This window comes from Doryrhamphus excisus, chromosome 12 (assembly GCF_030265055.1).
Source record: "Doryrhamphus excisus isolate RoL2022-K1 chromosome 12, RoL_Dexc_1.0, whole genome shotgun sequence".
NCBI classification, from domain to species: Eukaryota; Metazoa; Chordata; class Actinopteri; order Syngnathiformes; family Syngnathidae; genus Doryrhamphus; species Doryrhamphus excisus.
The window spans coordinates 3,306,782-3,378,870 of record NC_080477.1 but is presented as its reverse complement, the minus strand read 5'-3'; the positions used below and the strand labels follow the sequence as shown (position 1 = coordinate 3,378,870).

Here is a 72,089-nt window from a genome sequence, read left to right as displayed (position 1 = left end):
GTTTTTGGAAGCATCTGTATGTGTTTTTGGAAGCATCGGTGATTTAGCATCTTAGCATCTGAATCCAACAAAAGACCATTTCAAGTCTTCAAGTAGCCTAGCATAAAACCACAATTTAGAGGCTTCTGTGATGTTTGCGTAAAAATCACATGCGTTTTAAACCATTTCTGTAAACGTCGAAGAGAATTTAGTCTTCCGTGACGCTAGCAAGGTTTTTTGTAAATAATTTCGAGTCTTCAACAAACCCAGAATCCATACTGGTAGACATCAAAGACAATTTAGAGTCCTCAAAAAAACCTTCTTAGCATCTTCAGTGAACCAAACAAGTGTTTTCGTAAACATGGAAGACAATTTAAAGTTTTCGGAAACACAATTTCCGACAATTTCGAGGCGTCCGTGAAGTCCCAAAAGGTTTTTTTGTAAACATCAAAGAATCGTTTTGGTGAAGGTCTACTTAGGACCTGATTGGTTATGGAATCCAGAGTGGTGGATGTTGGTCAGACTGGGTGACATGCGTACCTGCAACATAGCAAATGGAATTATGGCGTCGCCATAGCAACAATGTAAACAAGCAGCAGGCCTGCGGTGATGTCACGTCTCTGGCTGTGAGAGGGTCTTCTCGCCACCGACTCAGCTGAGCTACAGAATGCTGGCTCATTCAGTCCAATCAGGGCGGAAAATTGAGAGACAAGAGACACCCCCCCCCCCCCAACCCCCCACCTCGCGTACACCCGAGAGCCCCCACCCTCCACCCCCCCTCATGCGCTCCCTTGCTTTCTGATGACCGGCCTTCCGTGGACCCGGCGGCGCCTTCAAAAAGCGCTCGGCGGCAAGTTGGGCCTCCATTGTCGCTTTGGACTACGAGAAGCCACGGCAGCTCTTTGAAGCCGCCGCGGGGAGCGCCGTGGGGGCGGGACTTTGATGAGTCCATGTGCACGCTCTTCCGTTGTGATTATTTAGCGCCGCCGGTGTTTGGTCGCTCCGACATGCGGCTCCTTTGTTGCCACGAGGAAGCGCAAAAAGGAGCCTGCAATGGAACTCTCGCCATCGCACGCCATTCCCGTCAAGACCACCTCTGGCTTCTACACGCCCGCCATCGTCCCCATCGAGTACCTAATTACACCAACTGTTCAATAAGAAGAGGCCTTTTCACCTAAATGACAAAGCTCAGACGCCATTTTTCCTGGAAATATACAGTGGTGCTAAAAGGTGACCCGGTCCATCACACTACCACCACCATATTTTACCCTTGGTATGATGTTCTTTTTCTGAAATGTAGCGTTACTTTTATCCCACATGTAACGGGACACACACCAACGTTAGTCTGGTCAGACCACCGAGTATTTTCCCAAAGGTCTCGGGGCTTATCAAGATGGTCTTTTGGTTCTGCAGTGGTTTGGGTCTTGGAACTCCAAGACCATGTGGGCCCTGTGTACACTGACCTTAAAGCGGACACATTATGCTCATTATTTAGCCCTTTGTATTGCGTTGTTGACTCCTTTATAGAAGCTACACATCATAATCAGGACAGAAAGCTTTCTAGATCTTCCAGAATCTGCACTTATTCCAGCTCAATCCCGTGAAAATGGTCTGTTGACCCCATTATTGGAAACTTTGAATGGTTTAACACGAGAATACAACATTGTAATTGCCCTTTCCAAAAAGTGGAAAGGGCAGACCCCCCCCCCCCTGATCTTTGGATGTTGTTGCCGGGTGTTTTGTGACCTTTTGGGTGAGTCGTCGCTGCTCTCTCAAGGTCATTTTGGTTGGGAAGGCTCACCACTGTGCCATGTTTTAGCCATTTGCGGCTCTCACTGTGGTTTGCTGGAGTCCCAAACCTTTAGAAATGGCCTTATCACCTTTTCCACTTAAGCTGAGGTGTGATAAACCCCAGCAAGGTTATGATTTAAGGTTGGGGGGAGGCGGTACCAGTGGGTTAGCATACCCAAGGATGTGTCGCTTTACAAAATAGTGCTAAATACCAAACGTTACCAAAATACCAAAGAGGCAAAGTTGCATCCTTTCATTTTTCACCATGTGGCCCTCGATGGAAAAGTTTGGACACTCCTGCTTTCCGATATTTGAGTCACAAAGGAAGGCCACTGCCAAAGTGGAAAAACGGTATGCGCCTGCCATGGTAGGTCTACCCTCCATGAACCAGGAAGTCAACAGGTGAACAAACAGGAACGCAGCATGTCGAGTTTTTGTCCTCCCCGGAGAGTCTGAAACCTCCATTTATGATTTTTCTGCCTTCTGTCTGTCCCGCTAGTGTTTGACTTTGCGTCAATACAAACTCGGACGGAACCTTCTGTGGTGGCCTTGAGCGTCCGCGTTTGTTGAGTCAGCACTTTTGAGTGGCGGGAACGGTGAAAAGCAATATCCTGCTCCGTAGGAGAGAGACTCTCATTGGACTTTGTGCTTTCCGTTGTGTTTTGTCTTTGAGGTGAAAGGAAAAGAAAGGGTGCAAAAGTCAACACTGGACACAATAACCCGACCTTGGGAGGGTGGGGGGGGGGGGGGGGGGGGCGTCCAGGGGTTGTCCTCGCTCGATGTCCACTCATGCACGGAGGTAGGGTCGGGTAGCCAGCTTCTGTCTCCGGGTGACCGAAGGCAATATCGCCTTTCTTTGGAGTTAAGCATCAACGCAAACATTTGACTTGAAAGCCAACGCTTGGGGGGGGGGGGGGCGTTTGCGTGATATCGCTTTCAAAACAAAAACTTTAGACCTGGGGTGTCTGAAGTGTCCATTTTTGGCCAGTAGCATATGAATAATTATACAAGTCACTATTTGCTGTGGCAAAAAAAACACACAGCTGAGATTTCTTCAAATAGCTTAGCATACAATACCAGTCAAAAGTTTGGGGACATTTTGTCATTCTTTTGAATGACAAGATGTATCTAAACTTTTGATTTGTACTGTAGAGCAAACTGCTTTGGATTAGTTTAGCATCACAAAAGATGAATCAATGAAAAAAAAGAAAGAAACAAATACATATTTTGTCTTTAATATTTTAACTTGATGCTGCTTTATAATATTTTTATATTTATTTTTGTAAAATCATCTTCATGCACATAGAATGACAGCATTGTTTTTCAATTTTTGCCAATTAAATTTTTTTTTAACTTTCTATATCTATATTTTCTTCTCAAAATTATGACTTTACCCCATAATATTTTCACTTTATTCTTCCAAAACTACTTTTTCTGCAAATTTTGTCCCCAAATTTGAACTTCATTAATTGTTTTGTTTTTCTCGATAAATAAAAAAAATATATTATTTTTTCAACTTAATGCTACTAAATTTTTTCTACTTTTTTGCTATTTTTCTTTGTATTTTTAGAAAATAAAATTATGACCTTTTCTCGCTAGATTACAACTTTTTTCACGTAATATTTTGACATTAATCTTGTAAAATTACTGCTGTTTTTTTCCATTTCTGCTGTTGTGTTCCAACTACAGTATTTAAACTTTTGTCTTGTAAATTCCCTTTTTTCACGTTTTTTCACGTATTTTCTCTTATTGTAACAAAACGTTTTCTGCAACCAAATTTGTGTAAAAAATTGTGAACTTTTTTTTCTGATATAACCACATTCTTCTGGTAAAATGATGACATTTTGTTGTTTTCTCTTAATTTTTTTATATAATTAATTCTTTTTTTTTTTTTTTACAAACATGATAAAGTAAAGCTGCCCAATTCAAAGTGGCGAGGGATTACTTCAGTACTGATGATAATACTACTAATGCCATTTTAGCCCTAAAAAATATTCATTATCCCCATTTTCTTCTTCACTTTATTGCATCTTTTAAACTTGCTTCTCAGGCCCTTGACACATTTCTGTCATAGTCATAATCGGCCAAATGGGGCCGAGTGTGTGACTATTATGAGTGTTATGAATATTATTATGAATATTAACAAAACGTATGAAAGCAGTCTTGGAGTATGGTGACTTTTCTTCTCTTATCAGCGCACGAGGCCGCATTGTTCGCCGAGGCTTCCGCCGTGGAGCCGGGCCGTTCACCATGAAGAGAACCCCCCCCCCCCCCACTTCACGCTGCGTTTCCCAAAGAAGCAACGCTCTTTTAAATATAAGCATCAAAGTATGGCCCTGCCCTTCCAGAGGAGCCACAAATGAAGATCCATGCGGCGTCGCCGAGGTTGACATTATCCCGGAGAAGATACGTTCTAAAAACAGCCTCCCCTCGTCGCGGCCTGATGAACCTGCTGGCTGCCGCGTGTATTTTTACACGACATGTTTATCCTCCATCCTGTAATTTAGCCTCGTCCGTCCGTCTGTCTGTCCGCCTTTCGGGGAAGGAGAGCCTGTGGCCGCTGACCGCCGCGACGGGGATGCGGCCTCGTCTGTGCGTTTCCATCCACGTCTTTTCAAGTGTGGGCTGTTTTTCTGATTGAGAAGCCTATTGATTGATTGAGAAGCCTATCGATTGACTGAGAAGCTTATTGCCAGGGGTGCCTAATGAAGTGTCCCAACCCAGATCTGGTTTTGGCCGAGCCAATCATCTCAATTAGACTGTGCAGCGTGAGACAAAGGCGGCAGGTCAAGCATCAATTAAGCGGTGCCATGACAGGACCTGCTCTCTGTCACGTCCCCCCCGATAGGATGCGAGTGAGTGATGATGGCGGTGGGTGGGATAAAGGGGGGACACCGTGTGGGACGATGGGAAATCCCCCTCCGTCGCTCCGAGCCAGGCAGACATGAGGCTGCGAGGTGAAAACCGGCGAGGGGGCGTTTGGGTACAGGCGGCGAGTACTGTCGGTTGTCACGTCGCGTTTGTGGCGCGGCGGAAAAAGCCATCATCTCCTGACGGGACCTCATTATCTCATCACCTCTGAAGCGACTCACTGAGGCCTCGCTCGCGTGCGTCCTGCCTCTTTGGCGAAGCCTTTTGATCTGGCGTTCCGACGCTGCGGCAGTCGGTTGGTCGGTCGGCGTCGGCGTTTGCGGCGTGTCCCGTTGGACCTCGTTGGCCTTTGTCGACAACTTTTCACGGCCGATTAGGCGCACTGAATCGGCGACGGTGCCGCCGGTGAGAAAAATCGTGAATCTGATCCGATGGAGCGAATCGGCACACGAGAGACCGAACGAGTGAGGCGGCGGATTTTACTGAAAGGGACACGCAATATTTTGACATCTTTGACACGTTGGGACACCCCAGGAGGGAAATCAAACCAATCAGATGGTAGCCGTGCTGGGAAGGAACAAAGAACAAGAACGCACGGGACGGTTCGCTTTGCCGTTTCGGGGTCTTCGCCGCTTTGACTTCCTAACGTTGACGTTCTGATTCTCCACCAGTCCGACGACTGCGACTAAACGGGCGAGTTTGCGCTCAGCAGACCCAAATGTAAGCACTCGGACTGGCCAGACGGATTAGGCGCTAAGCGCCATGATGTGCTGACAACACAGTACAGAAGTGGTTAGCTTTGATGCCTCACAGCCAGAAGACTCAGGGTTCAAATCTCTGATCCGTTCTTTCGGTTATCCGCTGGGTTTATTGGAGTCTCTAATGCAGGGGTGCTCACACTTTTTCAGCATGCGAGCTACTTTTAAAATGACCGAGTCAAAATGATCTACCCACTACAAAAATGCAAAACATCTATTTATTTTCAAATGTATTGAGGATTATTTGTACGTACAATGTATGTTGATGTACCTTACATAACCAAATGAGCCAATATTGCAAAACACACATAATTAACTATTAACATTTTTTGTAATTACCTGAGTTTACTTTGATGACTTGCACTGAATTGAACCAGCCAGGGATGCATAGTCCGGACAGTAGCTGCTGATAGCCAGCCTCAAGCACACTTCCAAATGTTTATCACTCATGGATAATATCCGTATCATAATATCCGTATAATATTCCATATCCGTATGGAAGTGATATGTTTTTTGCCTTTTTACTTGGTCCAGTTTTTGCCTTTTTACTTGGTCCAGCTCCTTCACTCATTTTAGTGACCATAAACTTTAGCGAGGGCTTTAAAATCTCGCAATTCGCCGACTAGCTTAGCACTTTGCATCGTTGTTTACGCATGAGCGGTGACCTAAAGGTCAAAATTCAGGTGTCATCTGACTGGTTGTCCTGTATGTCAATCAAGTAACGGGGATGGATGATAGGCTGACATCGTAAGTTCTGCTGCACTTAGAGACGTTGTTTGATTTGATTGGTCGCCCGAAGGGCAACATTCAGTTGTCATCTGAATGGCTGCCCTGTATATCAATCAAGTGACGGCATTGATGCTGGGATGATATTTTTTTAATGTCACGCCGCGATCGACCAGCGATCGACCAGTACCACCTCCGCGATCGACCGGTATCTCGCGATCGACTTAATGAGCACCCCTGGTCTAATGTATGTGCTAATCCACCAATGCCAAATTCTGTCCATCCGTCGTCTTAATCCGAGGTTGGGTGGCCTAGGCAAGCAAGGAAGGAAGTCAACTTTTCTCAGACAAAATGTCACAAAACATAAAAACACGAGTTTGTATACAAAATACAGTCAACAGGAGTCAGTGGAAGTTTAGACTTCCCGCTCCTTGGATATTTTGTCCAACTTCTCCCAACGGATCCTGAGGATTTCCAGGACTTGAGAGACTCGCTAGCGCAGGGGTGGGCAAATATTTTGACTGGTGGGCCGCATTGAGTTAACAAAATTGTCAGGGGGGCCACAACATATATTTAACACACACACACTATTTCATGCTTATAATTTTCCTTGAATTATTTGTCTAATTTTATCTGTAAAATGGCATATTTTAAATATCAGACCACATCAAACTATGTCATTTAATTTAATTTAATTTAATTTAATTTAATTTAATTTAATTTAATTTAATTTAATTTAATTTAATTTAATTTAATTTAATTTAATTTAATTTAATTTAATTTATTTATTTTTACTAAATAAGAAATCCGACTTGCAAGTCATGTTGCCAGTTTGTATGTTAAAAGTTGAAATACTTAAAAAGCAACTGGCGGACCGGATTCAAACACTTGGTGGGCCGTATTTGGCCCCCGGGCTGTAGTTTGCCCACCCCTGTGCTAGAGCAATTAGTTTGGGTAAAGGTACTTTTACATAATTCTTATATAATTCAATAATTAGGGCTGTCAGCGGGAATTTCCTTTCCAATTTTTTTCAGAAGTGTGATGAACGTCTGCACGTCCTGTTTGACCCTCGACCCACACCGTAGTTTAGGGGTGGGCAAATATTTTGACTGGTGGGCAGCATTGAGTTAACAAAATTGTCAGGGGGGCCAGAACATATATTTAACACACACACGCTATTTCATGCTTATAATTTTCCTTGAATTATTTGTCTAATTTTATCTGTAAAATGACATATTTTAAATATCAGAACACATCAAACTATGTCATTTAATTTAATTTAATTATTTTATTTTATTTTTTTTACTAAATAAGACATCCGTCTTGCAAGTCATGTTGCCAGTTTGTATGTTAAAAGTTGAAATACTTAAAAAACAACTGGCGGGCCGGATTCAAACACTTGGTGGGCCGTATTTGGCCCCCGGGCCGTAGTTTGCCCACCCCTGCGCTAGCGTCTTCCTGGGTTTACTCCCGCTTTCTCCCAGATGACAACACTTCCCACCTTATCTCTAAGGGAGATTAGAGATAAGCGTCCCTACCTCTCCAGTTACTCTCTAATTAAGACCAGGTCATGAAACATTGGCATTAACCGCTGTGGCTGTAGGCAACCTCCTTACCACTATGACGACATTGGTTCTGTTGCTGCTGTGTTCTGTACCCCAAATCCTAAGACTTTTAAGACTCCGTTGACTTCCAGTTAACACGCCATCTTTTTTTGCTCTTTATGCTGCAGCTTGAAGAATTGAGCCGTCAGCCGGTGGCCCCGCCCCTTAACGGTAGAACCTGTGCCGGCTCCACAGGTAATGAACGGCAAAGCGCTGAATGAGACGTTAGAGTCTCGTTAGTGTTTCATCGCTCGACGCCTGACGCCTGCAGCTCTGTGACCGGAGCCATCAAGCTGCCAGGGCGCCCCCTGACGCAAAACAAACGCACCCCTGTTATTCTTTCCCTTGGTGAGGTAATGCGGCTCGCCGAACGTGACGATACCGTATGGAGAACAGTATGGAGAATAAATGGCACGGGCTCACTCACAGGTAAAGGTAGATGCTATTGAAACCCGCCTCTTGAGAAACGACAGCTGGGATAGGCTCCAGCATACCCTCCACCTTCGTGAGGATGAATGGAAGTAAATGTATATATATATATAATTGTTGTATTTTATAACAATATATTTAAATGACAATACATTTAAATGACAATAAATACATTCATGAAGTAAATTAATTTTGAATATTTTTATGAAATTAAATTATATTAAATAATTATTTTTTCTCACATTTTATTCAATACAGTATTTTAATTTTACTTATCATGGACATGTTTACAGTATAGCAATTCTTGCTATTGACTTTTTTGTTTGGAAAAAATAGCTGAGATTCCTTCCTGCTACTTCTATTTTTACACACTAAACCTCCTGTCAATCAAATCCTGTCTTTTCTCAATCTGGAGGAATTCATTTGGCAGCCATAACATGTCATTGCGACAACACAATTGCTCACTTGTTGTTTTGTTTGCTTACTCCAAACAAACCGCTGTCATGAAATGCATCTTCGACCCCCTCAAGACACCAACAACATAAATATGTTGTCGCACGCTAGAAAAAAGTACTGCGAATCTTAAAATGATTGACTATTAATATTCCTGATATGTTAGCTGCAGGTGCCTGGGCTTTAATCTACCCGGCAACAAGCACATCAAAGACAGTTGTTGACTTGTTGATGGGACAGGGAATGCCTCCTTGGCCCCTCCCCTCGTCTCCTACCACCTAGATGACAAAGTGATGACACCCCCCCCTTTCACCTAATAACCCCCCTCTCACTTCAAAGTGAAAGCGGGGAATCCCAACTAATCATCGTGTCGAGGTGTCGTCTGATTAGGGCGGCCATTTCCTTGCAGTAAAAAAGGTCTTGAGGTGTCCGGGAAAAAAAAAAAAACATAAAAGGAAGGCCGGGTCGCAGACATTCCCAGGCCCGTTTTGAAGATTCCTTAGCAGAGGAGGCTGGGAATGTGCGTTAGACTCCAGCGAGATGACTTTGCAGTCGTTGGTAGTTTGGATGTGGAATGGACTCTATCGTTTATGACGCCAGTCCTAGAAGTTTTCTGACAAACCTTATATGGTCACCCAGTTGCACCAGGGCCCACTCGGGTGTTGCCCACTCGGATGTTGCCCACTCGGATGTTGCCCACTCGGATGTTGCCCACTCGGATGTTGCCCACTCGGATGTTGCCCACTCGGGTGTTGCCCACTCGGCTGTTGCCCACTGGGGTGTTTGCTTCCTTGAAATATGGATCTCAAGGTGGCCTTAAATAACATTTCCTGCTCGGAATATTCTGACTTACTCCCCAACCAAATTTTCCCCAAAATCGTTTTTTTTTTAAACATTTTTTCTTTAAATTGTGGCTATTTCTTCTCCAGAATATACATTTCATATTTTGACTCTATTCTGATAAATTAATTGTTTTCATGCTTTTATTTTTTAGAATATATAGAATATACATTTCATATTTTGACTCTATTCTGATAAATTAATTGTTTTCATGCTTTAATTTTTAATTTTTAATTTTTAATTTTTAATTTTTAATTTTTAATTTTTAATTTTTTTTGTATTTTGTATTTTGTATTTTTTATTTTTATTTTTTATTTTGTATTTTGTATTTTTTATTTTTTATTTTTTATTTTTTATTTTTTATTTTTTATTTTTTATTTTTTATTTTTTATTTTTTATTTTTTATTTTTTATTTTTTATTTTGTATTTTGTATTTTGTATTTTTTATTTTTTATTTTTTATTTTTTATTTTTTATTTTTTATTTTTTATTTTTTATTTTTTATTTTATTTATTTTTTTAAAAAATTTTTAGACTAAGTTTTACCCTAAGGAATAAATTTGTAACATTGCAAACATAAAGTCATATTACAGGACTAAAATTATAATATCAAAAGAATAGCTCTAGGAGCACTGAAAAGTCTCAATGTTTGTCTTTTTTGTTTAAAAAATTATATTTTTCTTTGCTCTTTATTGCTGTATTTATTTTGCATTTATACAACTTAATATGACCTGAAATTGAACTAATTTTAATTTAATGTTATTATATTGTCATAATTAGGACAACTCATAATTCTAGGCCAATAATGAGGTTTGTTGACGACGGACATGTCCATTCATTGTTGTCTTGTCCAGTGATTTATACTGAGACAATGACTCTTTGGTTCACAGAACCGTTCGCTTTACCCGTAAAAGACGATACTTTGTAGGACAAATCCACAATCCTCTTCATTTTGGTGCGGATGTCTCTCGGTAGAATCGTATAACCTCCCCTCCGCTTCTCCCCGCTGGCCCAAACATAAGCGCTATCACAGATGTTGGCCCGGAACTGGAGTACGATTGCCTTTCGCAGGATCGGGAGCTGGAGCCGCGCCACAATGCATGAGTCGGGAAAAGACGGACGAGGGCTTGCGTTGTTTTTATATTTGCCACCGCTCATGTTGCCGCGTCCTGATTTGGACCAAAATAAGCCTGATGCGCCAAGCTAGGTACCACCTGTTTATCCACAGGTTTGTGCAAATTTCAGCAAGGTATTAGCAGCATATCATGCACTGTCTTGACTTTGAAAGCGCGACACTAGCATCCCCACAGCAGAACCCATTTTTGAGCCATGCCCCGCGATGCTAGCGTCAGCAATGGCGGCACGCTGGTATTTGACAGCAGCACGGCTGCCAGATCGGGTGAATTTTGATACAGTGCGAGCGGGGCGGGGGAAGGGAAAGATGAGTGGCGGGCAAACAGATGTCTTCCGGTGCAGAAAATAGTTTCTGGCATAAGCGACAGAAGCGCATCTTCACGGGAATGATAGGGTCTCAGATGAACGCACTTTTTATACCAGCGGTCCCCAACCTTTTTGACCCACGGAGCGGCTCATCTTCTTGCGTTATATACCAATGCATTATTTTGGAAGTATTTGATTTTATCATTGGATTAACCTCATATTGGATATAATGGAATATATTTGGAGTTAGAGCAGAGAAAAGCTGTTTATGACTTTCAAAGTACTGTTTTCAACCTTATTAAAGCCCTGTAGACATGAAATAGCACCCCTATAGTGACCTTTACTCATTATTTACATCACATTGTCCAACCGTTATGCTGCAGAAGCTAACCAGTTAGCCTTGAATTTACTTGTAACCTTAACAAGCCCAAAACCTACCACTTCCACACAATGGGAGGTTAACATTTTTTCACTCTATCATGTCGGACATGCCATGGCTGACTTAATTACTCACTCAGTGTTAAGGTAATGTAATGCAAGGTAATGTATCAATGTTTCTTCGCTTCAAATTTTGCCACTTTGGAATTAAAAATATATCAATAAATCATGTTGTTTTGTGGTTAAATTTGGCCTATAATTTTTTTTTTAAGTTTGCACAATTAAGTAAATGTCATATATTTTTGTAGTTAGATATGTACTTTATTCAGCGGTATTCTACACGGATCACTCGGTGTCAGCAATGTTACTGTAATGTTGGCTGAGACACACAAGCACCAGAATTGATTCCCGCAACATCAGGCTTTTGTTGCAGGTTTGAAGGAACGGTAATCCCCAACTCGGGCTACTGTTGCGTCTGTAACCCACGTCAAGCTAAAACCCAAATCTGAACCCTTGACGGCACTTCCTGTCTGCCCCCTCCACTCATCCACTCATGGATAATACACGTGTGATGGTGAACATAGGGGTGTTATTATGTGTCTGGAGGGCTCTAACAATGTGAAATCTCATTTCGAAGGTGGTTAGCAGTTTGGGCTAATTTATAGAAATTCACATGACGGGTCAGGAACCAATGAACTGCGATAAAGGATGTATTACTGTATAGTCTTTGTATAAAGTTACTGTGTCATGTTAATGGATTATATTTAGTTTTATATATACTTATATTAGTTTTTGCTTGCAAGTGTGTTGCTATTTAAATTGATGTTGTATAATGTACTGTTTTATTGACTTATTTGCAGGCAGGGGCGTCACTAGGTTCTTAAGACAAGGGGGGTCTTAGCCCCCTGGAGATGCACAGGATATGGATGAATGTAGTAGACATTAAAAAAAAATAAAAAAAATAAAAAAAAAAAACAAATAACGAACAAGAACCGCTATATAAATAATTATTTTTCTGATTATTACTACTACTACAAGTTGTAGTAGTAGTAGGCTATTATTAGCCTGCTTATTGACTTGCTTAATAACCTGCTTTTGTCCTATTATATTAAATTTGTCAGAGATTTTTTTTGTACAAAAAAAATCAATAAAAATATCAAATTATTTAAGGGGGCTTAAGAACATTTTAGGGTTTTTTTATCCCGCTAAAATAGGCTAAATATTTATTTTCTTTTCATAACTTTCATGGTTGTCATCACCAACTTTATTGTGAACGCAAACAAGAATCAACTCTGACGCCATAAAAGTCGTAGAACGGCGTTGACTGCGCGTGCGTCGGTACGCTTGATGCGCAGACGCGTCCATTAGCACCCTATTGCGCTCCATCACACGTGTACGCGCACAGTGCCTTGCATGCGCGTGTCCACGCGTGGTCCCGTGATGCCGCACGCTGATTGGCTGCCGGCACATGACTTGCGCTCCCGGATCCAGCGCCAACGCTCAGGCAGCGAGTCAGTCGGCTTCGGCGGACTACACCTTCAACTCATGACCGGGCCCTGGGCCACCACCTGCGGACCTCACCTGAGCACGCGAGGAGCCGCGTGGGGAGGGGGTCCACGAGGATGATGATGATGATGATAAGGGGAAGTGGCGCTCTTTTAGGGCTTGTGCGCACTTTTCGAAGCCACAGGGAGGTGTGAGCTCGCCTGCGCCCACCACCACCACCACCACGACCACCACCACCACCACCATGGACTGCTTGCTGCTCCTCATTTGGGCTCTACTCACCCCGCCGGTGGGCTGTGCTCCGGCCAGGCTGCTGCTCACCTGGAGCTTCATCAGGGTAGGCTGCACTTCAACATTGCGGATTGTGATTGACACTTCCGGTTATTTACTGTGCATGTTAAACATCAATATACATACACGGTGTGTACTACTGTGTTAGCAACCTGTTGCTACCTGCTTATTTCCTCTTTCTTCTTCATTCCTGGCAGACTCTGCACATTTGCTCCGCCCACTCAGTGTCAGCCAGCTCCAGCCAGGGTTTAAATCATGGTGAGTGCTCCTTTGTGTTCTTCTTCTTGTTGTTGTTGTTGTTGTTGTGCGGCAGCGGTACTTCATGTTGAGTGGAAATGATGGAAATAGAGCGGTACCATTCAGAACCAGTCAACATTTCCACATTAAATACTCTCAAAGTCACATGCGGCTTTGCTTTTTCTTTGGCTTTTTGACAGCACCACCAGTCCAGGGTGTACCCCGCCTCCAGCATACCCCAATCGGTATAGAAAACGGGTGGGCTAGCCTGAGGCTCATCCTCCAGGATGGAGTCCCCCAGGAGCAAATTAGCAGTGTGACAATGTCGGGGTCGAGCGGGTCCGGGTCCAAAATGTGCTCCACACTCTGGGATTCCCTCTTGGCCGAGTTGCCGTGCGCTGTAGCGACTTGCATTCATTTATACGCTTTGATTTACTGCGGGGGGAAAAGACGCTGGACTTCTCCCAGCGTTGGACCGCCTGCTGATGCTTTGGGGCTTTAAGGAGAAGAAAGAGTGAAAGTGAAAGAGTCGTAGTCGCGGGAAATGAAGCTATTAAATATTTACACGCTGCATTCTCAGGTCGGGACGCATATCTGACATGTCTTAAGTGTTTTGTATCATTTGATTTGACGAGGCAGGAGGTTGGGGTGGGGTACCCCCTGGTTCTGGGACTGGACGTCTACAGGTGTGGAACCGTCAACCTGTGTATTTTTGTTACCAGACTCAGGAAGATATGTGCTGTTACCTTGGAGTCCAAAGTCTAGTCTTCCAATGGGTCTTTGTATGCTAGTGATTCCCTCCAACTTCCTGTCCTCCCCAGACTACGCCTTCGCCACCCCGGTGGAGGTGGACGCCCAGGGACGCTACCTGAGCCACGACTTGAGCTGGCGAGGATCCCGCCGAAAGCGGTCCGCCTCGTCGTCCCTGCACTACCGCCTCTCAGTCTTCGGCCAGGACGTGCACCTGGACCTGGAGCCGTCCCCGGTGGTCGGGCCGGGCTTCACCGTGCAGACGCTGGGCTCGGACGGCATCGCCACGCTAACGGGGGGCCAAGAGGTTCAGGGCTGCCTCTATCAGGGATTGATCCGGAACCTGTCGTCGTCCTCGGCGGCCATATCCACGTGCTCGGGACTGGTAAGTCATCTTTGTTATTGTCAGCCATCACCTCAGCGTGTACACTCACTGCCACCTAGTGGCCCGGTATGGGCACTGCAGTAATATTGGAAATGTTCTCCAATGGTTGGCCTTCATTTTTTGGCTCCTGTGGCATTAAGGACCCGTCTTAACCTCCGCCAAGCTAACTTGTAAACAAACACTTGACTTTCTGAAGAGGACATTTGGCATGCTAGTTGTACCAAACAGCGGGTAAGAAAAAAAACCCATTGTACCTTAGCAACCACCTGGAACTCCGGTGCTCGGGGCGTGTGCCCAAATACAGTGCACCTAGCTGGGCCACAGCAGCTGTCTGCCTCCCCTCTCTGCTCTGGTTCTCCTGGTGGTAGGAATGTCATGATATTCAATTCGAATAAATCAGTTGGTCGAATGCTAGTTTGATTATTAGCATCACTTTGGTCTTCAGAAGCCGGAAGTTGGTATTGGTTTGGAAAAAAACGACACCGTGCCTCTCTTGTCTCGGGTGTCGTTCCAAAGCTAAAAGGTGAATGAATGACATCCCACTCTCTCTATTTACCCGACTACTGCGGTGTTGTGAGTTGTGGAATAAAAGACGAGCCCTGCTTGGGTTTGTGGATGAAGTGGAATAAAGAGAGGAGTCCATTCAGGGCCGCTGGAGGAGATTAAGGTGGGATTACAAACAATGGCGGGCAGGAAGAAAGGAGGGTGACATCATGAATGGCAAGTGAGTGCCGGGCCGGAGAGAGAAAGTGTTGTGTGAGGATAAAGTGGGGGGGCTATTGTCCCGCTCGGAATCTCCCAGGGAGGCCGGCTCGTCTCTTCAGAGAGACGGACCGTTCGTGTCAAAGGGAACAAAATGGAGCGAGAGCGAGTGAAGAGGAGCCTCTTCGAAGGAGACGCCGCCAAGGAGGGGGGGAGTCAACCGGGCTTCTGGACTCGGAGGCCTCCAACAGATGGAAGTGTTGCTATTCCCATGGAATTAAGAGCAGCACCGATCAGGGATTTGCTCCGGCAAAGCCTTGTTAATTGTACACACGTTTTAATTACTTTCCCCGCGTCCTTAATGGCTCGGTGCTCCAGTCAAGAGTCCCTTTCAAAGAATGAAGATGTTTCATCAACAGTGCCTCAGAAGAGGTTGTCTCCTTTGAACCGCTTGACCCCAAGCTAGACCGCATCAGATCCTTTTGGTCTGGTTTCTGTTCAATTGCAACCACAATTGTGTACTTTTATAAACGACACTTTAAATGTGATTTAGAGGTGATCTGCAGAAAATTGGTGCGGTGTTTGCACGGGGATGGGGGCGGGGGCGGGCACAGGCATGGCCGCCCCCGTTGAGGTGACACTCCAGTGACTGATCTGCAGCCAGTCCTCGGTCCATTTGTACCTGTCTACTTTGTGTACGGGTTCAACAAATTGGGCCGAGCCGCTCCCTGGTGGTCTGCAGGGTGACAGTGATGTAGTGCCCACTGTTAGATGCCAACTTGAGAGGAGGGGGTGGCCGTGGGATGCCGTGTGTGTGTGTGTGTGTCCTTTGTTTTTGATGCGAGGTCTTTCTCACACAAGACTAATGGGCTTTGTGGAGGACCTGAAGTGGACACTGAAAGTGTGCAAAGTGAGCCCATACATCAAATATGACCTACTAGTGTCGCCTCTCTGCAGCCTGTTGGCCACAGCACAAGTTAGCCGCCATCTTGTTCAACTGCTAGTACTTCTTTCCTCTCTTCTGATGTGTTTTAGGAACGCAATTCTTGATTTTTGTATCCTCCAGTTTTTGTATGTTTTAGGTAATGGTAATGGTTTTATTTCATTTGAACATGCATCAGATTACAATTGAGTGCATCCCATAATCAGTTCCCAGTTCCACATGTCCAAAAGGAGTAGGAATTAAATCCTTCCCCTCCATCTGGTACTTTTACAATCAGTAACTGTTACATTTGTTCACTTCCTGCCTTTCTAATATATATTAAGTTTTTTTATTTTTCTTTTAATATTTTTATTTTTCTTCTTTACTTTTTTCCTCTCTTCTGATGCTTTTAGGAACTCACTATATTCTGTACTTTATGCACTCAAACCTTGATTTTTGGTATTCTTCAGTTTTTGTATATCTTTGGTAATGGTAATGGTTTCATTTCATTTGAACATGCATCAGATTCCAATTGAGTGCATCCCATAATCAGTTCCCAGTTCAACATGTCCAAAAGGAGTAGGAAGAAGCAAAGCTTATCAAATCCTACCCCTCCCTTTTACTTTTACAATCAGTAACTGTTACATTTGTTCACTTCCTGCTTTCCAAATATAGTTTAATAATTTTTTTGTATTTATTTATGTATTTTTTAAACACGTACTGAAGTACGAAGTGATATGACCATACAATGCAATACAATTTTATTTTTATTTTTATTTTTATTTTTATTTTTATTTTTATTTTTATTTTTATTTTTATTTTTATTTTTATTTTTATTTTTATTTTTATTTTTATTTTTATTTTTATTTTTATTTTTATTTTTATTTTTATTTTTATTTTTATTTTTATTTTTATTTTTATTTTTATTTTTATTTTTATTTTTATTTTTATTTTTATTTTTATTTTTATTTATTTTTTAGTCTTCTCTCTTGTAGAGAAGTATTGGATGACATTTTTAGCTAATTGGTTATTACCTAAAGGGTTTTTACGTCATTTCTTTTTTTGTATGGGTCCTCGTACATCGTCTTTGTTTTTTGACAATATTGCGTGTAACTAATTACGGTCAAACATCAGTTTTCATACGCTCCACCATTTTGGTACACTGAGAGTATTGCGCTCGACAAGATATAGTTAAAATATTTGCCAACATTTTTGGACGTCATACATTGTCTTGTTTTTTCTGCAATTCTACACTGGATGACCTCGCTTTAGCAACTCCGCTCGTTAAGAAGCTAAACGCCATTAGCATCACACTCTGCCGTCATTAGCATCACAGCTGAAGCCTTGTTTCCAGACTGATGGAGCACGGTCAAGCGTCACGCTCGTATTTCCATTTGTATGGGCTGCTGAGGGAGTGGTCCACGCGTCCCCTGCTGGGTCCGCACGGGATAACAAGGGGGGACGGGGACTCGTGTCCGGAGACAAAGACACTTTGACGTCGCTTGTCAGCATGTGTGTTAACATCAACCTGCTCGCCTCCTTCAAAGACAGGGGGCCGGCACCCCCGTCGATAGGTCGCAGTGGCGATGATTTACTGTACTTCTAAAATAAGCCACCTCCCCCTTGTGGGCTCCGCCCAAAGGATCACATGACTGTGCTGCTGGCGTACAGATGTGTGGCCGCAGTAATCACCACTTTGGGGCGCCGGCCTTTAAGTGCATGTAAGCGCTTCGTCATGTGCGTCCTGTTATGGGATGGTAGAAACTTTGGAACTATGCTAGGACTAAAAATAAAAATAAAAATAAAAATAAAAATAAAAATAAAAATAAAAATAAAAATAAAAATAAAAATAAAAATAAAAATAAAAATAAAAATAAAAATAAAAATAAAAATAAAAATAAAAATAAAAATAAAAATAAAAATAAAAATTTTACTATGGTACCCATTATGGCATTGTATGGTCATATCACTTCGTACTTCAGTACGTGTTTAAAAAATACATAAATAAATACAAAAAAATTATTAAACTATATTTGGAAAGCAGGAAGTGAACAAATGTAACAGTTACTGATTGTAAAAGTAAAATGGAGGGGTAGGATTTAATAAGCTTTGCTTCTTCCTACTCCTTTTGGACATGTGGAACTGGGAACTGATTATGGGATGCACTCAATTGGAATCTGATGCATGTTCAAATGAAATTAAACCATTACCATTACCAAAGACATACAAAAACGGAAGGATACCAAAAATCAAGGTTTGAGTGCATGAAGTAGAGAATATAGTGAGTTCCTAAAAAGCATCAGAAGAGAGGAAAAAAGTACTAGCAGTTGAACAAGATGGCGGCTAACTTGTGCTGTGGCCAACAGGCTGCAGAGAGGCGACACTAGTAGGTCATATTTTTACGTGTCAGGTCATTAAAATGACGTTTTAAACATTCAGTGGTGCAGCTAATCATCCGCTTAGCACATCGTTATGCACATAATGTTTGGCGAATGATGCGGGCAGCAACATACCCAAAGGATTTACTTGATAAAGATCAGCTGTCAATCAAATAAGCATTGTTTATATATTTATTTTGCAGGCTCGGAAAGAGCGGAAGGTTCAATTCTATTGAATTTGTAGCCATCATGGGGAAGTCAAAACACACTTCGGGCAAAAACGTGGGCTATTGTGGCGAACACTCGTCATTATGGAGCTTAAGTACTTTAGTCTAGACTCACTTAAGACGCTTTCATGTGTCAAAGACGGAGTTAAAAGGCGAAACTTGAGTCTTTTGACATTTTATCTGGCGCTTTTACAGTTGAAAAGTGACTAATTGTACCTTCAGCAGCTCAATGAGATGAAACGGGAAGGACGACTGATACAAGGTGATGTCCTTCACAACCTTCTTGACTTCTAAAGTTCTACGGTTCCTGCTCCAGGGGAGGAAAAGTTCCCAAGGAATGACGCTGGGTTCGGTTTCATCTTTTAGCCGAGGAATATGCAATAAGTGGATGTTGTAAAACTATAGACGCGGAGGAAAAGATGAAAAGATAAGCAAAGGCAGCCGCTGTTTTTATGACTGTTGTCTTGTCAAGGGGCGACAATGTAGTAGTAGTGCAGTAGTAGTGTAGTAGTAGTCAGTGTACAACTTACATAGCAGTACTTTACTATCCATGAACATGAGTCAATACACAGCCATTATTGCCGAAACAGTCGTTGACACAAATTAGTGCCATGATTGTGTCTCGCTTACCGTCAAACGTGGCGTTATTGTGCATGAGTGCTGCTGGAACGGGGGGGGGGGGGGGGGGGGGGGGCTGCTGCTGGTCATTGAGATGAAAGATGAATTCCGACACGAGCTGTGACACTGCTAAGCAGAGCACGTTCCCCTTCCCTTTTCTTTTCTAACGAGGCAACAGCACATGCAGCATATCATGCATTGTCTTCCTGATTGGGACAAAGTAGCCGCAAAAATTTTTCGGCGCCGTAAATTGTCATTAGCAACAAAACTAGCCACTTTCTACAGTGTTTTGAAGTGATTGAAGTGACTTGCCTACAGTCAAACATGGTAGTGGAAGTGTGCATGAGTGCTATCAGTGGTACGGGCACCGGGGAGCTGTGGTTCCTTTTGGGCAAAGACGAATTCCAACAGCACATGCAGCATATCATGCATTGTCTTCCTGATTGGGACATCAAAGTAGCCGCACATGCAAAACTATTTTTTGGCGACGTAAATTGTCATTAGCAACATAACTAGCCACTTTGTACGGTGTTTTGACGTGATAATGCTGTCTTGCCTACAGTCAAACATGGTAGTGGAAGTGTGCATGAGTGCTATGGGAACTGGGGAGCTGTGGTTCCTTTTGGGCAAAGACAAATTCCAACATGTACTGTGCCACGGTGAAGCAGAGCATGTTCACACGGACGCAGCATATCATGCATCATCATGTCTTCTTGGTCGGGACACCAAAAACCCCGTACGTCAAAAACAATTGTTGGTGTGGTGGTTTTATGGTGTTTTGGTAGGATAGTTGGACCTTGCCTCCAGTCAAACATAATGCTGATAGTGCACGAGTGCTGCCAACGCACTCTTGCCAATCAACGACAGGGAGCTGTAGCGACAAAAGTGTCAAGTTTTTGTGGTGTTTTTGTGAGAAAATTATAATAGTGCCTTGCCTACAGTCAAACGTGGTGGTGGATGCTAGAGTGCACGAGCGCTACAGGCACTGAGGAGCTACGGTTCATGTCATGTCCTACATGCCCTGGGACTTTGTTAAGCACAGCATGACCCACTCTCTTTTACTTTTTTATGAATGTGAGTGTGAATGGTTGTTTGTCTATATGTGCCCTGTGATTGGCTGGCGACCAGTCCAGGGTGTACCCCGCCTCTCGCCCAAAGACAGCTGGGATAGGCTCCAGCATCCCCCGCGACCCTCGTGAGGAAAAAGCGGTAGAAAATGAATGAATGAATGAATGAATGTTTCTTCAGGAAATATACAAAATAAAACATTATCTTCGTATCTAATTTGCTATCATGTTATTGTATTTCCCTGTCTTGCCCTCCTTTCTCGTTTTTTCCGTGTTGCTAGTTTTCAAGTAGGAGCTCTCCGTATTCCGTCAGTAATAATAAGTAATACTATAAATAATCGCCTGAGTGCGATGAGGCAAAACCACATGCAGCATATCATGCATTGTCTTCACAATTGGGACATCAACCTATCTGAATATGGGAAACTATTTTTGGGTGACGTAAGCTGCCAGTAGCGACAAAACAAGGAACTTTTTGTGGTATTTTGGCAAAATAATGATCTCTTGCCAACAGTCAAACATGGTGGTGATTGTGCTACCGATGCACGAATGCTACCGCCACTGGTGAGCTGCGGTTCATTTAGGGGAAAAATGAATTCCAGTTCAGCCTTTAGCTTTGCATGCGCTTGTGTTTCCATGTGAAATGTAGGCTACAGGAAGTTTACGTTCCAGGAATTAGAAACACTCAACTCAAACTGTCTGATGACGGTGGCCTGCAGTGTTTTGACAACATGGCGGCTTCTCTTTTGTTCGTTCTGTGTTTATTTTGCCACCTGCTAGTCTGGATGGGAGAAAATGGGGGTGTCAGTTCAGTGGCACACACACATGCTGACACCCAAACACGCATGCACACTCGGGTCAAGGGTCAGTGGGTCAGTGGGTTGATTTGTGTGTTTATTATTGTTTCGTCTTCCAGTGGGCTGGTTAAGAATTTGATACGAATTAGCGGCGATGGAAGATGATGGTACTAGCATCTAAATTTAACTTGTTAGCAAGACCGTTCTCCATCTCCATACTTGGATTACACTTTATGGTGCAAATCTGGATACAATGAAAATAGACTCATTGATTTAACATTTTTGCTGTTGATCCGGCTCCGGGTCGTAAATCAGGGTGTTCACACTAAAAAATGAAAGGATCCAAGATGATATTTTGGAATACAGTACTGCATTTCAGCTTTGTAGTATTGGTGAAATGCTACAAAAATATTACATTTATTGAAAAAAATGTTTCTCATTAGGATGTGGCTTTTTTCTTTTAACAATTTTACTTGTAATTGTTCTTGTAAATTTCAGCTTTTTGTCATTAATTTAATTATGGCTTCATTTCCAGAATATTTTTAATGTATTCCTTTAATGTTATTACTTTCCCCAACCTCATTTAAAAATATAACTTTGTTCTGTTGTGTTTCTCATATTATTAATTTTTTTTATTGTTTAATATTTCCACTACATTATTTGTCCTCAAAATATTAGGAGTGAATTCTTGTCAAATTTGATGTTTTCTCTTAATATTTTGACTTTATGCTCATAGAATTATACATTTTTTTTCCATCTCTGCTATTGTTTTTAAATATAAGTTTCCAAATATTTCAGCCTTTTTCTTTAAATTTTCTTCCTGCAATATTATGACTTTATTAACATAATATTTTGACTTTATTCTGATAATATTATAACTTTTTTCCCAAGCCAATTTCCCAAATGTTTTCTCATAATGATAAAGTTAAAAACAGTTTTTTCTTTAAAGGTCCACCTTTACGCTACAAATATGACCATATTTTTTTCTTTTTAAAATTTTATTCTTGTAAAATTACTGTGCATTTTTTCACTTTTGCTTTTTAAAAAAAAAAGTTTGCTTGTAAAATTATAGTTAATAAACAGCAGTGCCCCCCCGGTTGCTGTTTTTGTAAGGAACCACCCCCATCCGATCTAAAATGGTGTGACGCTCCCTCTCATCCGAGTAAGTGACCCGCTAGCATACTGATGAACAAAGAAACCTAAATATACCCTACAAGATGTTTTCACTTTTGTTTACCCCCAACCTTGATGGAGGTCTGTGCTATGCTAACGTTGCCGATTGTGACACAAAATGATGGCGTGTTATTCGTGTGTGTCTCCCAGTCAGGTCTGATCCGCGTGTCCGAGCACGAGTACCTGATCTCGCCTCTGCCTCGGCATCTGGCCCAACGTCACAACTACACCGCTCCCGACGGTCACCGACCGCACGTTGTCTACAAACGCTCCGCCGAACACGTCGTCCACAACCCGACGGACGGCTCGTCCGGGCGGCACCACGACGACCCACAGGAAGACCCACACAGGCAACACTTCTGCGGGCGCCGCAAGCAATGTATGTAAGGGAACTTCCTTTTCCTCATACTGCTTAGACGTGCTAATGAACCACCATGTTGTTTTGACTAGCTAACCTAGCCATCCATCCGTCCGTCCGTCCGTCCATCGCCAGGTGAAATTATCTCATGCTTGAAAGACATTTCACCTTTGTGGTGACACTTTGGGCCCCCACAGACGCCCCAAAGCCTCCTGCCGACGACCGTTTCCTAATGCCGGATGAGTTCGCCGAACCGGACGCCGAGGGTCCCGGCAGGCCGAGGAGGTCGCCCATCGACTCCAACAGGGTCGGGGGCCTCAACGTGGAGACCCTAGTGGTGGCGGACAAGAAGATGCTGGAGAAACACGGCCGAGAAAACGTCACCACCTACGTCCTCACTGTCATGAACATGGTGAGTGTCCGCTCCGGAAGACGAGACGGCGGTCGTGTTTCCATCCGGCGTGTCCGTTGCGTTCAGTTACAGGCTAGCTGTGAAAAGTACGCAAAGTAAACAAAGTACCGTGTTTTTTTTTTTCGTTTATTCACTCCGACAAGTTAGACAAAAAACAAAATGTACGACAACGGTGGACATTTTTCCCATCAAAAAATCCAAAAAATCCAATTCATATCTTCCGCTCACCAAAAATATGAACAAAAATTAGATTTTTATCGAGAATAATGATGGTTTTACATGCAGAATTAAAAAAAAAACTCATTTCAAAAATCATCCAACACGAGCTGTGACATTGCGAAGAAGAGTACGTTCCACTTCCCTTTTCTTTTCTAACGAGGCAACAGCACATGCAGCATATCTAAATTTAACTTGTTAGCAAGACCGTTCTCCATCTCCATAGTTGGCATACATTTTTGGTGCAAATCTGGATACAATGAAAATAGACTCATTGATTTAACATTTTTGCTGTTGATCCGGCTCCGGGTTGTAAATCAGGGTGTTCACACTAAAAAATGAAAGGATCCAAGATGATATTTTGGAATACAGTACTGCATTTCAGCTTTGTAGTATTGATGAAATGCTACAAAAATATTACATTTATTGAAAAAAATGTTTCTCATTAGGATGTGGCTTTTTTCTTTTAACAATTTTACTTGTAATTGTTCTTGTAAATTTCAGCTTTTTGTCCCATTAATTTAATTATGGCTTCATTTCCAGAATATTTTTAACGTATTCCTTTAATGTTATTACTTTCCCCAACCTCATTTAAAAAATATAACTTTGTTCTGTTGTGTTTCTCATATTATACATTTTTTTATTGTTTAATATTCCCACTATATTATTTGTCCTCAAAATATTAGGAGTGAATTCTTGTCAAATTTGATGTTTTCTCTTAATATTTTGACTTTATGCTCATAGAATTATACAGTTTTTTTTCCATCTCTGCTATTGTTTTTAAATATAAGTTTCCAAATATTTCAGCCTTCTTCTTTAAATTTTCTTCCTGCAATATTATGCAATATATCACTTTTCTTTTCTAACGAGGCAACAGCACATGCAGCATATCATGCATTGTCTTCATGATTGGGACATCAAAGTAGCCGCACATGCAAAAATATTTTTTGGCAACGTAAATTGTCATTAGCAACATAACTAGCCACTTTGTACGGTGTTTTGACGTGATAATGCTGTCTTGCCTCCAGTCAAACATGATAGTGGAAGTGTGCATGAGTGCTATCAGTGCTACAGGCACTGGGGAGCTGTGGTTCTAGAGTACGTTCCCCTTCCCTTGTCCGACACGTTCAGTGACAGGCTAGCTGTGAAAAGTACGCAAAATAAGCACTGTTTTAATAATAAGTACTGTTTTTTTTTTTGGTTTATTCACTCCGACATGTTACACAAAAACCAAAATGTACGACAACCGTGGACATTTTTCCCCATCAAAAAATATTTAAATCCAATTCATATCTTCCACTCACCAAAAATATGAACAAAAATTTTATTTTTATCGAGAATAATGATGGTTTTACATGCAGAAAACAATAAAAAATCTTTCTAAATGAGGAATGGAACTTGATGCACACTTCCCGTACATCCTTAGCCAGATTTGTTTGGGCCCTCCATTTTCCAGAATATGTTAATAGGTTATACATAATGTTAATAAGTTTTTTTATGCGTAATATTGTACAAAAACCAAGGCAACATGTTCAATGAAAAAGCTATCATACGGAAACTGGGACGTTCGAAAACAGAGGTTTGGCTGTATACGTTTGGGTCGTGGAGGTATTCTTCGTTGTATTTCGTCTCTGGTACCAGACCAGTGAAAACCAGTGAAAACCAGTCATTACCTCTTGCGGGTGGGACTACAGTAGAGCTGTCTTTAAGGGAAACTGCGGTGGCGTCTTCCCATTCTCCTAAATACGGCACTTGTGTTCACGCCACAAACGTGCATCCGTGACAAAGTCTTCCCACATTCATCCAAAAAACAGCCTCTTTGGTCGTCCTGGCGACGGTAGGTGCGCGTTTAGCCGTGATGACACACAACATGGTGCTAATGGATGTTGGACTTGGCTCCTGTGTTGCATTAAAAGCATTTTCTTGCAGGTTTCCAGTCTTTTCAAAGACGGCACCATCGGTACAGACATCAACATTGTGGTAGTTAGCTTGTTGCTACTGGAACAAGACCCTGTGAGTCCATTCTGGCTAGAACTCCTCAAATATGCTTTTTACAAGGTTCTGGGGGTTTTCACTTCTGCTCAGCAACTCTGTGCCCTCGTCTCGCAGCTGGGCCTGACCATAAATCACCACGCCGACCAGTCGCTCAACAGCTTCTGTCAGTGGCAGTCGGGCTTGGTGGGCAAAAGCGGGAAGCGGCACGACCACGCCGTCCTCCTCACCGGGCTGGACATCTGCTCCTGGAAGAACGAGCCCTGCGACACCCTGGGTAAGGCCGGCCGCCGCCGCACATTTTGGTTTGGCTTGTTTGGACACCTGAAAGGCTCCACCAAAATGTGTATTTGTGTTGCTGTGTGCACGCAAGGCGGTTGCTTTTAGCGTCCGTGTCCAAGCTGGTCCGTCCGTAACGGGATGGTTCTCATGGGTGCTTCGCATTCTTGGCCGTGTTTGAAGAGGGCTTCAATTGTTGATGAGTGGCTTTAAAGTGGCCCAAAAAGCAAGTAATGCTTAACTTGACTCAATGCTTTGTTCGTTGGAAAAATGGCATGAACGAGTCCTTATTGTAATCTTTTTCACCAATTTCTAGTGCGTCTCACATGTGCTAACGTTCCAAACGTTTGGTGGTGAAAAGTGAATGGATGCACCTTTGCCAGTTTGATATTTAGTAAAGCGAAACATGTAGATGTACGCAAAAGCCTGGTTTATGCACAGACTGCCATGGCGGCCATATTTTTCCAGCAATCTTTGGAAAACCTCCAATTTTACACGCATGCGCATGTTAGTCCCCGAAAGGTGTGGACCAAATTTTGTGCCCAAAAGTTACACTCTGTGTTTTTTAGACCTGTGTGATGAATTTCCATCAGTCATCCAGACATACCGGGTCAAACACGTGAGGTTTAAAGTGCCAATAAAATAATAACACAGACAACACAGTAGGGGGCTGCACGGTGGTCGAGTGGTTAGCGCGCAGACCTCCTTTAAATCCTTTTAATAACCTTTAAATCAACCTTTATTTAACATAACAGAAACATTCTTCATCATTATTAAGTCTCACAGGTTTTCTATAAGTGGTTAGCGCGCAGGCCACACAGCTAGGAGACACAAGTTCGATTCCACCCTCGGCCATCTCTGTGTGGAGTTTGCATGTTTCCCCGTGCATGCGTGGGTTTTCTCCGGGTACTCCGGTTTTCTTACCACATTCCAAAAACATGCTAAGGTTAATTGGCCACTCCAAATTGTCCATAGGTATGAATGTGAGTGTGAATGGTTGTTTGTCTATATGTGCCCTGTGATTGGCTGGCGACCAGTCCAGGGTGTACCCCGCCCCCCGCGACACTCGTGAGGATAAGCGGTAGAAAATGAATGAATGAATGAATATGGATCGACATATTGAACCAAATATAAGACACCTAATTTTCAAGCCCCCAAACACTAAAAAGAACGAATATTGACTCATATTTCCAGTGTCAGTAAAATACCAACTGGTAGATTGCATAGCATTGAATATTATTACCTTACAATTAGCATCATAATTTAGGGTGACCATTTTGATGAACAAAAACCACGCCAATAAGATACTCAAATGGTTTACTCCTATAATTATGATGCATTAATGTTGTGTGGATAAAACAAAACAATAACAATGACAGTAATGGATTCGATTTAGTGCCTCTCAAGATACCGAAACATTTCACAGTGAAATTGGCTCGCGACCAGTCCAGGGTGTACCCCGCCTCTTGCCACAAGACAACTGGGATAGGCTCCGGCACCCCCGCTACCCTCGTGAGGATAAGCGGTCGAAAATGAATGAATGAATGAACAACGCAGTAGTGAGGCACGTTTTGTCAAATGTTGACTCTCTTGTGTGCAGCGTTTGGGGCTAGAAGACTTCCACCTTTTAAAAGTTCACATGTGTACGTTTGTTGTGGTCTGCAGGTTTTGCTCCCATCAGCGGCATGTGCAGCAAATACAGAAGCTGCACCATCAACGAGGACACGGGACTGGGCTTGGCCTTCACCATCGCCCACGAGTCCGGACACAAGTACGTACGTCCGTGTAGTAGACCGCCGCGTTGGGTCAACGGCAATCACACGTTTGCAAGTCACGTTCCACGGCGTCGGGCCGAGAGGGGGTCTCAAACGTCACGTGCAAAGACACAAACGCGCTTCGACCTGCCAGCGTTTCGTCAACATCGCCCGTGACTGTTCGGGAGGATGGCCCGAGGAGACGAAGCTCTCTGTTTGTGTTTGCGTTTCCATTGAGATAGAAGGTTGATTTGTTTGATTGACATTTGTTGGGGGGGTTTTCACGGTTAAACTCTTCCATCTGCCTGGCACGCTCCCAACACAAACCTTGGAGATGTTTTTTTTTCTTTTTGCCCACATGCTAATATGTCAAGAAGTTTTGATAGCGGGAGCATGCTGAGTCAAACTGACAAACGAGGACGGAAACGTGACTTAGTACGTGAGCTCCCACGTTTCAGCAAGTACGTTATTCTATCTTGTCAAGATAAGATAACACACGTGAGCGGCGACATAATTGTGTCTTGCCTGTACAGTCAAACGGGAAGTGGTAGTGCGCGCGAGTGCTGCTGGCACTGGGGAGCTGTGGTTCATTGGGGAGAAAGATTGTTCCGACAAAGACGAGCATTACGCCCTGCCTCGTTCTTATGAAGTTTAATGAGATAAAACAGCATGCAGCATATAATGCCTTATCTTCCTGAAAGGCACATAATGGCATGCAGCATATCATGCATTATTATATGCATTATTATATGCATTATTATATGCATTATTATATGCATTAATGCATTATTTTTTTCATAGCTCATTGCAACAAATCTAACACATTTTTTTGTCCTTTGATGGGATAATTGTGTCCTGTCTCGAGCAAACATGATGGTGGTAGTGTCACGGTCTGGGGCTGCACGAGTGCAGCCGGCACTCGGGAAGCTGCGGTTCACTGAGGTGAAAGATGAATTCCAACATGTACTGTGACATTATGAAGCACAGCATGACCCCAACCTTTTTTTCTTGAGTTTAATGAGGCAACGCTGCATGCAGCATATCATGCAGTGTAGTGCGGCATGAGTGCACTCAAGGAGCTGCGGTTTATTAAGGTCAAAAATGAATTCCAACTGGTACTGTAACATTGGGAAGCACAGCATGACCCCCTCCCTTTTGTTTCTTGAGTTTAATGGGGCAAAGCTGCATGCAGTGTAGTGTGGCATGAGTGCACTCGAGGAGCTGCGGTTCATTGAGGTCACAGATGAATTTCAACATGTACTGTGACATTGTGAGGCAGAACATGACCCCTCCCTTTTTTTTCTTGAGTTTAATGAGGCAAAGATGCATGCAGCATATCATGCAGTGTAGTGCGGCATGAGTGCACTCGAGGAGCTGCGGTTCATTGAGGTCAAAGATGAATTCTAAAACATACTGTAACATTATGAAGCACAGCATGACCCCCTCCCTTTTTTTCCTGAGTTTAATGAGGCAAAGCTGCTTGCAGCATATCATGCAGTGTAGTGCGGTATGAGTGCACTCAAGGAGCTGCGGTTTATTAAGGTCAAAGATGAATTCCAACACGTAATATAACATTGTGAAGCACAGCATGACCCCCTCCCTTTTTTTCCTGAGTTTAATGAGGCAAAGCTGCATGCAGCATATCATGCAGTGTAGTGCGGCATGAGTGCACTCGAGGAGCTGCGGTTCATTGAGGTCAAAGATGAATTCCAACATGTACTGTGACATTATGAGGCAGAACATGACCCCTCCCTTTTTTTTCTTGAGTTTAATGAGGCAAAGCTGCATGCAGCATATGCAGTGTAGTGCGGCATGAGTGCACTCAAGGAGCTGCGGTTTATTAAGGTCAAAAATGAATTCCAACTCGTACTGTAACATTGGGAAGCACAGCATGACCCCATCCCTTTTGTTTCTTGAGTTTAATGGGGCAAAGCTGCATGCAGTGTAGTGTGGCATGAGTGCACTCGAGGAGCTGCGGTTCATTGAGGTCACAGATGAATTTCAACATGTACTGTGACATTGTGAGGCAGAACATGACCCCTCCCTTTTTTTTCTTGAGTTTAATGAGGCAAAGCTGCATGCAGCATTTCATGCAGTGTAGTACGGTATGAGTGCATTCGAGGAGCTGCGGTTCATTGAGGTCAAAGATGAATTCTAAAACATACTGTAACATTATGAAGCACAGCATGACCCCCTCCCTTTTTTTTCCTGAGTTTAATGAGGCAAAGATGCATGCAGCATATCATGCAGTGTAGTGCGGCATGAGTGCACTCGAGGAGCTGCGGTTCATTGAGGTCAAAGATGAATTCCAACATGCACTGTGACATAGTGAGGCAGAACATGACCCCCTCCCTTTTTTTCTTGAGTTTAATGAGGCAAAGCTGCTTGCAGCATATCATGCAGTGTAGTGCGGTATGAGTGCACTCAAGGAGCTGCGGTTTATTAAGGTCAAAGATGAATTCCAACACGTAATATAACATTGTGAAGCACAGCATGACCCCCTCCCTTTTGTTTCTTGAGTTTAATGGGGCAAAGCTGCATGCAGCATATCATGCAGTGTAGTGCGGCATGAGTGCACTCGAGGAGCTGCGGTTCATTGAGGTCACAGATGAATTTCAACATGTACTGTGACATTGTGAGGCAGAACATGACCCCTCCCTTTTTTTTCTTGAGTTTAATGAGGCAAAGCTGCATGCAGCATATCATGCAGTGTAGTGCGGCATGAGTGCCCTCAAGGAGCTGCGGTTTATTAAGGTCAAAAATGAATTCCAACTCGTACTGTGACATTGGGAAGCACAGCATGACCCCCTCCCTTTTTTTTCTTGAGTTTAATGGGGCAAAGCTGCATGCAGTGTAGTGTGGCATGAGTGCACTCGAGGAGCTGCGGTTCATTGAGGTCACAGATGAATTTCAACATGTACTGTGACATTGTGAGGCAGAACATGACCCCTCCCTTTTTTTTCTTGAGTTTAATGAGGCAAAGCTGCATGCAGCATATCATGCAGTGTAGTGCGGTATGAGTGCACTCAAGGAGCTGCGGTTTATTAAGGTCAAAGATGAATTCCAACACGTAATATAACATTGTGAAGCACAGCATGACCCCTCCCTTTTTTTCCTTGAGTTTAATGGGGCAAAGCTGCATGCAGTGTAGTGTGGCATGAGTGCACTCGAGGAGCTGCGGTTCATTGAGGTCACAGATGAATTTCAACATGTACTGTGACATTGTGAGGCAGAACATGACCCCTCCCTTTTTTTTCTTGAGTTTAATGAGGCAAAGCTGCATGCAGCATATCATGCAGTGTAGTGCGGTATGAGTGCACTTGAGGAGCTGCGGTTCATTCCTTTAATTGTCAGCGGTGTCAAAAGCTGCGGTTATCTTCTTGTATGTCTCGCTCCAGTTTCGGGATGATCCACGACGGCGAGGGGAACCCCTGTCGTAAAACCGAGGGCAACATCATGTCCCCGACTCTTGCGGGAAACAACGGGGTGTTCTCCTGGTCCACCTGCAGCCGGCAGTACCTCAGCCGCTTCCTGGGGTGAGCCTCATCATCCTCATCATCATCATCATCATCATCATCATCATCATCATCATCATCATCCCTGGGTATTCTGTGTGATGTTCACGCCTGGCTGTGTTCACCAGAACCACTCAGGCGTCCTGTCTGGTGGACGAGCCCAAGCAGATCGGCCAGTACAAATATCCCGAGAAGCTTCCCGGGCAGCTCTATGACGCCGACACGCAGTGCAAGTGGCAGTTTGGCGCCAAAGCCAAGTTGTGCAGCCTGGACTTTGTGAAGGTGAGACGTTTGTTTATTTACTCCTTCATTACTTTACCTCTGTAGTAGAATACAATACAGGTCCTCACTTGAACTTCTCAGTACCTCCAAATCAGAGGCCATGGTTCTCAGTCGGAAAAGGGTGGAGTGCTCTCTCCGGGTTGGGAATGAGGTCCTGCCCCAGGTGGAGGAGTTTAAGTATCTCGGGGTCTTGTTCACGAGTGAGGGAAAGTGGGAGCGTGAGGTCGACAGACGGATCGGTGAAGCCTCGGCAGTAATGCGGTCGCTGTACCGGACCGTCGTGGACCGGTACAGCGGACCGGTGGATCTATGTTCCCACCCTCACCTATGGTCATGAGCTTTGGGTCATGACCGAAAGAATGAGATCATGGATACAGGCGGCTGAAATGAGTTTCCTCCGTAGGGTAGCTGGACTCACCCTAAGAGATAGGGTGAGGAGCTCAGCCATCCGGGAGGGGCTCAGAGTAGAGCCGCTTCTCCTTCACATCGAGAGGAGTCAGTTGAGGTGGCTTGGGCATCTAGTCCCTGGTGAGGTGTTCCGGGCATGCCCAGCCGGGAAAAGGCCCCGGGGCAGACCTAGGACACGCTGGAGGGACTATGTCTCACAGTTGGCCTGGGAACGCCTTGGTGTCCTCCCGGTGGAGCTGGAGGAGGTGGCCGGGGACCGGGAAGTCTGGGCTTCCCTTCTAAGACTGCTGCCCCCGCGACCCGGACCCGGATAAACGTAGGAAAATGGATGGATGGATGGACTTGAACTTCATTGTCATCTTCAACAGTAGGTTCAATCATCTGACCTGGTCCGCCATCTCTACCAACCTCTGTGAACAAGAACCTTTACATTACAGTCCTACTTAATGTTTCTCACCTTCTTCCTATCCCTCGCATTCCTTCAGTTTTTCTCTGGAAAACATTTGGACATCCCTGATCTCGGAAATGCATCTAGGGAACGATCATAAAGCGATGACCTTGATGTTCTCAAAACTGCAGACTTTGAAGGCTTTCCTTAAACCTGTTCTTAAAACCGAGTATTCGCAGACTGATTCTGTCCTCTTCGGAACTCTTATTCAAACTTCAAGTCTTTCCCACACTCGCCTGTATGGGAAACACAATCTACAGAAGAGTCTTCCAGAACAATCCCGCTAAGGAGCTTCCGTCGTAAGAAGCGGCTCCATCACACGAGGATATTCCGTCTTTGCAGCATCAATGATGTCCTGCTAAAAAGACATGGCTTTATTAATTGGCATCATCTTTGGCAAACACCTTCCGACCCCCCCATTTTATTGAATTCCTTCAATGGAAAGATCCCTGTGCCACCCGCCCCCACCCCGGTCAAGCCCTGCGGGCTGGATGAGGTCTTTATGTTAGCTGGTATTCATTGGTGCCAATTCAAATGGAAATAATGTTTGAAAGGCGACAACCTCTCCTTTCGGGAGCTATAGACGCTGGGAAATGCGCTCGGTAAAAACATACGACCTGCGGGTCCGTGTAAGGGGGTGTTCCCGCTCAGAATGTACGACAAAACAAGAACGGAAAACCACGCCACTTTTGTTTTGTTTGTGTTTTAAGACTCCTCCAGAAACATTCATTCATTCATTTTCTACCGCTTATCCTCACGAGGGGTGCTGGAGCCTATCCCAGCTGTCTTTGGGCGAGAGGTGGGGTCCACACTGGACTGGTGGCCAGTCAATCCCAGGGCACATATAGACAAACAACCATTCACACTCACATTCATACCTATGGACAATTTGGAGTGGCTAATTAACCTAGCATGTTTTTGGAATGTGGGAGGAAACCGGAGTACCCGGAGAAAACCCACGCATGCACGGGGAGAACATGCAAACTCCACACAGAGATAGCCGAGGGTGGGATGGAACTCTGGTCTCCTAGCTGTGAGGTCTGCGTGCTAACCACTCGACCACCGTGTTGTGTCAATAAATGCACACCCTCAGGGACTGGGGGCTTCAAGGAGTTTCAAAACTGTTGTTTTGGCACTTTGTCGTTTTTTTAGAGCTTTTTTCAAACTGCAGCATTTGAAAGTAATGGTAATGGTAATGGTTTTATTTCATTTGAACATGCATCAGATTACAATTGAGTGCATCCCATAATCAGTTCCCAGTTCCACATGTCCAAAAGGAGTAGGAAGAAGCAAAGCTTATTAAATCCTACCCCTCCATCTAGTACTTTTACAATCAGTAACTGTTACATTTGTTCACTTCCTGCTTTCCTAATTTAATTTAATTTAATTCAATTTAATTCAATTTAATTCAATTCAATTCAATTCAATTCAATTCAATTCAATTCAATTCAATTCAATTCAATTCAATTCAATTCAATTCAATTCAATTCAATTCAATTCAATTCAATTCAATTCAATTCAATTCTATTCTATTCTATTCTATTCTATTCTATTCTATTTTATTTTATTTTATTTTATTTTATTTTATTTTATTTTATTTTATTTTATTTTATTTTATTTTATTTTATTTTATTTTATTTTATTTTATTTTATTTTATTTTTTTGTCACGTACCGAAGTACGACGTGATATGACCATAATGGGTGCCATAGTAAGTGTCAATATAGTGATATATATAGCACATCATGATTGGTTGAAGACTCTTCATCCTTGTATTTAGCAAACATCAACTGCTTGTATTATACAGTAAACCTCGGATATATCGGATTCAATTGTTCCCACTGGTTTTGTCCAATATAAGCGAAATCCGTTATATGCGTATACCGGAAAATGTCTGTTTTACGCATATATGGGATTTATATCCGGTATATGCGTAAATTGGATTTTATCCGTTATAAAAAGGCACTTCCTTGACTATGTTTCCAATGTACCCGGACGTGCAGGCAACGCTGCAAACGCTGCAAATTATGTCGTATAGCGGCCTGTCACGAGTCGGCGAATCGGAGCGCCCACGATGCGGCCATCCGATATATGCCAGGGAAATTTAATGGAAATGCATTGGAACGGGACTGGAGATTTTGTCCGAAATAGGCAAAATCCGTTGTAAAAAATCCGATATATGCAAAGAATTTTTATTGGAAATGCATCACAGAAAAATCGGTTCTTTTTTATCTGTCCGTTGTGAGCGAATTTCCGATATATCCGAGTCCGATATATCCGAGGTTTACTGTATATGTGTTTCTTGAATTGGCTCATTGTTGTGCATTGTTGAGCGAATTCAAGAAACAATACAAGCAGTTGTAGAAAGTACAAACAAAATAACATAAAATAGTTGTCTATGAAAAGTACGGCATGCTTATGTTAAGGGTTGTGTTTCTGCAAAAATGTTATTTTCTGCACGACTACTGCATCCGTTTGTATTACTTACCACATATACGCTCATAAATGTTTTCTGTGGTTTATGCAAGTCTGTGTGAGTTGGGCGTGACATTGTTATGGTTTCAAAATTGCAACATTTTTGTGTCAACGTTCCTTAAATCCTTGCCGTGGATCAAACTTCACATGGTCTCGCCTCGTCTACATCGAATCCTCCGCTGCTGCCGAGGCTGTCAGAGGAAACCTGGGGAGGAAAACCCTCAAACATCTCCCCGCTCTCCCTCTTCCGCTCTTGCCCGCTGCAGCCGGGCTGGCTGCCAGCTGCCAGGATCGGCAGCCCGTCTCCCGGTCCGGGCTCTCCCTCTGTGCTCACTCACTCGCTCTGTCTCCGCATTGTTGGGTCAGATGACACACACAATTACGGCCTGTTTCATTAAAGAAGCGCAGTGATTGGATTTGACGGGGAGGCTTTTTTTAGGGGAGCTCGTTGCAGGGCTTATCGTGCGGGGTGGTTCTGGCGCCGGCAGGGAGCAGCTGATGCCCACTCAGCGGCGGTCACGGTAGACAACGTCTGCTGGCCGTCCTGTCCTGACCTCCTTTTGTGGTTCTTTTTGGGCAGGACATCTGCAAGTCGCTGTGGTGTCACCACACGGGCCACCGATGTGAGACCAAGTTCATGCCCGCCGCAGAGGGCACAAGCTGCGGGCCAGACATGGTGAGGAGTGTTTGTGGGGATTGGGACACACACCGTCCAGTCCAAGACCCGCTCGACCTCCATTTGTCGGCTTTTCCTAGAAACCGCCGGCACAAGCTCGTTATTGTTCATCCTGTGCTCTTCTCTGTCTTTGCTCAGTGGTGTTGGCGCGGTCAGTGTGTCAAATATGGGGAGCACGGCCCCAAAGCCATCCACGGCCAGTGGTCGGCCTGGTCCCAGTGGTCGGAATGCTCCAGAACCTGCGGAGGCGGGGTCATGTACCGAGAGCGCTCGTGCACCAGTCCCAGGTAAAACATAAACATCCATAAATGGCATTCATTGGAAACGTACGGCCGCTTCCACGACATCAAAACATGCAACAGGTTTTTTATACGACACTCTTGGAGCTCCTGAACGCACCGTTTGCCAGGTAGCTGTCAGCGCGTGCACGCAAAGTCAGCTGACCGTCCAGACTGACAGAAGGCAATCTCTCCCCATGCTCCAGACGGACCGGGTGTGGGGGGGGGGGGCCTCCTAATAGCGGGCTCTGTGGGCCCGAAGGCTGCCAAGACGTCCCGCATTGCTGCTCGCCCACTCAGACGTAATGCTGCACATCCCACAGTGCAACACGCTGTTTTTTGTACACCGTAACCGATATTAATTACTTTCCATGACATTAGACGTAAGTACGAGTCATAAGTACGAGTGGACATGTGACCCTTGGAACTCAAAAATGGCATCTTCAACGCGTTCTTCATCCCCCTTCAACATTGGTCTACTCGTTTTTGCATCATCGTAACACCTGCTATAGGGCAAGACTGGTTAGGAATGTAGGAATGGAACATTTTTCCTCTGCTTTGTTGACATTGGAATGGAAAATATTCCATTCATTACAAAAGGCAAAATAATCAATATAATCAAGAGTCTAACTTGTTAAGAAACCCCACTAAAACCTCTCCATTGACAAAGAACTGCTTGGGATGGATGTGGATGGAGAAGACCGGTGAAGGAACTTATGGTCCCTGACCCTCCATAACGAGGATGGGGCAAGTAGAAGAGACAAAGTGAAGTAAAATCCTGTGTCGAATTATTACAATTTCCTGGTTGTTTGTCTACGTCAGGGGTGCTCATTAAGTCGATCGCGAGCTACCGGTCGATCGCGGAGGTGGTACTGGTCGATCGCGGCGTGACATTAAAAAAATATCATCCCAGCATCAATGCCGTCACTTGATTGACATACAGGGCAGCCATTCAGATGACAACTGAATGTTGCCCTTCGGGCGACCAATCAAATCAAACAACGTCTCTAAGTGCAGCAGAACTTACGATGTCAGCCTATCATCCATCCCCGTTACTTGATTGACATACAGGACAACCAATCAGATGACAACTGAATTTTGACCTTTAGGTCACCGCTCATGCGTAAACAACAATGCAAAGTGCTAAGCTAGTCGGCGAATTGCGAGATTTTAAGCCCTCGCTAAAGTTTATGGTCACTAAAATGAGTGAAGGAGCTGGACCAAGTAAAAAGGCAAAAACTGGACCAAGTAAAAAGGCAAAAAACATATCACTTCCATACGGATATGGAATATTATACGGATATTATGATACGGATATTATCCATGACTGATAAACATTTGGAAGTGTGCTTGAGGCTGGCTATCAGCAGCTACTGTCCGGACTATGCATCCCTGGCTGGTTCAATTCAGTGCAAGTCATCAAAGTAAACTCAGGTAATTACAAAAAATGTTAATAGTTAATTATGTGTGTTTTGCAATATTGGCTCATTTGGTTATGTAAGGTACATCAACATACATTGTACGTACAAATAATCCTCAATACATTTGAAAATAAATAGATGTTCAGTAGCTCGCATGCTGAAAAAGTGTGAGCACCCCTGGTCTACGTGGTACGTTTGTCCTACGATGGATTGGCAGGGTGTTTAGCTGATCCGAGCCGTGAGCTTAGCCGGCAACTTTAAACTGTCCATAGATGCAAATATGAGTGCGAATGGTTGTTTATCGACACTTTATGTGCCCTGTGATTGGCTGGCGACCTGTCCAGGGTGTACGAAGTCAGCTGGGATAGGCTCCAGCATAGCTCTACCACCCCAGTCAGGATAAGCGGCATCGAAGTACACGTCTTCAAGTCTTTTCTACAGTTTGTAAATTCATTCAAGACATTCTTTGTTGCCCGTCGTTCAATGTCAAGTACCAACAGACGTCTTTTTCCTGCATTTCTCGGTTCAGTGCGACTACTCTTGAAAGGTTTTCTTCACAAACTAACACCCGACGTGTAAAAAGTGGAGAAGTTGTATCCTCCTCCAACCCCCTACAAACACACAAAGGGGTCAGTTTAAATATTTGGACTGTTCACTCCACTGGGCTCATTGGCGCTTACTTAACAGCCGGGCAGACACGGACGCGGCCGGCCCGTCTCCTGAATCCCCGCCAGGGATCAAAGATGTTTTCTGCTCATATGATACACATTACGCATACGCCATGACTGGCAGAGCGGCGAGGGCCACGGAGCCCTTTTCAAGCAGGTTAGCTGTCAGCTTCATTTATCATTCCTGCGGCGCTGTTGCAGCAGCTCCTGCTATTACGCTCCGAGTTACGGGGTCAGTGGGACACGGAGGGGGGAACGGCAACGGCAGCCGAGTCTTTGGGTTTGATGTCGGACCCCTGATTTGGGTAAACACTCTTTAGTATTGATAATTGACAATAAATAGATCTTGGGACTTGAACTCCTTCAACTGTGTGTGTGTGTAGGCCGTTGGTAATCTCAGTGATTAATTTGGCAGGGCCCCTCTACTCCTAATCGGACCAGAACCACATGGATTAGCCTGAATCCATCAGCCTGTCGCTAAAGTCATCATCTGGTCAGCAAAAGTATCGACTGATTGTGATGTTTTATTCCATACATCAGTTTCCTGAAAAAAGGTGTGCAGCAAGGATCAATCTTAGGCCCCTTGCTGTTTGTCTTTGTTTGAATGTTACGCACCTATGGGTCACCTGACCCTAATTTTGTTGCTTCCATGACATGCCAAGGTGTCGTGCAGCATCCCCCAGAGCTCGGGCAACACTTTATCAGCAAGTTCAGGTCTGGGCGAGTGGATTCCCTGTCTGGATTTAAATAGGCAGATAGAGTTTAACATTTTTCCCAACAATAAATGCAACTGATGTGCTGTACAGAGACTTTATGGCGACTTTTGGGGAAAATTAGGGTGGGGACAAGTTACAGTATTTACAATATTTCCAAGAAGAACATTGAAATAGTTGCAAAATAAAAGAAATTTTACGAGAAATTTTACGAGAAATTTTTTACGAGAAAGTCAAAATATTATGAGACGAAAACTTACAAAGATTTTTGAAGTAAGCTGCATCGGTGTGAATACTGTATCTTCAAAAAGCTGCAGTGATGCATTCATTCCTCAGAAGGGAGACCCCAACGACTCCCAACCTTTCTCAAGGTCATTCATTCCAAAAACAGACAATTTCGCCCCAAAATCATCAGTGGAATCCGACATGAGCGTCTGCTTCTGTGGAATTGATAGATGAAAGCTTTTCCTCGGAGGCAGACCATGAATCTTCTCGCCCTCGGCACCCCCCCATCCACCTGCCTCCTTGCTCCGTGGTTCCCCCCGTAGACCACCTGCCAGATCAAACGGTCTCCTTAATCCTCACCATCAAGCCTAGGAGATTAGGGTCGCGATCTTGACCTGCTTTTGACGGCGCACGTTTTGTCACACACTCAATTTAAGGGCAATGATGGGGCGAGTGGTGCTCGGGTTTGGACCCGGAGATGAGAGTCTTTCACACTTGTCGTAGCGCTGCATGAAACAGGTGCCTTCGACACGCTCACCTTTCACATGCAGAAGATTTAACAGCGCCTCGGGACATCCCGGCATCCTGACACAAACCAAAGAATCATATCTGGCTCATGTTGTGTTTTTGGAAGTAGCTTTATGGTTGGGATGCTATCAAATGGTTGGGATGCTATCAAATGGTCAACGCTGTAGAAGACAAAAAGTGAAAGAGACGCCTGGGAACTGTGTGGAACTTAGGGATGCAAGCATCCAAAATCCATCAAACGCGCTGAAGAAGACCCAAACGGAGTGCGTGAGCACTTTGCCATATGTCTGCTATGTTGTCTGCTTCCGGCCTAATAGGATCAAGATACATCCCAACGACCTCCCTGTGACCCCCGACCCAAGGCCGATTGACCCAACTTGGAACACCAGGAAGATTTTCCACCAACAAACCCTGTCGACACAAACCAACTTGTCTTTCGTCTATTTTATTTTTATTTATTTATTTATTTATTTTTAATTTTTTTATTTTCCAAGTTATGAAAAGGACCAATAAAGCAGAGAGGACTTACAAGACAACGTCTACTAAACTAAAAAAGTTGTACATTTATAACCTTATTCTTGTAAATGTACTTTTACACTTTGTGTACATTTTCTATAACCTTATTTTTGTAAAAAAATTCTCATAAATGTTTATTTTGTAGTTGTAAATTTATGAGAAAAATGTAATTTAATTTAATTTAATTTAATTTTGCAAGAAAAAAGTAATTCATTTACATGAATAAAGTCATAAATTAGTGAGAAAAAAATGGAAATAAGGTAAATAGCCAGGAAAAATAAATTAACCAGAAAAACGTAAATTTACAAGAGTAAAGATCAACATTTACGAGAAAAAGTCGTCAAAGAATCCACATGGAAAGAAAATGTAGTTTTCGAGAATAAAACAAAGTCAATGTACAAGAAAAAAAAGTCTGAATAAAGTTGTACATTTACGAGAATAAAGTAGTCAATTATTGTTGTAGTAAATAAAAAGTAAAAAAAAAATAACAAAACATAGCTTAAATTTAATGCTGTAAATTTACGAGAATAAGATGGTAAAATTACAAAAAAAAAGTCATTTAGCAAACTAATGGCATACATTTACGAGAGCAAAAAGTAGTACATTTATGACAATAATGTCGTAAATTTCCCTCCCAGTGCCTTTTTTCTCGTCAACATTTTTTCTCAACTTTTTCTCATAAACTTATCGACTTTTGACCTTTTTTTCCAATGTGTCTGCAATATTCCGCCGTGCTATTGGACTGTTTAAGAGAAAAGATGACTAAAAGATTCTTCACCACCGGGTACCAGTTCCCTCGCCAAGCGTCCTGCAGCATCACCGCCTGTTTTTACGAGACATGTTTGATCAGCATGGTTCTTCCGTCTCTCCCTGTGTCCGTGCTCGGCGTACACTTACTGCGTTAAGAGCTGAAGTCAATTTTCTCTGCTGGTGGTCGGGCTGGAATGCTCGACGATGAGTTTAAAAGCTGTGGGAAATGCGATGCCCGCTAAATGTCAACAGACGCTGCTCTCCAACATGTGGTGATTGATGGGAGAACGCAATGGTCTCGTTGCTGCTCTTTTGTTGGATTTATACCCAACCGGTCCTTATCAGCCTGACACAAATGATGGTTTTATCGTGCTTTGTAGGAGTACCATGGATTTTGGTGGAAAATCGGTGCCGTACAGTATCATTTCTCTTTGAAACTCATATTGTTCGGGCTTATTTTCGCTCCACAGAGACAACACAAAAGGAGCAATACCTGAAATTGATACCAATAGTAGGCTTTTTCTCTTAACGTCACAAAGCTGAGATGCACTTTTGTCTTGAAATAAACAATATATAACTTATATAACTTCTTAGCTTATCCATAAATGCGAAATCGGTTGGTATCAGTATCTGATTTATCCCGATCGTGATGATATTTTAAAAATGCTGTGTACAACACATATGCGTTCATTCTACCACAGCAGATATGTCATGTTGCACATATCGCCATTGGCTGATATCGGTATCGGAAATCGAGAGTTGGACAAAATCGGCAAAAATCGGCAGAAAAGCCAATATCGAACATCCCTACAATTTTCACTATGTGGCCCTCGCTATAAAAGGTTTGGACACCCGTGGGTTCCAACCGCCATTTGTATTGACTCTGTGGCACAGTTTCCTCATCCTAACGCAAGGTTGTTTCCTCTTCCTGTGTGATGCAGGCCGCAGTACAACGGTAAATTCTGTTCGGGCTCCAGCCGCTTCAACCAGCTGTGTAACACCCGGCCGTGCCCGCACAACACGGTGGACTTCCGGACGCAGCAATGCGGCGAGTACAACAGCAAGCCCTTCAGGGGCTGGTACTACAAGTGGAAGCCATACACCAAAGTGGACGGTACGGTAAAAGCTTATCCTGTCAAGAGTCCCAATGAATGGACGCTCTGTCTTGTGTGAAAACTGGAAAGCTTTTCTTAACTGGATGTCAGTAATTGATTCCTTTCGAACATTTCCAAGGGTTTCCATAAGATTTGTAAAGACGTCACGCAATTCTGACGTAAAGCACAAGAGCGCCGAGCGTCTGATTGGCCGGCTCTTAAACACACAAAGCCATGCGTATTGCCGCGGGCGAGCTTTGTCTCGTCTTAATTCGGCTTGATCTTCTGTATTCTGCACCGTGCTGTTCCAGCCCAAATCTCTTTAATGAGGTTTTTTCTGTGATGCCAAGCTCTATTTACTGCCGGGGTGTCTGGGGCCAAAAAAGCTGGAGGAAACGATGGCTGTGTGTAATATGCATGGGAGGCATGCAGCCACTTGCACCCCTCCGCACAGTGGGAATAGATTTGAAAAGGAAGCCTTCTGGCTCTCTCTGAGCCGGGGTAAAGAGAGAGAGAGGGGGGGGGGGGCAGTGAAGGACAGCGGTGTGTTTGGCCGGCGTCCCGGGCCTGTTTAAGCTCTTGATGAATGGGAGGTTATGTTGGGAGGAACATATTCTAAAGTGCCTTTGGGACCTTGGGCCAAGTCACCTTTGCTGTCATTTACTTCAACCACGGGCGGCTGTTCAGACCTGTCTGTGATGGCTGACCTTTGAACTCCACAGTAAATCCCCAGAGACGACTTCATTGTCAGTGTCTGTCCTTCCCATTCCCGCTGTGCTGCAGCTCGCCGATGGTAAAGCGACGCCGGTTTTAGCACCACCGAAGGCAATCAGTTTTGTTGGTTCGGTAATCAGTCAGGATTTGACAGAAAGACCCAAGGTTGGCTCGGACCAATGACAAACCCGGCTTTGCTGTAATCACAGTTGGGTGTCTTGGCTTGATACAACCATTGACGTTTTCATCTGTAAAGCTCAATCTCCTTGATCGACTACGCGGAAAACCTAAATGTTCGATGCCTGTGATTATTCTCATTCATCCTGGTCAATAAAACTGGACCGTTAGGGTCAGCCTCCTGGATCGATAACAATCAGCCATAAATCTGTATAGGAATGGATTGTGGACTCGTGCACCGGTTATGGCAAGAGAAGCCATCAGAGTCTGGGCTGCCGGAGAAAGGATTGTCACGGAAAAACCCAAGCCCTAAAGTTTGGAACTTTGGATTTTATAAGAAGGGCAGAAACCTAAGAAACCATAAGATATGAACATTAGTCGTAGAATCAAATCAAATTTGTCGACTGCATTGAGTCGTATCAAATCGTTTTTAAATCGATTGTTTCTTTAATCGAATGGTTACGTGTGTATCCAATCGTCTTTCACAAAGAGATTTCACAGGCTTCATCAGTTTGCTAAAAGGCTCAGTGGGACTGGATCTCTCAGACTTCAGCTGTCCTATCTAGTCAGATTGCTGTATGTCCCGCCTAGTCTTTCAGCATAAATGAGTGAAGTCTGTTCCGATGGAAGCCAAAACAAGAGTCGAACAGTCCGGTCTACTCTTGGATAAAATGGCTCTTCCCGTATCGTTGTCAGTGGAAGCATCCATCCTGGAACCAGGAAGTAGCTCTTTACATCTTGGGATTCTTGCTCTCCTGTCGATTGACTTTGTTTCTGCAACCCCACCCCTGCACAGATGAAGACATCTGCAAGCTGTACTGCACCGCGGTGGACTTTGACTTCTTCTTCGCCATGTCCAGCAAGGTCAAAGACGGCACCTCCTGCTCCGACCACAAGGGCGACGTCTGCATCGACGGAGTGTGTGAGGTACTCTCGCTTTATTTTCTTGCCTTTAAATGAAACAGCTCCCCAGATGAACTCTCCATTGGAAATGAGATGATTCACTCGAGAGAGTCAGGTGGCCTCGCCTGCCGAGTGACCGCCGTCCCACTGTTGTTGACCGAAGCGCCGCTTTTGACCGGCTGTGCGGCGGTAGACCGCGAGTGTCGCTTTTCAGCAGCCGTCAAGAGCGCATTTCTAAACAATCATTTCAAAACTCTGACCATGATCTCTCCTCCAACTTAACCCAATTGTCTTGTGGTTCAACCTAAACCGACGCGTTGACACTTACTTTGTCCACGGGGAAGACGCGCAGCAGAAACTAAATCAGAACGAGTCGGCCACAGTGTTGCCTTTGGTGGGCCACCAGGCTTTGGCTTTAATTGGCCCAGACATGAATTACATGTTGCGTTCAGGACGGTACGGCAATTACAGTCACTGTGGCCAATGTACATACGGTACATACGCTTGTTAAGGACGGCACTGCATCTGGCAACACGTGGAACGCTGAGAGCCTCTTGAAATAAAGTTTGGATAAGGCGTCAGCTGTGTGCGTTCACTTTAAGACCCGTGTAGGGGTCTCTCTAGCTTCTACGTTTCAATATTTGATATTTTTCATTGTGGATATTTAAAAAGATTTACAGTCTTGTCATATGATATACACGTAAAATAGATGCACATTACAGCAAAACGTTTATTTTAAGGAATAATTAATACATTCATGTGTTACCTAGGGACTGCACCCAGGGTTCAATTCCACCCTAGGCCTCGGTGTGGAGTTTCCATGTTCTCCCCGTGCATGCGTGGGTTTTCTCCGGGTACTCCGGTTTCCTCCACCATTCCAAAAACATGCTAGTTTAATTAGCCACTCCAAATTGTCCATAGGTATGAATGTGAGTGTGAATGGTTGTTTGTCTATATGTGCCCTGTGATTGGCTGGCCACCAGTCCAGGGTGTACCCCGCCTTACGCCCGGAGACAGCTGGGATAGGCTCCAGCACCCCCGCGACCCTTGTGTGGAAAAAGCGTTAGAAAAATATTAAATTAAATAAAATTAAAAAAATTCTAAATATTTTATAAATGATAATAATACATCATTAAAATATTGTTATTAAATAGTTAAAATTAATATATATAAATATACATTATATATCATATAAATGTATTTATATTGTTAAATAACATGTTTTTATATTGTTTATTTTTATGTTATTCATTTATTATCATTATTTTTTATTTTTTATTTCATATGTAATTAATAATTGTATACTATATGCATACATATTATATACTGTAAATGAATGTGGGGTTTGCAGTGAAATCTGATTTTCTGCCATCTTGAAGCATCTTCATGTCTGCTTTTTTTCGTGCTTCCTGTGCAGGCTGTCGGCTGCGATCAGATTTTAGGTTCCAAGGCCTCTCTGGATGCGTGCGGCGTTTGCAAAGGGAGCAACTCCACGTGCAAATTTCACAGGGGCCAGTACACCCTGCAGCACAGGGCTAACGGTAAGCACGTCCTAGCTTACGCTGGGAACGGGAATGGCTTTGTTCCTGTAGAACAGGGGTGCTCACACTTTTTCAGCATGCGAGCTACTTTTAAAATGACCGAGTCAAAATGATCTACCCACTACAAAAATGCAAAACATCTATTTATTTTCAAATGTATTGAGGATTATTTGTACGTACAATGTATGTTGATGTACCTTACATAACCAAATGAGCCAATATTGCAAAACACACATAATTAACTATTAACATTTTTTGTAATTACCTGAGTTTACTTTGATGACTTGCACTGAATTGAACCAGCCAGGGATGCATAGTCCGGACAGTAGCTGCTGATAGCCAGCCTCAAGCACACTTCCAAATGTTTATCAGTCATGGATAATATCCGTATCATAATATCCGTATAATATTCCATATCCGTATGGAAGTGATATGTTTTTTGCCTTTTTACTTGGTCCAGTTTTTGCCTTTTTACTTGGTCCAGCTCCTTCACTCATTTTAGTGACCATAAACTTTAGCGAGGGCTTAAAATCTGACGCAATTCGCCGACTAGCTTAGCACTTTGCATCGTTGTTTACGCATGAGCGGTGACCTAAAGGTCAAAATTCAGTTGTCATCTGACTGGTTGTCCTGTATGTCAATCAAGTAACGGGGATGGATGATAGGCTGACATCGTAAGTTCTGCTGCACTTAGAGACGTTGTTTGATTTGATTGGTCGCCCGAAGGGCAACATTCAGTTGTCATCTGAATGGCTGCCCTGTATGTCAATCAAGTGACGGCATTGATGCTGGGATGATATTTTTTTAATGTCACGCCGCGATCGACCAGCGATCGACCAGTACCACCTCCGCGATCGACCGGTAGCTCGCGATCGACTTAATGAGCACCCCTGCTGTAGAACATGCCTAGCAAAGTTACATTCCGGGTTAGGATGTGCTTCCCAATGTATCCGTATTCCTCAATCAACCCATTTGATCTCCATGCAGAGTATTACTCCATGGTAACGATCCCCGCCGGCGCTCGAAGCATCCATGTGGAAGAAATGGAAGTCTCCACCAGCTACCTGGCGGTCCGTTCCCTGAAGCGGAAGTACTACCTGACCGGGGACTGGACGGTGGACTGGCCGGGGAAGTTCCACATCGGAGGAGCCGTGTTCAGCTACCAACGCTCTTTCAACAAGCCGGAGAGCCTCCACGCCGCCGGGCCGACTAATGAGACGCTGGTGTTTGAAGTAAGCCGAGTGATGTGCGCTCTTGCCGATTGGTGGTGACAGGCCCCCTGACCACAGATGCCGTCCCACTGTTCCTTTTTTTTTCTTTCATGCAACGAGGTCTCGATTAATTAGAAGCGTATAGACGGAGTCATTGAACGGAACGCTGGAGCTTTCTTTAGCGCTGCAGCAGGGGGGCCGTCTTCTAGGGTTAAGGTGTTATGTCAAGGTTGGCGAAGGTTTGAAAGCTTGAAATATCAATGAAGGAAATCTCGGCGGGGGTCGCGGGGTCCCGTCTGAGCCTCGAATGTTCAATGAAAGGGCGAATGGTGGGAAAAGGAGACAAAAGGTTGAAGATGTAAGGGTTAATCAACTCTCTGTACGCTGTCAACAATGGCGTCACAAAAAGTCTGGCACGATATCCTCAGATGATGTCACGCGTGGTCTCTCCAGGCGTTTTTTCCTCAAAATCCTGGCTGAATTCTAAATTGGACAACCTCAGGTCGTTTTTGACTTAATAGCAGTGTTGTCCAACGTGTGGCACGGATGCCGTTTCTGGCCTGCAGCTGGTTTACTTTTGGCATATTCGCAAATAAATGTTTCTATTCAACTTTTGATGTTCAACAAACGGGTGACTAGAGGAAAAGAAGGTTCCAACGGGTCCAACATCATCTGGTTCAGGATGCGGATTGGCCTCCAATTTGTTTGTTGTGGTTTTTCAGTTTTGCATGATGATTTATAAATATGGTGGCAGTCCTAGCATAATCAGAATCCAAAGTAAAGGGCAGTCACGTGCTAACTCACCTCAAAAACACATGATGGACACTTGGCTGGTGGAGGGACGGGGGGTAGGGGACGGGCGCCTGAGTCTTTACTTGCCCCGACACGTCAGAATGCGACGGCGTTACAGGTGGATGGTGCTGACAGTTGTTCATCCCCCGTCTTGTTGGGGGGGGGGTGGGGGTGAGGTAACCATGTCAGCAGAAGCATCTGTTTTCTCTCGAACTCTGACCTCCAGGCTGCAGGAACACAGGAACAGAAGTAGAAACCAGGTGAGGTTTTCTTTCTTTCGTGTGAAGACAAAAGGAGCTGCTGTGTCCTCGTGCGGGACGCTGGTTTCGAGGACGGGGTTGAGCGGGCGGAGGGATGCCAGCGTGGTGTTTACTTGACTCGCTGGTCACTGTTGCTTGAATGGAGGAATGTCTCCGCCGCGGGGGCTATTTTGGAGAAGGTTTTCTGCTCTAGTTGAGCTCCTGCTGGCTGGTGATGCACGTATTGTTTCCTTTCATAGCTGCGATATACATACCATAACTTCAACACAATAGATGGACAAATGATAAAATGTTGCCCCGCATGAACCTTGAGGGGAGGGTGTTCATGCTGCCAGAAAATTGGGATTGCATTTGTGGCGCCCCCTATGGGTTGTGGTCAAAATGCTTTCTAGCATATACACTATGTTTTATAATCATTAGACTAACACTTATCTACGTATGTGTGCCCTGTGATTGGCTGGCTACCAGTCCAGGGTGGACCCCGCCTCCCGCCCGAAGACAGCTGGGATAGGCTCCAGCACTCCCACGACCGTCGTGAGGTTAAGCGGTAGAAAATGAATGAATGAATAAACGCTCAACGACAAGTAGTCACTCGTCTCGAAAGTTACCCTTCAAAGACGTTTTCGTGCTCACGTTTTACACACACATGCTAAAGGGGCGAACCAAAAAAAACAGCGGAAAGTTACACTTTTTTTTCGTTTTAGTAGCATAAAGTTGAAATTCATTCATTCATTCATTTTCTACCGCTTTTAGAAAATGAATGATTTTGAATGAATAATTTTAGAAAATGATCACATTTTCGACCGCACATATAGACAAACAACCATTCACACTCACATTCATACCTATGGACAATTTGGAGTCTTGACTTTAACCTAGCATGTTTTTGGAATGTGGGAGGAAACCGGAATACCCGGAGAAAACCCACGCATCCACCCTCGGCAAACTCCACACAAAGATGGCCGAGGGTGGAATTGGACCCTGGTCCCCTAGCTCTGAGGTGTGCGCGCTAACCACTCCACCGCCGTGCCGCCCAAAGTTGAAATATTAATGAAAAAAATCTTAATATCATGAGAAAGAAAACAAAAGTTGTATTTTGGGAAAAATTAGGTTGGGGTTAATTGTAATATTATGGTGATTCAATCAAAATATTATGGAAATAAAGTCATAATCCATACATTTTCTTGCGCTTATCGGGGCCCGAGTTGCGGGGGCGGCGACAGGGAAGTCCAGACTTCCTGGTCTCCTGCCACCTGCTCCCGTGTGGCCAGCGGTCGAGCGTCCCGATGCACCTCACCATGGAAGAGTCCGGACTAGACGCCCGAGCCAACTCAACTGGCTCGCCTTGATGTGAACGCCCAGCTGCTCCACTCCTGGATGACCGAGCTCCTCCAGGATTCCAGGATTGGAGACATTTCAGGTCAATCCAACTTAGGGGGGGCGGCACGGTGGTCTAGGGGTTAGCGCACAGACCTCACAGCTAGGAGACCAGGGTTCAATCCCACCCTCGGGCATCTCTGTGTGGAGTTTGCATGTTCTCCCCGTGCATGCGTGGGTTTTCTCCGGGTACTCCGGTTTCCTCCCACATTCCAAAAACATGCTAGGTTAATTGGCGACTCCAAATTGTCCATAGGTATGAATGTGAATGGTTGTTTGTCTATATGTGCCCTGTGATTGGCTGGCGACCAGTCCAGGGTGTACCCCGCCTTACGCCTGAAGACAGCTGGGATAGGCTCCAGCACCCCCCGCGACCCTCGTGAGGAAAAGCGGTAGAAAATGAATGAATGAATGAATTTAGGGGGTCAAACAGCGCCACCGTGTGACGACTACATTCGCTGATATTTTTTGTTGTGGTTGGAAAACAGAGCTCTGGTATCAGAATTGCATCGTATCGGCATATATCCAAATTCAGGATTGGTGCATCCCCAGCAGTTACCGTAGCAACACATTGGCGGTTTTAAAAGGGTAATAAAGCGGGTCTTTAGATGACCAGTAGTATTAGCATGATATGTTTCCTTCATCCCCTTTCGACTTTGACACTTGCTTTCCGTTACCATAACTATGACGTACGAAAACAGGATTAACGTTCCCAGGACTGGACGTTGTCCTCCAAGGGAGAAAGGAAGCTTAATCCAAGTAACCGTGATCCGTGTGCGGCCGTCATACATCTGCGCTGATGTGCAGATGTCACAGCCGTAATCTCTCTGAGTCCGTCCTGTAATTACAAAAAAGAGCTTGATGGAGGCTGGTTTGGAGAGGAGGATCGCGGCGAGATTAAAAGATTAGGAATTCTGCAATGGAACTCTTTGAATGTGATGAGTTAAGGTCAGGACGCGCAAATTGAATATTTGGTTTTTTGGTTTTTGTTTTTCCTCCTCATGATCTGCATAGATGCCGTTCCACCCGGCGGCAAGGTTCAGTTTGGTACACAACTTTGCTGATGTCCGTATCCATTGTCTGAACATTTGTCGTGTTTATCCTGGCCGACATCGTCCTTTGGGTGTCTTCAACACTGAGATTTTTTTTTTACTTTCAAAGCTTTCACAGATGGAAAGGTGCAAAAAAGAAGTGACGAATGTTTGGACACAGCTCTTGTATTGCGTGTCCACTTCATGTCATGTTTTGGTGGGAATTGGGCACTGGAGATTGGGAGGAAGCATTGCATTACACCTAAACAAATATGGACTAGACCAGGGGTGGGCAAACTTTTTGACTCGCAGGCTTGATATGACAAAATTTACGTATCTATTATTACGTATTTATTGTATCTGTAAAATTGTCATGCAATCTGCTATTATTATTTATTAATTTATATTTATATTTAAATATTTTACAAATAATAAAATATTATAATAATTACAATAAAATTAAAATAATTATTATTATATTATTATTATGTATATATAAAATATGCAAATATAACAATAATATTATATATAATTAATATAATAATTAGCATTAATATAATAATTATAATAATCATAATAGTTCTAATAATAATTATAATAATCTAATAATCTAATAATAATAATAATAATTATTATTATTATGTGCTTGTGTCCCTTTTTTCAGGAGCACTTTGTAAACAACAGACCATGTCAAAAAACGAAATTGATAAAACCATCAAAAGGTTGGCTCAGGCCATGATGCCAGGTTGTATGTTGAGTTTAAATGAAATACTTTGGAAAGATTGGGCGGGCCGTATTCAAACACTTGGCGGGCCGGATGTGGCCCCCGGGCCGTAGTTTGCCCACCCCTGGACTAGACTCATGCTGTAAACCGATGAGGACTTGTTTGGTTCGCTAACACTCTGTGGCTGTTGTTGCCTCGGGGCTTTTGAAACATGGACGGGACCCAGGAGGCGCTTGGCTTCCACTCCTTTTGTGTACGCTGGGATGGCGGCCAAGGAAAATCAGCCGTATCGACAGCTGTGTGACTAATTTGACAGTCGAAGGACGTCAGGAAATGATCATCCCTTATCACGGCTAAACTGTGAAAGACTGATATGCAAATGAGCGCCAAGCGCTTTTAGCCAATCCTTCGCGCGCGTTCCGGGATGACTCCGGGACCCTCTAATGACCACCTCCGCTTTCTCTCTTCCACGAGACTCCGCTCAAATTAGATGTGCAAATAAACGTTCTTTGCGAGGTAACTAGGAATCACGGCCGCTTGGTGGGAATGGGAATGGGAAAAGGATGTGGTACGGTGGAAGATGCAGGAAATGGAGCAGTCCAGATAACGTAACCATAGCGTTCGTGCGGTCAGCTGGTTCCGGAGCGCAGAGGAAGAAACGTTGCATCCTAATGTGTGCTGAACCCTGAATAGGCTGGTGGTCAAAAGTTAATGACAGCACTGAAGCTTCCTGCCACGTTGTCACTGACATGTCCACGGTGTGTTCAAGTCCTGCAGGTCTCAGTGTGGCATATTTCACCTGGTACCAGCAACAATACACTTTTTCTCCTTAAAGACCAAGACTACTGAGTAAAAGACTCAGGCTCAGTGTGCAGTCAGGGCCAGCAAATCCTCCTCTGCTGGCCTAGACACCCAGAATCACTTTAACAACTTCAACAGTTGTAGTATTTCTTCCATGGAATGAATTTATTCCCAACAGTTTCTTAGTAGCGTGGGCCTTGATTGCACTGCTCCTAGTCGTGTATGGAAATGTCAGATCATTCTGTCCAATCAGATTTCACTTCCTTTTGTTGCCATATTAAAGTAATCAGCCCAGGGCCTTCAGAACGTGGTTTGAATCCGAGTCAGGGTAAATGGCAACAAATGACTACAAACATTATTATAATCATTATGTATAAATAGCCTGGCTGCACGGCGGTCGAGTGGTTAGCGCGCAGACCTCACAGCTAGGAGACCAGGGTTCAATCCCACCCTCCGCCATCTCTGTGTGGCGTTTCCATGTTCTCCCCGTGCATGCGTGGGTTTTCTCCGGGTACTCCGTTTTTTTTCCTCCCACATTCCAAAAACATGCTAGGTTAATTAGCCACTCCAAATTGTCCATAGGTATGAATGTGAGTGTGAATGGTTGTTTGTCTATATGTGCCCTGTGATTGACTGGCCACCAGTCCTGCCGCTCGCCCGCAGACAGCTGGGATAGGCTCCAGCATGAATGAATTATGTATAAATAATACTGCCATTCCATTCATGTTGTCTGCTAAGGAAAACTTCCTGCTGTTCAAGTCCCCACTGAAGGCCCAGGTACCAAATGCCCCGCCCACCACTGAATGTATACGGTAATTGTGGTTGTCGGGGTTTGGCTGTCATCGACATGAACACGTGCAGCATAGTTGACGTTTGTGCGATTGCTCCTCTACGGTTGCATTAGCGATGTGCGTGTGCGTGGTTTGGAGGGACGGTGCTGACGACCACTGAGACCATGTAGCTTTAAAATTAAATAAATAAAATAAAATAAATGTGAAGGACTAAACTGTCGCTCTACTACCACCAAGCGTATTGTAAACACGTCATGCTATTTGTGGACGCCCTTGATTGAGAAAGTGTGTCTTCCCTGACGATTAAAGGACTCTTCTTGGTCTTCTTGCAGATCCTCCTGCAGGGCAGGAACCCCGGCGTGGTTTGGGAGTACACGCTGCCTCGCACCGAGAGGAAGCCGGACTACAGCTGGGGCGTGGTGCGCTCTGACTGTTCCGCTCCCTGTGCTGGAGGTGAGCCGCTGTTTGGATGTGGGCTTTCTACGTTTCTACTGCCTTCCAGGGCTGCTTTCATGCGCACGCATGCGGTGATCAGGATGGACGGTTTTTATGGCAGGAGTCTTCCACCGAGCTTTTTCTGGTGGGTCACGGCGGTGGATGGGAAACTTGGGTGTGGACCAACTGGTCCGTACATCAAAACAGGCTTCCTGTTTACATTCTTGTCACCAAAAGGACGTGAGACACGTTTGTTGTGGCACTTTTTGGTTTGGCCTCGGGGGAATCAGACCGCCTGACAAACCATCACTGATGGGGAGTATGAAGTACAAAGTGTAGATGTGAAGTCCAAAGCAAGAAATATGAGGGAGCATCACCGACAAAGGCAAAGACTACTAAAAAATAGATTTTTGTCTTTGGTCCACAACTAAGAAGATATCCAGAACAACAAAAAACCAAATGTCCACAAAAACGAGCACATTTTCCCCCCAAAAATCAACTCAATCTAATTAATCCGTTCCACAAACCCAAAAATATGAACGCAAAATACATTTTAGAGAGAATAATTATAGTTAAATTAAAATTATAATAAAGTTAAATTAAGTTATAATTATACGTCTCCTGGTCACTAGGTGGCAGTAATGACACAGAGAATTGAGACATTAGTTTAACTTAATACTGCATGAAGTCATGAACTCAGTCATGGCATGTTCCACATGACACAATGGGAAAAAGGATCTCCTCCCATCCAGTGTGGAAGTGGTACATTTTCTGCTTTTTAATTTTAGAAGAAATAAATTAGAGGTTACAATGTGGTGTAGACAATGAATAACAGGAGTGTAAAGGTGACTATAGGGGTGTTATTTCCTCTCTACAGGGCTCCGAGAATGTTAAAAATTGCATTCAGAAAGTCAGACAGGTTTTCTATACTCTAACTTTGAAAACATTCCTTTTATGAATCCGATGTCAGAGAAATTAATTTAAGTCAGTTGAGTCTGGAACCAATTAAGCGCGATAAACAAGGGACGGCCATATGAAACATGGCCGCCATTGACCCAACTGTTTATATGAGTTTAACCTAACTTCCCATCGGGGGTGGGCAAACTTTTTGACTCACAGGCCGCATTGATTTAATAAATTTGACGGCGGGCCATACTACTAGTGTCTATGAAATACTTGAAGTACTATGAAATACTTTGGAAAGAACGATCGGGCCGTATTCAAACACTTGGATGGCCGGATGTGGCCCCCGGGCCGTAGTTTGCCCACCCCTGTACTAAAGGTTTCATCCTGAAGTTTGCAGCTGAAAGTGGAATATCGCTAACTAGTAACTAGTGGTGTCTGTTTACATGTGGACAGAGGCTAAGCTAGTTAGCTTTCATCCGTCTGTGTTTAAGACGCGGTGTTCAATCTGAGGTCATCAAATGTGACAGTTGGAATAACAAACAAAAAGTACACTCAGATGTAGTAGTTCACCAGCACATAGTTCAAATACTTTGATTGACACGTCCATAGAGGTAGTAGTATTAGTACTACCAATATGTGAGTACTATCTTTTATAATGTCATTCATTTCTTCCCTCAAGGTCGCATCTCCACCAAAGCTATTTGTCTGCTGGACCAGAAAGTCCACGTCAACTCCACCATGTGTAACCCACTCACCAGACCCACACTGGGATCTCACCTCTGCAACACACAGCCCTGCCCTGCCTAGTAAGTGTGTGTGTGTGTGTGTGTGTGTGAGACACGCGGCGTGTGTGCGTCCACGTAGCCAAGCGCTTTTATTACAGGCATGCATGCACACCCTTTCACCGCGCGGTTTGAGGAGTCTGCACTTTGCCTTCTTCTTCTCTGACCCGCGCTCTCATCTGTCCTTGCGTCTTTTTTAAGCGACGCTCCAAGTGGGTTTGCTTGTGTGATCATCATCATCATCATCATCATCATCGTCGTGTAGCGACACAACCCTGTAGTCTTATCTTCGGACCACGCCGCTGTGGAGCCTGATCAAAAGTGCGTTTGTGTTCTCCTGTCCCACTAAAGAACGTTATGTTCATTGAATCTTCTGCAAAGTCGCTTGTCAAAGATCCTCTATACGCCAAGAGTGCTCTGCTGGTTTTTGGAATCTGCTATAAAAATGATTTCAGCTAGGTGAGCCTGCTTGGAAATTTATGGTCACCGCTTTGTAAACAAACTAACAACAAAAAAAACAGGCTTCACTACACATCTTAAATTGAAGCGCTGCCAAATATCCTTTAGTTATGCAGGTGAGGCAGCTAATCATGAGACGAGGCTAGCCTAGCTTGATATTCATTCATTTTCTACGCGGGGGTGCTGGAGTCTATCCCAACTGTCTCCAGGCGAGAAGCGGGGTACACCCTGGACTGGTGGCCAGCCAATCACAGGACACATATAGACAAACAACCATTCACACTCACATTCATACCTATGGACAATTTGGAGTGGCTAATTAACCTAGCATGTTTTTGGAATGTGGGAGGAAACCGGAGTACCCGGAGAAAACCCACGCATGCACGGGGAGAACATGCAAACTCCACACAGAGATGGCTGAGGGTGGAATTGAACCATGGTCTTCTAGCTGTGAGGTCTGCGCGCTAACCACTCGTCCACCGTGCCGCCCCCTAGCGTGATATTGCTCATAAAATGCAAATGCACTGTTAGCATGTCAGCATGTATCCTTTTCCTATATTATCATCTATACCAGGGGTGGGCAAACTACGGCCCGGGGGCCACATCCGGCCCGCCAAGTGTTTGAATACGGCCCGCCCGTTCTTTCCAAAGTATTTCATTTAAACTCAACATACAACCTGGCATCATGGCTTGAGCCAACCTTTTCATGGTTGAAGTAGCTGACTTATCAATTTTCGTTATTTGATCCTGAAAAAAGGGACACAAGCACATAATAATAATCATAATAACAATAATAATAACAATTAGAATAATAATTATCATTATTATTATTAACCAAATAATATTATTATTATATTATTATTATTATTATTAAAATTTAAATTATAAGGCACTTTACATCAAATAAATGATCTCAAAGTATATATATAGCAGACTCCATGACACTTAAAATATATAGTCTGATCCCCTCCCCCCCCCGTCAATTTTCTTAAATCAATGCGGCCCCCGAGTCCAAAAGTTTGCCCACCCCTGATCTATACTATAAAATACTGTTTTTAGCAAACTAATGGCTTCCCCTGCTTCCAAGCTAGCGTTGTTTGGCATATTGCCCGCCTCTAATCCGTCTGTCCGACTATGTGGAAGTCAGGGATTGGACTGTTTTCTTATTTCAGTCCAGCCCCCAGGATATAAACCTTAACTTGAGATCAAAACCCTCCGTAGATCCCGAGCCCACCCATGCGTCTAATGGCGCTCGCTTTCAAAGCAGGGCGTGCACGCAGGCTTCAGTGTGGCGGCGTGCAAGTCGAAACAGCGCCCAATGAAAGGCCTTCGGCTGAGGCCGGTGATTTACGTCTCCGCTTCGCAGCGGAGGCAGGACACCTCGTTTTTGGGGTCAGGGAGGAGAGCACCGGCACTTCAACTAATGCCTAAATTACGGCCCTGCGCGTCCAAACCACGGGGCCGAAATAGAAGCACAAAACACATGCGTCGGATGTTTAGGATGTTGTCACTTCGCCCGCCGCCGACCGAGGAGGGCGGCTGCAAACAAGTCCGGGCGGAGCGGAGCCAGCCAGAGAAATATCGCTTACACTCCAACACTCGGCCTCTGTTTGTCGTTTGACGTTCCCACCACCCGAGACGCCATTTCCTGTCTCTAATCCGTCTCGAGCGTTTCTCTTATCTCGGCTGAAGGTATTAAACAGTCCACTCGCACGTCCGGGCCCGCCCCCGTTGTTTGGTCGCCCTGCGCCATGTGACTGCTTTTCATCCTCGTTTGCTTATAAGTCTCGCATCAAAACGCTGACATGTTTTATTGTGCAGAGATTCCCGGGAGACATGGCCGGTCTAGCCATGCCGAACAAGTCCGACCCCCCCATACCCCCCATGCCCCTCTTCTAGACATTCTGCTTTTACACTTTGACCCCCCGTGCTGCTGTTTGCCCCTCAGGGGAGGAACGGTGCTATGTGGAATTTGCATGGGGGGCCGTTTTTATTGGCCGTTATGAATTTTATTGTAATAAATCATCAGAAAGGGGAGCCGGCGCCAATCAGAACGAGTGTTTTTAATGCTTATAAATGCTGTGTGGCATTTTTTTTACTGTAGAAACAAATGTAAGATACCCACTGGCTACAATTAAAGTCAATATTAGCTTAAAATGGCAACTCTTCCACCTCAAAATGAAGTTTGGGATAAGGAAGACAGTCAACCTGCCGGTGGGATTTATCATCATGGACCAAAGAAACTGTCCTTTAAGCCAAATATCCAATCATTCCCATTTTTCCAAAGTGCAGCCACAGTCCCTCAGAGAGCTGCGGAATTCTAAAGAGAAGCTAAAGCCCTGTGGCGGGTCTTCGCCCGTGTTTTTGCGGTCTCGCGTCCTTTCCGAACCATCTGTCCGACTCTCCATCTCCCGTCCCGCCTGAACCGGCGGTGGTCAGACCACTCGTTTGCTGTAATGTCCCCCTTTGGGCTGCGGTGCCGAGACGGCAACTATTTCCGACCTTCCTGGTCACCTTTGATCAGGAAGCGTTTGCTGCTTGTGTGCTGAGGACCGTGCGCCTAAACACCGGTATCTTGTTCAGCTGGTGGACCGGAGGCTGGGGGTCTTGCAGTCGCTCGTGCGGAGGAGGCCAGCAGACCAGGACTCTGAGGTGCATGAGGAAGGTGACCTACCAGAGGGAGGAGGTGGCCCCTCACTCCCTCTGCCCCGTCATCTCTCCTGCTCAGGTGCAGCCCTGCAACACCCTGGCCTGCCCTCCGGACTGGAACACTGGATCCTGGTCTCAGGTACATTTTCCCTCCGCAGACCATGTGTGCATTATTATCAGGTCGGCTGGTAAATACATTTTAATATTTCTAGTATGTCAGCATTCCATTTTGCTAAGTTACTTTTCAGATAAATGTACTTCTTTTGCTACATGCAACTCAAACATTCATAGAGAATGCTAACACACGCTTATCCTCGTGGCTCTGCTGCCCTCTGCTGGACATTTGCGAAACTGCCGGATGAACATCACTTCAGTAATGTTATTTCACAGTGCTAATATTGGGTCAATAAAATAGTCAATATATAATATAATATAATATAATATAATATAATATAATATAATATAATATAATATAATATAATATAATATAATATAATATAATATAATATAATATAATATAATATAATATAATATAATATAATATAATATAATATAATATAATATAATATAATATAATATAATATAATATAATATAATATAATATAATATAATATAATATAATATAATATAATATAATATAATATAATATAATATAATATAATATAATATAATATAATATAATATAATATAATATAATAATATAATATAATATAATATAATATAATATAATTCTGTTCTCTTGCTGCTGTGCAATGCAAATTTCCCCACTGAGGGACGAATAAAGGCATATCTTATCTTAGTATACGGTATTTCTTTTAAATAATTTGGCATATTATATTCAATATTCATCATCATCATGCTATTATGCCATAAAATAAATGAAATAAATGTAATTAAAACTTTTCAAATGACACGAAAAACTATAAAATAGGTAGAATGTAGTGGTAATAAGTCACTTTAAGTCACTTTTCCAAAATGATATCATTTTTAAGACAGCCTTTGTATACGTACATTACTGAATACAACTTGGTAATAGTAATAACAAAATGACAACCATTTCCTGTACAGCCTTTAAGCCTCGACCGGCGCCGTGCACCTTTTCCTGTGCGTCATGCAGCAAATCAGACTTTTTGCAGGCGGCGTTAGCCAATCATGCTGTTAAAGAGGTGTCAGTCAGCTGTCACAGAGCCGTCATTCCTTGACTATTTGAGCGCGTTCAGGTGGCGGTCAAAGCCGGTCACCTTGAAACGATCAATGGAAGCTTTGAGTGACCAAAACCCCCACTGCCGGGATCAAGCAGCTTGCCTGTGTGCAATGAATGATAGCCGTGCGTCGCATAAAGCCATGCAAAGTCCCGAATGAGCACTTGGGACTCTTTAGATGAGTTTACAGTTATGGCGTTGTGGCGGAGAATACGCTGATGTTTGAGGTCACATTCATTCGGGAGTGATGGCTTTGCTGTGTCCAGCGTTGGGGCCATAACGGACCAGCATCGCCGTGGCGACCTTCTGGTTTGATAGTCCAGCGTGAGGTGAATGTCAATACTAACTCTTACTAGCAGCACTCGTGCGGCCCCAGACCATGACCATTATTTTGCCGAAAGACCATAAAAAGTTGATAGCTAGTGTTCGACAGCACTTGTGCTCACTATGGCCAGTTGCGATGGTTCAATGCCCTGAGAATGACCTGACAATATTAATAATAATAATAATAATACATTTTCTTTAAAAGCGCCTTTCAGGACACCCAAGGTCGCTGTACAGGAGATAAAAAACCAATATAAAATACAAGATACTGCAGTGTTAATCCAGCCTTCAAAAGTCACAGTCAAACATGTCAAACTCAAAGAAGTGAAGGCCGACCCAATATGAGGTCAACACAGGTTCCGTCCCCCCAGAGGATACCACCAACATCTCACTGTGCCCCCCTCACCCTGCATCCACCCGCAGTGCTCCAAGACTTGCGGCCGCGGACTACGGAAGCGTAGCGTCTTCTGCCAAAGCGCCGACCCCGGGGCGGAGACGGCGGTGGTGCCGGAAAGCATGTGCCGCCAGCACCAGCGACCCAAAGCCCAGGAGACCTGCGTCCTCCGACGCTGCCCCAAGAACGACAGGCTCCAGTGGGCACCCACTTCCTGGGGAGAGGTAGGCTATGCTCTCTTGGGTTACGTTCTTATGTTTAAATATGGACCAGTCCTCTATAGAATAGCTTGCTGGCAGACACGGCAAGGCTGGGTCTCACTACCAATGGAAAAAAAGGACAAGGTTTGTGAGCAGCCGTTTTTAGCAACATAAACGTATCACTGATGCAAACAACAAGCTTATGAAGGTAGATTTCCTGGATCGGGATTATTTTATATTTCAGTCATCCTTGGATTATCACCCCCTCGCTGTATCGTCTGTTTCAGAAGTGAATTGATGATTGGTGACTATTATCTTTTATGGTCAACGTATATTGAAATAGCTTACATTACACTTAATAGCTTAACACAACATGAAGTCGGCCATGACATGTGCCAAAAATGTTCACCTCCCATATGGTGTGGAAGTGGTAAGTTTTTGGCTTCTTCTTCTTCTTAGCTGGCTAGCTCGTAGCCGTCTGGAGTTGCACCATGTGCTGTAAGCAATGAACAATGCGACTAGAGGCGCATTATTTCATGTCTACAGGCCGCTAATAATGTTTCTGCGGAAATATATTACCATCTTAAATCGCAGTTAACCACTACAAACGAGGGGGCAACAGTAGAAATGATAGAAATGTCAATCATACTAAGTTTTTTTGTGTGTTTTTGTATGATTTGGTAGTACTGGGTTCTGCTTTTGTATCACCATGAGGGAACATTAGACCCTGGAAACGCTCCAAACCGTGACCTTGTCCGTGTCTCAGTGTTCCAGGTCCTGCGGTCCGGGCACCCAGAAGCGGGAGCTCCATTGTGGGGAGAGAGACTTCCAGGGAGGGTAAGAACGGCTCACAAAAACCACTTCTTCCATTCAGGTAACCACCACCTTCCCTATGCAGATTTGTGGAATTCCCGGTGAGGAGGTGCAGGAACCTAGCCAAACCCTCGGTGGAACTCCAGCAGGTCTGCAACCGGGGTCCGTGCCCTGAGGTTCCTCGGGTCCTGGCGGGGGGAAGAACCGCCTCCAGTGCTGTGGTGTCGGGCTGGTACTATTCCCCATGGCAACAGGTACAGATGACCCAAGCCTGCAGATGATGCTAATGCTAATGCTAACGCAATATGATATGGCACGCTGGCTCATCCACCGCTAAGATGGCCCTCGGGGGTTTGGTAGGGTGGTTCTCCATGTCTCCACCAGAGATGCTTGTGGGAAGCTAACTGGAGGGCAGAGATAACGTTCTCTTTGCCTTCCTCTTCCTTTGAGCGTCTCCATTCTGGTGCGAACTCCATGTTCCTCAACATCTTGTCTCCTCCTTTCCCTCAGTGCTCGGTGTCCTGTGGCGGGGGGGTCCAGACGCGCACCGTCCAGTGTCTGCGCCAGGGTGGTCCCGCGGCAGGCTGCCTCCCCCAACAGCGGCCCCTCACCTCCAGGGCGTGCAACACTCACTTCTGCCCGCCTGCCGCACCCGCGCCACCGTGGCAGCAACACCAGAACCGGGTCACAGCTGCCGGGTTGACTCCGAGAGGTAAACTCCTTCAGAGCAAGGCATTGTGGTCTGCTTGCATTCACGAGTAAGCCCAACTTGAAGTTAATTAGTTAGCCTGGAAGTCTGATGCAGGAAGAGCATGATGACTTCCTGTTGGTAGTCGCTTAGAGCCGTTGCAGTGCATGCTGTTCCCCTCCAGTCCTGCAGGTGGCTGTAGTGAACATTATCAACCAACACATCAAGACACGTCTTCACTTTGAATAAAGTTCCTTGGCGGAGGTAACAAGTGTGTTATTGTCACCCCACAGTGGACCCCCCCTGCTCAGACCGCTTCAGCTGGTGCCACCTGGTCCCTCAGCACGGCGTGTGCGGACACAAGTTCTACGGGGAGCAGTGCTGCAGGTCCTGCACCGACAGGAGGTCCTAGAGCGGACCCCCCCTACCCCCCAGAGCCCCAGGCGGCGGGGAACTCTCAGAACACGTAGAACTGTGACCAGCAGAATGTGTTCTTCCTTCCTGGAGTACTTGACTACAAAAACTGAGTGAAGGCGTAGAGGAGAGTCCTGTTCTGAAAGATGGCCTCCGCTCATGGACAAACTGGAACGAACACGGCGTTTGCTGTCTGTCGGACGTTGAAGCCGGCAGCCATCACCCTGATCAGTCGTTAGCCCGCTCGTGCGTTGCCCCGATGCCTTTATTTAAATTATTGCTCGTATTGCATCACTCCCGCTGTGGACGTTCTCCTACATGTTCTGTGGATCGTCCGTGGTGGACTTGTCCTCTGCGTCCTCCTTCTCTCTCTTGCTGGCGTTGCTTCCTGCTGCTGCTGGCAGACACCGGAACATTCCACGGAAAAGTCATTACGTTGTAATCTCTCCTCTATGGCTATGATAATACAGCTTGATCAAGAGTAAGACCTTCATTGATTTCTCATTGATGCGTGACCTTAGGGTGCGTCGCAGTGGCAAACATTTCTATGTTATCTATTTTCAATCACACCCAATCACAAGGCGCCGAGGGCAGCTGAGGGCAGTCCCTTCGTATGTCACGTATTCCTCTTCAAGTGGTTAAGGTTGCTGGTCTATGGAAGACAGAAAGACCTCATTTCAGTCTGAAGATGTTCAAAGTTTCTCGCCATCTTGACTTTCTTTCAACATGTAGGGAAGACTTAGGATGGATGGATGGATTAATGGATGGATGGATCTGTATGCATGGAAGAAGGACCCTGTCTTACATGCAGAGGCTTCCATCCATTCATCTTCCACTTATCTGAAGGGGCAGGGTCGAAGGGGCAGCAGCCTAAGCAGGAATCCAAACTTCCTGTCTCTGGCCAATACCTGTTGGACTCGCCCTGAACATCTCCCCAGGTAGATGTCCAGGAGCCATCCGGACCAGATCCCCGAGCCACCTCATCTGGCTCCTCTCAATGTGAAGGAGCCACGGTTCCAGGTACCAGGTACCAGGTTCTGGTGTACATCTACACCAGACGCTGCTAGAAACTGGTCCACTACATGGGCTGCCTTTCTGGAGTTGGTGGACCTAGTCTTCATGCAAGAAATGAGAATTAGGACGCTGTTAACCCTTACGCTAACCTGAACCCCCAAACCCTAGCTCCAGTCCTAAATACTAAAGCCTTAATCACAACCACATGAACCTTTATTGTAAGAACTAACCCAAACCTTTAACCTCACCTTAACCTGGAACCACTAAACCACCAAACCCTAACGCTAGTCCTAGTCACAAAACCCCAACCCAACCAATGAAATCTAACCCCAAACAATACCAATTGCCCTAACACAAACCCTAACCCATAAACCTACAAACCCCAAACCATAATCCTAGTCCTAACCCCCAAATCCCAAATGCCAGCTCTAATCCCCAAACTAGGATTCTTTCTTTTACCATGACGCAGTAGTCCCGGTTTGAAGGGCGTAACCCTTCCTGGCAGAAACCTCAATACGCACTAAGACCAAAGGAGGACCGAAGGAAGACTGCCGGAGACGCTGATGTTAAAAACCGATGACGCTGATGAAAAGGATTAATCCAGCCTGTGAGGCTTCAGTCCTTTTCTTGAGGGACTCATGACCGAGCCGCGATATATCAGTCTCCAGTCAAAGTCCACAAACTGCGAGCCTGACACTCCATTTGTGCGATTTGGCCATGCGGCGCAAACAGTCGGAATTATGGGAGTTAAAGGAGAAACCTAAACAGTCCGACATTACAGTTCATTGTCTCTCCCTGAATGCAAGTCTATTTGAGAAGCAGAGGACAATGTCTCATTCCGGTTGTCTCCCGCTGGAGCGTAAAGGTGAACAGCTCCATACCTGAGCGTCCATTGTGCAGCGTCGACTTAGCTGCTGGAGGCCATGAATATTATCGATCTTCTGTGTGCTGCGAGTCGCTCTCATCTGTCATCGTTCTGTCCTGAAATGTGAGCATTGATTGGACTCCTCTGGGCCCGGCAGACACCAGCTGCTGAAGATCTGTCCTTCGGTGAGCCAAAGGAAGCCAAAGTCGCCGAAAGGAGGGAACCCTCTCACGCCTTCATCAGCCGCCCCGGTGGTCCTCAACAAAATGCCCCCAAATCCCCTTTGCCAGATTTGTCCTTTCACTTTGTCGCAGCTTCCTGCATGGTCGGGATGGTAGGGGGCACGTACTCACCCTCAAGGAGTTTACAATTGCACTTTTTTCAGGTCACTGCAACTACACGTTTCTGGTCAGTCATCAGGGGTCTTGGGAAGGCGTCGATTTCGTGGCGTTTTGTCGGGTCTCGACCTTTTGCAAAATCTTTGTTTTTTTTCAGGTCACTTCTTTAGCACCTTTGAAGTGTAGAAAAGCTCCTTTACCCTCTGCTTGTCCTTGCTGTGCTTGTTTGGTGAATTAATCCATGTAACTTGTGTTCTGTCCCACCCCCCCGCACCCGCTCCCGGGAGACACTTTGCATGACATCAATGTATTCATGTTGGGACACACACACACACACCCACACAAATGTGTGTCTTTGAAATGACATGATGCTTTAGGCTGCAACAAAGACAGAGGATGCTCTTTTGCTGCCTAGGAGTTCATTAAGTGGCCGCCAGAGGGCACTGCTCACCCACTGATAACAAAGAGATCCTTTATGGCTTTTTCTAGGTTTTCAATACACATGGCAACACAAAAGACAATAATTCATGTATCACACCCTCACAACAATACAATAGCTGTATTTAAAAAACTCAACGTGAACCCAAACACCAGACCACAACTCCAAGTCTAACCACTAAACCCTAACCTAACCCCAACCACTAAACCAGTGATTTTCAACCTCTGTGTCGCGGCACACTCGTGTACCTTTGAGAAACCGTCAGGTGTGCCGTGAGGAATTATGCAATATCACTTTTTACAATTAACATTTATTAATCATCATTTGCAAATATTATGTCAATAGCCATTATGTCAATAGTATACATGGACCCAAATATTCCAATTGCATTTGGTGTAATTGCTCAAACGGAAAGAATTGAACAGGGATGGAATATTCCTTTAACCAATCCGATTGAGGTATCTTGTACCCGCTCAAACGGAAATTTCTTCTTTGTGGTGTTTTTCTTCTTCTGTTGCTTATTGGCGGTTGGCAAGCAGCTTTCGTGTGCATTAGCGCCATCTGTGGAACAGAATCTAAACTATATATTCTATATATTTTCTTTTTTCATAAAAGAAAATATATATCTATATAAAACATGTCCCGAGTTTAATGATAAAATATCAGCAAGATTGAATTTGATCTTTTCCTGTTTAAATTGATCCCGGGTGCGTTCTTTCAGCGCATGCTCAGATATGACGTAACACGCGGCTCCAGACGTTCTTTGGTTTTAAAAATGGAGGCCAGCAATCGGCACTGGACTGCTAAGCAAAGTTTGTTTTTGATTCAAACTAAATTTCAAGACTGGACAGACGAAAAACTGGGGCCACTGGGGAAGCCGGTATCATGTGATGTTGATGTTGATGTTTTACTGGGCATGCCCTATTGACTATTCTGTTGTATTTTCACGGCACATCTAGACAAGAGATGGTGGTGACATTTTGTAACATTTTTGGTTAGTGGTGCGCCACAAGATTTTTCCATGTAAAAAACGTGCCGTGGCTCAAAAAAGGTTGAAAAACACTGCACTAAACCATCCAAACCCTAGGTCCAGTCCTACATACTAAACTCGAACCATCATCCCAACCACTGAACCCTTACCCGAACCTTAACCCCAACCACTGAACCCCCAAACCCCAGCTCCAGTCCTAAAAACTAATCCATGACCTTAATCCCAACCACTGGACCCATATCCGAACCATAACACCAACCACAAACCACAACCACAAACCCCCTAAACCTAGCTTCAATTCTAACCGCTAAACCCTAACCCTATTCCCAACCACTGAGCTGGAACCCTAGCCCTAACCCAAACCCTAACCCTCTGTTTGTACCACAAACCTTAACTCTAAAACCTAGTCCCAACCACTAAACCATAACCACAGTCCTAACCCAGTGTTATGTTGCAGTGTTATGCTGGAGCCTATCCCAGCTGTCTTTGGGCGAGAGGCGGGGTACACCCTAGACTGGTGGCCAGCCAATCACAGGGCACATATAGACAAACAACCATTCACACTCACATTCATACCTATGGACAATTTGGAGTGTCAAATGAAGCTAACATGTTTTTGCAATGTGGGAAGAAGTCGGAGTACCCGGAGAAAACCCAGGGATGCAAACTCCAACCCAGGTCTTATCAATCTCCTTGATCTCCAACATGCTAACCGACAAAAAGTCTGAATCGTAAAATAAAGAAGAACAACAGAAAGGAGAAAAAGCCGATTGGAGAAATGTCCGTCCTTCAGCAGGGCGGCCAACCGCCCGGAATATTCTAAATATCTTGGCCCTTTGTCATTCATCTTCTCAGCTGTGGTGTGAACCGATCGCAGGACAGATACTTTATGAATTAATCTGAAGCAAATCAATTTCCTTTTCCTGCTCTCCTCCCGCTCCGCCTCCTGCCGGCGGCTGCCATTCCGGAGGAGCTAAAATGGGAAGGCTGGGTTGCGACTCCTCCGTGGAGAGCCGTGGGATGGAGAGGAAGGGGGAAGACTCAGGTGCTTCTAGTGAGGATCAGATTCCTGGATACTTTAACTACGGCTCAGCTAATCACCCGGCTCAGCAGTGGGTCCACCTGCAGGATTCCAGACCCCTCCCACCGCCATCCCAGTCTTAGCCTCAATTAGTCAGGAATTAAAGTCCTGCTCCACGGATGGGATCCATGTGGGGTGCGGCTGCCTAATTGCAGCAGTTGATTGCGTGGGGAGGGTGATATGAAATGCTGGTGGAAATTATTGTGGAAGATCATAATTTCCTTTATTTCACTGGAAAATTCCTTTATTTTATGACACAAACGCTGACAGGGAGGATCTACGGTTAATTAAATGGAGTCCAAGTTAGCAAAGTCGTGTTCCTCGGCATACGCAGCCACTTCCTGACGTATTAAAATGTAATCTACCATCAGCGATGCCCTGAGATAACTCCTGTCATGCTTGTAGCTCATTGAACCTTCCACGTCTAATGAGATGGTTTGCGCCGCGCGTCACGCCGCCGCCTCAAGCGACGCATAGCTCATCTCCTCCGTCCCATCTGGCCCCGAACTTTAATCTGATTTAGTGCAAACGAGACGTCCCCGCTAAGATAACTTTATATGTCACCTTTGTGAAGATGTCTTGCTTTTTAAAGCAGACGCCTCGTTGGGGTATCAGCGGTACTGTCAGAAACAGGCGAGTCCATTTTGGAGTCCGTTTGGATCCCTCCAGACGCAGGCGGCGCCCGTAGACCCCACAGGGACTCCAAAGCCGATCGAAAGTAGAATTGGGTTCATGCGGTTCTGGTCTAAACTAGCCTAACTACACAATGACGATCAAAATATGATTGTGGAAACATCAAAACATCATGTTTCAAAACCAGCGAGGGCCACAACTTTGATATTTCGTAAAGCAGCGCATATGGACACACTAAGAAGTTATATACTGCATATTTTAAGAAAAATAGCTTGCCGCTCTGGTTAGCCATATCGTTTCGGCGATATATCGTGATACTTTGTTCCATGATACTGTAACGATATTAAAAAGTATTATATGGATATTTTTAGGCATTTATCATAGACCAGGGGTGGGCAAACTTTTTGACTCGCGGGCCGCATTGATATGACAAAATTTACGGGGGGGCGGGGGGGGGGGGCAGACTATATTTTACACGTAACAGTCCACCTGGTATTATTGTATCTGTAAAATTGTCATGCAATATGCAATTATTATTTATTATTTTATATTTATATTTAAATATTTAAAAAATAATAAAATATTATAATAATTACAATAAAATTAAAATAATAATTATTATATTATTATTATGTAAAATATGCAAATATAACAATAATATTATATATAATTAATATAATAATTAGCATTAATATAATAATTATAATAATCATAATAGTTATAATAATAATTATAATAATCTAATAATCTAATAATAATAATTATTATTATAATAATAATTATTATTGTGCTTGTGTCCCTTTTTTCAGGAGCACTTTGTAAACAACAGACCATGTCAAAAAACGAAATTGATAAAACCATCAAAAGGTTGGCTCAGGCCATGATGCCAGGTTGTATGTTGAGTTTAAATGAAATACTTTGGAAAGATTGGGCGGGCCGTATTCAAACACTTGGCGGGCCGGATGTGGCCCCCGGTCCGTAGTTTGCCCACCCCTGTCATAGACTGTATAGGTGTTTATTCAAGTGCAGACACGGCAAAGGTTCATTTCTGATTTTAATGTCAACCTCCGATCGTTAGGTGGCAGCACTTACGTAGTCAATTAGGCAAGGACGTTGAACGAGATTGACGAGTGAAACGTGTGAGGACATTTCACTCGTAACACGCACATAACAGCGGCCCCTGCGGCGTACAAGGCTGAGGTGTGGACACATTTTGGATTTCTACACAAAGTAGGGTGTGCAGAAATGGACAAGAGCCGTTTGTAAAATGTGTCGTGCCCGAATAAAGTATTAGGGAAACACGACAAATCTGCGAGTCCACTTAGCGAGACACCATGAGGACCTGCTGCTAGCAAGCAATGCCAAGGTCCTTTTGTATACAAAAGTAGTGCTGTGACATTGCAGGTATTTAGTTTTTCAAATTGATTTCACTATTTTGTTAAATAATGGTTTAAAAATGTGTTTAGTAGGTAAATAATCTTTAACTACGAAAACAAAAAAACAAAACAAAATATCGCCTTGTTAACAGTATCGTGATATATCGTGAGCCCAGTATCATGATACGTATCGTATGGCCAGATTCTTGCCAATACACACCCCTACTAAACACACATCAGCTAACAGTTAGCTAACACACGTACACCAACTGCAAATGCAAACTAGCATTAGCATGAAGTTAGCGAACTTGACAGAACAAATACAGCTTTTGAAATAGAAAACGCATCTATGTAAGTGCTTTATACACCAATATACTTACAAAGATGATAATCTCCCAAGAAACAAGCATTTACAGCAACTTTCAGCGTCTTTATGAGGTTTTCCCTTCGTTTCTGCCGTGAAGAAAAGCTAGCCTGCATTTCACCGAGAGAAAAAAACAAAGCTTTTCTATATGCCAGAGCACTCACTCTTTAGTGGCCCAAAACAATACTTTCTAGAGAAGATGTCTCACTCTGTAAACTTTTTAACCTTAGCATTTGTAACAATATTTATTAGAACTTTTAGCTATTTATTACTTTAATTTTAACTAACTTATGAAACGTATGAATTATTAATACAGTAAACCTCGGATATATCGGATTCAATTGTTCCCACTGGTTTTGTCCGATATAAGCGAAATCCGTTATATGCGTATACCGGAAAATGTCAGTTTTACGCATTTATCGGATTTATATCCGGTATATGCGTAAATCGGATTTTATCCGTTATAAAAAGGCACTTCCTTGACTATGTTTCCAATGTACCTGGACGCGCAGGCAACGCTGCAAACGCTGCAAATGACGTCGTATAGCGGCCTGTCACGATTCGGCGAATCGGAGCGCTACGATGCGGCCATCCGATATATGCCAGGGAAATTTAATGGAAATGCATTGGAACGGGACTGGAGATTTTGTCCGAAATAGGTGAAATCCGTTATAAAAAATCCGATATATGCAATGAATTTTTATTGGAAATGCATTACAGAAAAATCGTTTCTTTTTTATCTGTCCGTTGTGAGCGAATTTCCGATATATCCGAGTCCGATATATCCGAGGTTTACTGTATCTTCAACCCAAAGGCATGACTTTCTGGTTAGCGTACAATATGACGGGTGTCTTATCGTGTGACTCAAACTAGCACAAAACATCCTTGTTAGCATCTTATCAGCGTGTTGATACACAGAAACCGGAACAGGAAGTCGCCCATCGATGATGTGAGTTGTTTGCTAGCTAACACACGCACACCGCAAGTCTGTAAAATGCAACACACATTTTTAGAGGTATACGATTATAGTTTTTACATGCAGAAAACAATTATAAATGTATCTAAATGATGAATAAGAAAGCTTAGTGAGTTATTTTTACCTTCACTGTACACTGATTGTTTCCAAAGACACAATCTGGCAGCGAGAGCAACACCTTCCGGTTTTTCCATGAGTTATTTTTTGAATTCAATAAAGCTTCTCAACTTCTTTTATCAAAATGTTTCTACTTGCAACTTTCTTTGTCTTCCTTTTGGCTTATTTTGCAGTCGTGATCAATAAGAAAAGCGGAGACCTGAGGTGAGAAACCCGACTGAATTCAACCAACCACTCATGACATTTTCCGATGAAGGTAAAGGTAACCTAAAAGGTTCATTTATTCCTGTCATTCTCCATTTATATAGATTGTTTTCTGTATGTTATGTGTGAACATTAATTGGATTTCAGCTCGAGGGGGACCTTCTGGAACGAATTAATGATGCTAACCAAGGTTCTGTTGCGTAATATTTGGGTCCATGCGGTGGGGATCTTATTGACATTGACCACGGCTAAAGTATTGTGATCCGCTCTGGCTCTTGTCAATAAACGGGAGCATGTCCCGATCAATAGATGACATTTTGGAGGACCTCGTACTCGTAGACATTTTGGCTCTTCCAATACGTGTCATGGCTGTAAAGTGCGTGTGTTTTATGACAACATCTGCCCACGTGGAGTTTGAATTTGGATTTCCTGCAGCAAATAAACATTCTATTGCTAAAAGGACGCAAACAAGGCAGCGCCTGAATGCAGCCTGGAGTTCTCACAAGGACTCTCCTTCAGCGGTCCATACGCCGTATCATTCGGCTCCAATTCCGCAACCCACATCTCTCGTTACGGAGAGAAAAAAACAGGCTGGGATGATAATTAGGACTCTTTGTCTCTGCACCTGATGCCAGTTAAAGCCTCCTTGAACCGCCATGAAAAAGCCAGAAGAGGCTCTCGTGAGGCGGCCTGAAGCGGCGCCAGTATTCAGGAATTAGGCGTGATGGTTGAGTGCTACTCCAGCGGGCTCCAGCAGGGTACGCGTCTCCTTGTGGTATTTTGGTCCTGCTTTTGGCAAAACGTCAATCGGGAGATGAGTGAGAGGCGAGCATTTGGGCTGTTGCTGAGGAAAACAAGAAACTGCAGGTGCGTAATAACTATCGGGCTGATATGAGGGAATTATGACATCAAAACCATAAATCAGATTAGAAAAACGCTCCAGGCGCAATAACCCACACTGTGCCGGTGAGCAAATCAAGTGCTCCTTTTTTCTCCTGCTTGGTGGAACTTCCCTTGAGCTCACATGTAAACAAACTTTCAGAAGACGACATTTGGCATGCTAGTTGTCCTAAAAAAAAGCAAACATGGAGAACACAAAGGACCTTATCAGCCAACGCCGTGGCGTTTGAAAAGTGCAAAAGGGTTGCCAGCTGCTCAGATGTGAATGTTGTGCACCTCCACCGCTCCATACTCTGGTTCTCCTGATAGTACTGATGTAGTCGTAGTATGTCATGGTATTTGATTAGGACAAATCAACAGGTAGTCTTGGTCAAGTCCTAATGAGTTCCAGTCCTTCCTACCTTCAGGTGTTCACAAATTGTAGGTCAATCTAAAAAGTCTGGCATTGGTACCATCCCAAAATTGGTCGTTGTACAAAGTCCAAAGATCAAACCCACTCCTCCAATCGACTTTAGAGGTTCCACCCACTCCTCGCTTCCCGTGGCCTCAGCTGCTCAAAGCAACTTTCAGGCGAGAAAAACTCATCAGCTTGTCAGTCCAAGGACGAGAAGGGTCACAGGCGCTGCCGTGGTTTGATTGACAAGTGACGGCCCGGGTGAAGCACAGCAGTGACACGGCGGCGGTGGCGGCAGCGGCAGCAGGGGACCCGCTGCCACCAAAATGTTGAGGAACTGAAATGAAGAACAGACGGCACATGATGAGTGAGGGGAGAACACGTAAGGTTACCTTCAGGATTCCACCACCAGGACCAGTCCAAGAAAACTACAAAGTTTCTTACTTTCATACTTTTTTGGTTAGTGACCATCTTGAACTTTCACCTCAGACGGACAGAAAACCTTCATGTCTGCAAGCATTTTAGTCCAGCGGGTCTGTGTCCCAAATCTCTGACCCAACTGGGGCTGGGTTGTTAGGCGTCCCCTGTTGGGTTTTCATGTAGAAATCTGAAATTCTGACCTTTACCGGCCTTTGTTGCAATTGTGCCTTTTCCGGAAATGGCTTTCTTCAGGCTTCTGATTGGCTTAAATACGTTATAGTCAACATTGTGCTGCCGCCATCTTTGTTAATGTCTTAAAAAAGAACGTTTCACTCTTTAGGGATGCAAAACGACAGTCGTTAAGATATACTGGAGTGCCGTCCGACCAGGTAGGAGGCCTTGGGGAAGACCCAGGACATGTTGCACACACAATGTCTTCCCGGCATGGGAACGCTTCAGGATCCGCCAGGAGGACCTGAATGATGTAGCCGATGATGTAAGGGAAGAAGATGAATGGTTGGTTGGATGGATAAATGAAAACGGTATGACCCTGATCACGTATGAAACACATGCTGACACTTTTGAATGACGTTTTCATTTGGTTTTACACTTCCAACATTTTGAGGAACGTTTTGGAGACATCCAACATAAAAGCGTTGTGGTTGTGGGTCGGGTCACAGATGGAATCAGGGTGCTAACAATCAGTTCTGCAGTCTATGTTTTTCTCTTTTTGGGGGAGAGACAAAGTGGCGTTTTACCACCGTAATTAAACACTGATGCCAGTTTTCCGTCTGGATCATCAACCCCCGCAACGTAGGCGAGAACCCTTTGACTTCCTGCGCGGCTGCTGGTAGAAGAAGAGTCTCTGTCAGCAGCACCAAAATTAAAACATCATCGTTTGTCTATTCTAGTCTGCCGCATGCACTTTTCCGATGGATGACGCACGCCGTCACTAAATATTCCCATTATGTGTACCCCTCGAAAGAAATCCACTCCCGTACTACAAATGTTGGTATTTATCCAATAGCAAGGAAATATGAGGCTAGTATCGTCAATACTGCG

The 72,089-nt window shown here is 44.2% G+C and overlaps 1 protein-coding gene across 2 annotated transcripts; it reads left to right on the top strand.

Moving 5' to 3' along the window:
- The first annotated feature begins 12,758 nt into the window (after window positions 1–12,758).
- Window positions 12,759–63,449, top strand: adamts18 (ADAM metallopeptidase with thrombospondin type 1 motif, 18). 2 transcript variants are annotated; one of them, XM_058089516.1, is made up of 24 exons: window positions 12,759–13,110; window positions 13,262–13,322; window positions 14,123–14,436; window positions 22,471–22,699; window positions 22,876–23,090; window positions 25,236–25,319; window positions 25,416–25,575; window positions 27,243–27,348; window positions 30,730–30,867; window positions 30,975–31,128; window positions 35,039–35,134; window positions 35,273–35,421; window positions 41,175–41,347; window positions 43,015–43,145; window positions 44,539–44,662; window positions 45,650–45,894; window positions 51,982–52,102; window positions 53,670–53,796; window positions 56,815–57,019; window positions 58,830–59,024; window positions 59,767–59,837; window positions 59,899–60,067; window positions 60,324–60,525; window positions 60,795–63,449. In XM_058089516.1, exons 1-24 carry the CDS (start codon window positions 13,018–13,020, stop codon window positions 60,911–60,913), a joined length of 3,681 nt encoding a protein of 1,226 aa, XP_057945499.1. In that variant the 5' UTR covers window positions 12,759–13,017; the 3' UTR covers window positions 60,914–63,449. The 2 variants fall into 2 exon arrangements, with proteins under 2 accessions (XP_057945499.1, XP_057945498.1); XM_058089515.1 differs by having other exon boundaries at window positions 25,392–25,575.
- The last annotated feature ends 8,640 nt before the right edge of the window (window positions 63,450–72,089 follow it).

Bases quoted from the DNA above. Each gene is read 5' to 3' on its own strand.
- adamts18 (XM_058089515.1), top strand. From the start codon at position 13,018: ATGGACTGCTTGCTGCTCCTCATTTGGGCTCTACTCACCCCGCCGGTG. The intron at 13,323-14,122 runs GTGAGTGCTCCT...TGTCCTCCCCAG, and splicing joins CAGCCAGGGTTTAAATCATG to ACTACGCCTTCGCCACCCCG. The intron at 57,020-58,829 runs GTACATTTTCCC...ATCCACCCGCAG, and splicing joins ACACTGGATCCTGGTCTCAG to TGCTCCAAGACTTGCGGCCG.